At 35.8% G+C, this 72,089-nt stretch overlaps 5 protein-coding genes across 5 annotated transcripts; all 5 read right to left on the minus strand.

The window, feature by feature from the left end:
* Positions 1–3,147: 3,147 nt before the first annotated feature.
* Positions 3,148–4,000, minus strand: LOC133795859 (L10-interacting MYB domain-containing protein-like). The gene is made up of 2 exons (XM_062233312.1): positions 3,824–4,000; positions 3,148–3,711 (listed from the first exon to the last, which is right to left on the minus strand). The coding sequence occupies exons 1-2, from the start codon at positions 3,998–4,000 to the stop codon at positions 3,148–3,150; spliced, it is 741 nt and encodes a 246-aa protein (XP_062089296.1).
* A 7,875-nt stretch (positions 4,001–11,875) lies between these two features.
* LOC133798201 (wound-induced protein 1) lies at positions 11,876–12,909 on the minus strand. Its single transcript, XM_062236416.1, has one exon. It carries the CDS (start codon positions 12,633–12,635, stop codon positions 12,264–12,266), a length of 372 nt encoding a protein of 123 aa, XP_062092400.1. The 5' UTR covers positions 12,636–12,909; the 3' UTR covers positions 11,876–12,263.
* Positions 12,910–34,583: 21,674 nt separating this feature from the next.
* LOC133798202 (uncharacterized) lies at positions 34,584–37,476 on the minus strand. Its single transcript, XM_062236418.1, has 2 exons — positions 37,026–37,476; positions 34,584–36,561 (listed from the first exon to the last, which is right to left on the minus strand). Exon 2 carries the CDS (start codon positions 36,429–36,431, stop codon positions 34,749–34,751), a length of 1,683 nt encoding a protein of 560 aa, XP_062092402.1. The 5' UTR covers positions 36,432–36,561; positions 37,026–37,476; the 3' UTR covers positions 34,584–34,748.
* Positions 37,477–38,025: 549 nt separating this feature from the next.
* LOC133798203 (alpha-soluble NSF attachment protein 2) lies at positions 38,026–41,693 on the minus strand. The gene is made up of 9 exons (XM_062236419.1): positions 41,362–41,693; positions 40,645–40,694; positions 40,469–40,541; positions 40,177–40,256; positions 39,727–39,878; positions 39,206–39,365; positions 39,061–39,108; positions 38,775–38,855; positions 38,026–38,341 (listed from the first exon to the last, which is right to left on the minus strand). The coding sequence occupies exons 1-9, from the start codon at positions 41,504–41,506 to the stop codon at positions 38,261–38,263; spliced, it is 870 nt and encodes a 289-aa protein (XP_062092403.1). The 5' UTR covers positions 41,507–41,693; the 3' UTR covers positions 38,026–38,260.
* A 3,259-nt stretch (positions 41,694–44,952) lies between these two features.
* LOC133795860 (protein ALP1-like) lies at positions 44,953–46,156 on the minus strand. Its single transcript, XM_062233313.1, has 3 exons — positions 45,878–46,156; positions 45,527–45,758; positions 44,953–45,431 (listed from the first exon to the last, which is right to left on the minus strand). The coding sequence occupies exons 1-3, from the start codon at positions 46,154–46,156 to the stop codon at positions 44,953–44,955; spliced, it is 990 nt and encodes a 329-aa protein (XP_062089297.1).
* Positions 46,157–72,089: the final 25,933 nt, after the last annotated feature.

The raw sequence follows: 72,089 nt of genomic DNA on the forward strand, positions 1-72,089 counted from the left end.
AGGAATTAATGAGGTAGTATAATTATTCGTATATAAATTCACGGTAACTTATTGGAGCTTGATTTCATGGATCCATGGTCCCAGCATAACTTTTGAGTAAATCATCTAGAATGTCTCAATTAATTAATTTAGTTATCAATTAGGATTTTTAAAGTTGACTAGGTCAATTTTGGAAATTTACAGAGATATGAGATTTAGATAATAAAAAAGAATCTTTTGGTAAATTTATTAATATTGAAAAATTGGTGTCAATATAAATAAATAAAATTAAATCAAGTTTCAAATTATAATTAGTTAATTTGAATAAAGATTTAATTAATTAATTAAAAAAAATAAAAGGTTTTGAATTTAGGCCCAATTGGGATTTAAATTCAAAACAAAGAGATTGGGCCCAAGTCTATTTTTGGGAGCCCAAGTCTTTTATATTTTTGTTTATTATTTTAATTAATTCAAATTTAAATAAAGCCCATTAAGTTGTCTATATAAGGAATATGATATCTAGGGTTTTCATAAACCAGTCTTAGTTGATTCATTAGGTAAGTGAAAACCTAGACACTCTAATCATTTCTTAGCCACTATCTCTTCTTCTCTTCTTGATCTCTATCTCATGTGTTGAGAACTAGCCCACACTAGTTCTAGGTTGATCAAAGGCTTGGTGAGGAAGACTGTGTTGCTGATCTAGTTCAATCTCTTGATAATACTCTGCTACAGAAAGGAATCAAGGGTTAGACAGATTGAAGGAATGAGTTATTCCAGTTCCGCTGTGTATTCGTAAGTTTCTACTTCTTTGTGTTTATGTTAATTTACGAATCTGATGTTCATATGTATGTCATGTTATTCTATGTTACTATTATGTGTTTCGCAAAATAATAGGAAGCATGCATCTAGATTTAAATTCCAAGATCCTACAAAACCTCCACCAAATCTCTAACTTAACACATTGAACCACAAGCTCAAGAACACTATAAAAACATAAAGAATTATAGGGGAACACAAAGAAATCTTACCTTTAATCTATCAAGTTTCCAACCCTAAGATGCCTATGCCCAAGTTCTAGCTTTAGGGCCAGTTTGGTACAGCTGTGCTGTGGGAAAAAACAGCTGTAGCTGTGCTGTGAGAAAAAGCAGCTGTAGCTGTGCTGTGAGAAAAAGCTGCTGAGTGTTTGGTAAATTATAACTTTAGAAATATTGTGAGTTGGAAAAGTTGTATATAAGTGTTTGGTAAACTAGATTATTAGATAGCTGTTAGATACAGAATGACCAAAATAGGTATCATATGTATTTAACTAATTTTGTTTGAATAAATTTATACATATTAACATATTTATAATTATTTTTTATTTTATTAAAAATAATAATGATTTTTTATAATATTTAATTCTTTTAATATATACGTATAATAAAATGATTAATTAAATTTTAAAAAATAAAAATCAACATAAATATTGTCTATTTTTAAATTATTATAAATTTTTATCATAACAAATAATTTAAATTTAGTCAATTTGATACGACAAAATACAAAACTTAAATAAAATAAAATAGATAAGAATATAGTTTAATTATATCCCATTAAACTTGCAGCAATCAGATCTCTAGTATTGTCCATTTCATTTAAATTTGAAGCTCTAGCTGTCTCATCTTCATCTTCAATATTAGTTTGATCTTCTACACAATAATATGGATTATCTCTAATTTTCTCAAAATGTCGATCACATTTTGCATGCCTTCGAATGTAATTATGCAAGGTCATTGATGCAATCACTATTTTCACTTGCTTCTGATATGGATAACTAGGCATATCTCTTAATATTTTCCATCTTTTCTTCCATACTCCAAAAGTTCTTTCAATAACACTTCGAAGAGAAGAATGTGCCTGGTTGAATACCTCTTTATAACTAGTAGGTTTGCTACCTCATTGAAATTGTGGTAGGTGGTATCTTTGGCCTTTATATGGTCCTAAAAAACCTGTAATTTGTGGGTATCCCGCATCCACTTAATAATATTTTCCTGTCAAATAAAATATAAAAATATAATTACAAAATTATAAAGACTTTAATATTTTATAAATGTGTTTAGATGACAACCTTGGGGAGGTTTTGGAAAATTTGAAGTTGAATCACGTAAAGCTGTATAGAAAATTCTTGTATCATGAGCAGAACCTTCCCACCCAGCATATGCATATATAAATTGCATATCAAAATTACATATTGCCATGACATTCTGAGTTGGTATCCCTTTTCTACCAACAAATGGTACTTGATCTTCAGGTGGAATTACAGCATTCACATGTACACCGTCTATTGCGCCAATGCAGTTCTAGAAAAAAAAATACAAGATTATAAAAATATACTCTAGTTAGAAAAAAAATTATTAAAAAATTGTATAATTTTAAAGTATGACTTACCTTAAAATGAGGCATATATCTAGAATCTTTCAATATCTCTTCAGGAACATCTTTAAATTCTGGGTCTGGTGGTTTTAATACATCTACACTCATATTACATAAAACATCTAAAACCTTGTTGAAATATCGACTAACTGTCTCGCCTGAGTGTTGGAATCGCTCTTGTGTTAATCGGTTTCCAGCACCGTGACCTAATGTAAATAAAAACATGCCTAATATCTCAAGAGCACACATTCTCTTTGAACCCTTAAATCCATAATTAGCTTCCAATTCATAGCATAATTTAATGAAAACATCTTTCTCCATCCTAAACATGTTATAACATCTACTTTCATTTCCTTTTAATATTTCCATCAACCACATATGACCAGTTTGAGAAGAATTCATACAAGGTGTCTTTTCAATATATGTTGTATAATAATGTTGAACAAAGTATGTAGCTATAGACGCCGATTGTAACTCAATCTCCTCATCCGTGTCTGCCATTATTTCTAATTTAAAATAAACCTGTGTATATTAAAGAGTATATAAAATACATGCCAAATAGCCATAAAGTCTTCATAACAAATGCAAGTGAAAAACATAATAAAGCATATTTATATTAAATAGTGACAACACCAAGTCTTGAGAGCAATTTAAAAAAAAAGTCTGTAAAGAAATAACATAATAAACATATACTAACGTCATAACACAAAGTTTAGAAAATAAATACTACTACTACTATAAGTCATAGTATTATAATTATCCCAGAGTATGCTCATTCTTGAGCCAAGTAAGCATCAACTCAGGTTCTTCCAATGAAGCAAACATCTCTCTCTTCTCTTTCATGATAAACAAGCGAGTTGCAAATAAATACAAGCTGCTCCCTTTCTCAATTCCAGGCAAAGAATTTAAAATTTTCATAACTTCGGTAATACTATTCTCCTTTCTAGCTGTTTCAATATTTCTACTCCTTGTCTCCACAGCATCAGCAAGGCGACCAATTTGTTCAAATATCATTAAAGGCCCTGTCTTCTTCATTTTTCCTTTTCCATGTTTCATTGCTTTATTTTGTTTCTCAAGTGGCTCGGCTAATCTCTTGTTATTTTTCTCTCTAAGAAATCTATCAGTATTAGGCATCTCTAGATCATCGTCACTACTCTCAAGTTGTTCATGTAAGGTTTCAATATTGTTAAAAGGTTTTTCAGACTCAGATGGAATTATTCCAGATGAAGGTGTCCAAGCATACTCTCCTGTAGCAACAGTGTTCATGAAAATCCTATCTAATTTTTCCTCTACCTCTGGTTCAATTCCCCGAATGCGAAACTTTGTAGCATCGGGATGACTCCACAAAAAAATTTTGTTAATTAAATGTAACATTTATGAAAAAAAAATGTCTTTTAGTTTCATATAAATATTTAACAAGATTATAATGTACCTGTAATTTACTATTCCACCAATCTTCAGTTGCATCAATTGTATTCTTTTTTATATTCCATCCTAAGCCAGTTTCTTTTCCCTTGAGTTGCTTCCAAAGCTTCCATTCATTTTTTAATCCATCCCACTTATTTTTCAACTGTGGTCTAGTGTAATCTCTTCCAGTTGCTTTCTTCATATTTGTAATCAAGTTTACATATCCAACTTTATCTAAATAAGTAGTAGGACGATGTCCATCATCAACCTCTTTGATACAGAAGTCTAAGAAAAAATTCAAACTCTCTGAATTCCATATTGCTTTACTTCTTGATACGTCACTCTTGGTGCAAATATTATTTCATTTTCCATCTAATAAAAGTGAAATGATAAGTATAAAAAAAATACAAAAGTAAAATGATGTATCCATATACGCAACAACTCTTATCAATCACTACCATCTATGTAAAACTAAATAATTCAACTAAAGTTCAACATATCCAACTTCAAGACTATTCTTAAAGAATCCCTTGGGAGAGGATAAAACACACACATATGTACATTCATATACATGTAAAAAGGTTACTATAAATCAACTTTTGAAGTGAGAAAATTAAGTAAAAATAAAAGAACTAAAAAGATATTTTTGTTATGTATATGGCAACCATAAATGATTCATCTTTGAATGTAAAAATTGTATTTTTAATGTCCACTTCTCGGCTGAGAGAGCAGACAACCATAAATGAAATTATTTTAATTATAGATATTGTTAGACAAAATATATCTCATTTATATTGTTTATTTCACTCAAAACAAAAAGATAGAAATCTAATCTAGTTTTTGTATTAAAAAAACATATCTATTCTTTCATGGTAATTCTTATTCTTTATTATTAAAGTTTATTTAGAAAAAAGATTAAAAAAAAAAAAAGGTTGTGTACTCTCTCTCTGTGTCGTACTCTATTGGCACCCATCACTCTGTATTTTTCTTGGTCAATCACAAAAGCTCATTTTTCAGTCAGTGTTGAATATTCAACTCTACATATGACTTTAATTCTCTCAGTGTTGAATATAACTCTATATACGACTTTAATTCTCTCTCTCTCTCTCTCTCCTCTGCGTCCTACTCTATATATCCATTACAATACACCCTAAATGGACATGTACGGGTTTTTTTACCACAATTTTTTATGAATGTGTTAATTATAATTATAACGAACTTTCTACAAGTTTTCAAGAAAATCTGAATAATTTACAGTGCCAAAAGTAAAGCTAAAACAGTTGTTTTTACACGCATATAAAAAAAACAAGTACGAGTGCAACAAACTATTTGAACTCTATTTTCGGCACTATAAATTATTTGAAATTTCTTAAAAATTTACAGAAGGTTTGTTATAAGTACAATGAACACAATCATACAAAAAAAAACTAGGATAAAAACACCACTATATGCCCATTTAAAGGATGTGCTATACCCATAAAGTAAAAATGACTATCCTACTGCAGTCATTTTCTAAATTTTATCGTATTAGAAAATTTTATCATATTGGTGCATATTTTGTGTACAAATCAATTCTATCTATTATGGATAAAGATAAAAGAAAAATATAGTTCATGAAAGCATCTAAAGTTAGGCTTTATACTTGAATCAATCAAATCAAGTTCGAAATTTTCACATTTTATTTTAGCTAGCAAATATGATATGACCTACTATAGATACATGAATCAAGTTCAATTTTCCATGATTATCAACAAAGGTGGCACAGAAGGGTGTTCAGTTTTCACTTTTAAATTCTTTTCTTGTGGGACTAGAATAGAACCCAAAGACTCATTCCAAAACAAGTACACATCGTCGATCAAGATGGGTGAGTACGTGTACGAATCAAGGACGGAACTTTTGAATGGAGGAGCTATTAATAATTTTTAACTTAGAAAGAATTGAATTATTAATTTATTATTAGAAAAAATATTTTAATAAAGAAAAAAACCAGAGGCTTGAATTACTTCTATATATCCATTAGAAACAAAAAAAATCTCTCTCCTCTGCATCGTACTCTATATAACCATTAGAAACAAAAAAAAAAACCAAATGCACTCTATATATCCATTAGAAACAACAAAGGAAATGCATCAAAATAAACCATTAAACAAGGCCAACCCATATATATATACACACACAAATATACTGGTATGAAGAAGATCGAATAACCCAGTATCACAGAAACAATAATCAAACCACTGTACAAATATATATATATATATATATAAAATGCCCTTTAATAAATCTGTGTTTAATATAGCATTCAAAAAAAAGGTTAGAGAAATACCTTGACTTGATTGTTCTGGAGTTTTTGACAGAGAAGTGTAGTCCGTGAGGAAGAAGGAAGAAGAAATGGTGAGGCAAGGTGAAGAAGATTTAACGATTGAAAAAGAAGACCTAATAATTCTAATTTAAATGAGGGTATTTTGGTCCAAAAAAAATATCATTAAACCACAATTTCAGCTTCCCGTATAAGCTAAAATCTCAAAGTTGGTGTGGGCCAACTTTGATAAAAAGCTATAATTTTAACCTAAATTCCTAAAAAAGCTATTTTTTTTATTTTACCAAACACTTTTTAGTCAATAGCTTTTTTAAAAAGTGCTTTGGGCTTTTCAAAAAGCCATTCCAAACGGGGCCTTAGTCCTCCAACTTTTGAGCATTTCCTCCTCAAAATTCCAAAAAAAAACACCTCACCACAAAGAGAGAGAGAGAGAGAGAGAGTTTGTTCTGTTTTGGGTTTCCTACAGCTAAAGGAAAGAGTGACTAAGTCACTATTTTGGCACAAAATGACCCAAATGCCCCTTGCCCTTTAGCTTTGCCTTCTTATGCCCCAAGGGCAAATTTGTCATTTTCCATAAATCCCGTTAATTATAATTAATGACTTATAATTCTCATTACTTCCAATATTCTCAAATAATTACCAAATAAATTTCCATCACCTGATTAATCCCGGTAATGTACTAAGTTACCAAATAACTCCTAAGCTCACCCCGAACCCGATATTTGACCTCGTTATGGCTAAACTGTTAACTTGCTCCATAGGATCGTCTCATGCCGAGTAACCCAAATAAATCCACATAATAATGTGGTCTCACACATATATCACATATATGCACATATATACAATTATGCCATCAATGGGCCAAAATTACTAAAATGTCATTCTAATAAGAAACGAGCCCACCTGCATGCCAATTCAGTCATATGATAATATAACTCACATAATTCATATAATCATACGTATCATCACATAATAACACAATAAACCAGTTATTGCCCTCCTGGTCCCCTAATCAAGGCACTGAGCCATATTAGGGAATTTGAGACGTTACAGAAAGAATGATGAGTCGCTTCTAGTGGCAAACAGATAGTGCAAGTGGCAAAGGGGTCCATTGGATGTGTTGGAATAAAATGGCAAGGCACAAGCTGAATGGGGGTTTAGGGTTTCGACATTTAAGGGAGTTCAATCTTGCTATTTTTGGTAAGCAAGGTTGGCGTTTGTTATTGCATGAGGAGTCGCTAGTGAGAAGAATTTTTAAAGCTCGTTACTACCCCATAGGCAATTTTCTTAATGCAAATTTCGGTAGCAATCTGAGTTTTGAATGGAGAAGCTCATGGGAGTCAAAAAATCTGGTATGTAAGGGAGTGGCGAGAAGTGTAGGGTTGTGTTCCACAATTCATGTTTTAAGTGATCCTTGGCTCCCTGGTACCACAAACCCGTTTGTGGTCTCTTAGCACCCTGCTTTGCATAATCTAAAGCTGAGCAATTTAATGGTGGTGGGAAGAAAAGAATGGGGTGTAGACTTGATCGATGACTTATTTGATGACAGAGATAAGCATCTAATTTTGAGTATCCCTTTGAGTGAGTCAATAGAGTATGACCTGTGGCATTGGGGTAAGGAGGTTTATGGGTGCTACTCTGTGAAAAGCGCATATAGACTGCTACAGGAGTTTAGTAGAGAAGGTAATTTGGATAATTCGGGCTTTTGGAGGAATTTTTGGAATTTGAAGATCCCACCAAAAGTCAAGAATATGGCTTGGAGAACTGTAATAGGTTGTCTCCCAACCTATACTCAGCTTCGAAAACAACATGTGGATGTCCATGCTCAATGTTTGATTTGTGGGAGAATGGAAGAAACGATAGACCATGTACTTTTGTATTATGAGTTTGCTTATAGATGTTGGATGTGCATGGGTATATCTGTAGGCTGTTTGAGTGGGGTGTGGTTTGGAGATTGGTTCAAGGATTTTTTAGAGAGTCACTCCAAAGACAAAGGTTATGAGGGAGCCATGTTATGCTGAGTGTTGTGGCGTGCGGGGAATGAATTAGTTTGGAAGCATAATGTAACACCCTAAACTCCAGGGACCGCTACGGTGTGCATTTTAAACACTGTTAAACTCGCTAATCGAGTCATTTGGGCATAATCGTGTGACTACGTATGATTAGCAGTTTAGGATTAAAATTTTTGGTTAAGATATAACGTTTCACTAAAATGTTTACTGTATACATTGGGATCCCAAAAATATAATTTAAAGGTTAATTACAACAAAATATTTACAACCAGCCGACCTAAGTGGCAAAATAGGGTTTAACCTTAGTTCCTCTTTAAACCCTCGGCCGTGGTGGTCGAGCAGCTGCATATGTACACATCGTCACCTAAGCTCTCCAACTCAAGGATGGTCCAACTTTCTTTTGCCTTTACCTGCCCCACATAGCACCCGTGAGCCGAAGCCCAGCAAGAAAACTCAATATGCTCATGAACAAGTAATAACATGTTACTAAGTCATAACAGGCATGCCTAGCAGTAATAACCCTACTCATGCATGCAAGCAGGTACAAATAAATATTTGTGGAGTCCTGCGCTCTGACTAATAAGTCTCTCGCTCTGAGGTAGATGACTAATAAATCATTCTTTAAATAGATGACTGATAAGTCTATCTCGATTAGTTGACTGATAAGTCTATCTCGGTCAGATGAATGATAAGTCCATCTCGGTCAAATGACTGATAAGTCTATCTCGATCAGATGACTGATAAGTCTATCTCGGTCAGATGACTGATAAGTCCTTCTCGATCAGATGACTAATAAGTCTATCTCTGAGGTCCCATACCCTCCTAACTATGTGACGTGTAGGTCAACTTAGCCTTTCTGGCTCTGGCTCTAAATAACTAGTCTTTAGACTAGACAAGCGCTTTTAGTTTTGATCGAACTTAAAGTCGGTCAAGCATTTCATGCTTAGGACCATAATGCTTATGTCGATTAGATTTAATGTTTTCATCTTGAGTCAAACACACTAAAATGTTCTTGACTCATAAGCCAATACCATACGACCAGTGCTCAGTACTACTGCCGAACTTGACTATTAAGTCACAGCTTCACAGTTAATACCGACACCATTGTCGATTCTGACTAATAAGTTAGTACCATTCACAAGTAAGCAAGATTTGCTAAGCATTTGATATGCAATCAATGTCCACATTTAAACACTCAACATGCCTCAATAATAACCATGCATGTCACATATGGGGTGTAGTTTTCTTACATTTGGTCCAAGCACAGGTTACCAATAAACGAGCCACAAGCACGATCCTGATTCCAAGCCCCTAGTGATAACCTAGTCACAACCATAATATAAAATCTTATCAAAATGAGTAAATAAATACTTCTAGACTCAAACCTAGCCTCCGGGACGTCGAATCCTACTCAACTAGGTAGTAGAATCGATTTGAGGCCCTTAAAGTTAAGTTCCCATGACTAAAAACCAAATCTAGGCAAAACTGCCTTCTAGCGTTGCGATCCCACATCAGACCTGTGGTGCGGCCCGCCTCCAAACAGAGGTCGAACCCATCTCTGCCTGTGCCTAGCGCTGCAGCGCGCCACCTTGCTCTGCGGCCCTAACTGCCCATCAGCAACCTTCACCTTCTTCGTCAAGCCTGGGTCGTGGCGCCCAAGAATAGGGCCACGTCCCAACCATGAACCCAGCAAAAAGCCTCGTTTTCTCCATTTAAAAACCTTCCAAAAACCTATCAAAACATCTCCAAATCCCAAAATCAAAAGTTCCCAAACATCCCCATGATCCAAAAGCAACAAAACCCAAGCCTCAATCAAATCACAAAATCTAATCCAAGCTTAAAAACTTTAAAAACTTATAACTTAAAACTTGAATTACCTCCGATTATGTCGTTTTCCAACTAAATCATCCGACTAATAAGCTTCTAATCTTCCCTAGAATCGCTATGCCTCGATCCTCGCTTGAATCCGAGTCCTAGAACTCAAGTTTCCTTTGAAAATGTGATCGAGAGACGAAAATGGAACTTTGAGGGAGAGAGAACGTTCTTTTTATTTCTTAACAGGTTATTTCAAGCTTAAGTAGCCTCAAGCAAATCCTAATGCTCGGGGTCCCAAAAATGACCCTGGGGGTAAAATAGTCAAAACTCCCAGAATTTCCCCCTGGTCTTACTAACTCCCAATTTATCATCAAATATTTATTCCCATTACCCAATAACTCGTTAATGTGCTAAATACCCCCTGACTCACTCCGAGTCAAGTATAAATCCCGTTGTGACTTTCCCACTAGCTTACCTCCTAGGATCGTCTCGTGCTGAGTAACCCTAGTATAACTAAATAATAATGAAGCACCACACACATGCCATATATATGTCAAATATGCCCAAAATGACCAAAATATGAAAATCACCAAATTAATCAGAAATGGGTTCACATGCATATTTAATACACCTAACACATGCATATAATCATTTAATTGCATAATAAATCAATTATGGTCCTCCCAACCTCTTAATCAATGTCTTAAACCTTATTAGGAAATTTGGGTCATTATACATAAACAGAGCACGGTTGAGGAGGTGGTGGCATTGGCTAAGGCTACTTATGACCAATGGTCTTTTGCTCAGAAGAGGAATACTGGAACATCTTTGGCGGCATTGCTTCCAAGTGATGGAGCTGAGCAATGAAGGACACCTACTACAAATCAGATCAAAGTTAATGTTGATGCTGCTCTATTCCCTAAACAAGGGGGTTATGATTTTGGGTGTATGGTTAGAGATGACAAATGTGAGTTTCTTGTAGGTCGAACTGGTTATAGATATGACAATGTTACTCCTGAGATGGCCGAGATTGTAAGGATTAAGGAAGCTATTAGCTGGATCAAATCGTCACAGTTTGGCTTTTTGGTCCATGACAATAGGATGTTGTTGTCTCAACTTCAGAATTTTTGTTTTGTTTTTGTAAAACGATCAGCAAATAGGGTCGCTTATTATTTGGTTGGAGAGTCATATGTTTACTCTTATTGTGTTATTGGGTGTCCCTCCTTTGAACTTGATTTGGGTTCAAGATTTGAATTAATGAAGTATAAATTTTATTCAAAAAAAAAAACTTAGTGGTATTATAGTTAATAAAATGATTTAAGTTCATTTGGAGATCCTGTCGTTTCCAAATGTTTTAATCACGGCAATCCCTCGGAACAATTGTTTTTGTTTTAAAAAAAAAATTGCAAAACAGGAAAGAGCATAAATAGATGGGGTCACCTCCTAAAAGCCTAAAATACCCCTGTTTTGAGACTTACTTGCCCCCTTGCCCAAGCAGCAACGTCACGACTCATGACCGTGGTTTCTCACCTTTGTTATTTGAGCTTATATTTCTACTTATAGACTGGCAACATTTTCACGAGTGATGACGACCGTTTCCCCCTTTCCTTGGACAATTTAACTTTAAGGACCATATTGATACAAAAAAAAGTTTTTCTCTTTTTCTTTTTAAGTTGGTAAGCAGTTTACTTCATCTATTCCCTATTGGCTGATCCATATCCATATCCAAATCATCATTGATTAAGAGGAAGCGTAATAGAACGGCATATCTTAGGTATCATCTTTAGCTAAAATTCTCGGATCAAATAAATGTAGAGAGATTCATGAAAGTCACGAGTTAAGAGAAATCAATTTCATGATTTCATGTCCATTTTAGCTGCTTTCACACAGCTTAGGAAAGGAAAAATCTGTAGTGTTAGAAAAATCAACATTAACATTATCAAAACGCATCTTTATTAGAAAAGCAGAGCAACACATTACAGACGCTTCGGGAAAAGAACAATAGAATCTCATCATCCCCATGGTTTGAACCCGACACCAGCACACACTATATAAAAACACGACAATAAGAAAGTTGATACTCCAAGACAAAACGAAACGGTCCAACTAAAAGTAAAACTACCAAGTCACCAGAAAAGCAAGACAGACGCTACTGGGACCTACATCTCCCTGACTCCGACTCACTCCACAATTCAAATCTCAGACCATAAGCTCACGCCCAACCAGGGCCAGCCACGTAAGCACCCTATTTTATTTACTGTAGTATATTACAATAGGCACGGGTGCACTAGATCAGAGAGATTTTGATTTTCGGGCTCTCAAATCGCCAGGACAAGACCCGGCACCGACTTCCCGACCCGGTTGGAGAGGCTACTCTCCCAGACGGAGGGGCAGTGGTAAGACGCAATCTCGGCCGTGGATGAGGAAGACGACGAAGCGAATCCCAACGGTGAGTATTGGCCGTAAGAGGAGGAAGAATCGCCGAGGCGGGTGACGGTGAGGGAAGTGTTGAAGTACTCCCTAACCTGGGTAATTATCCCATCCGTCACGGTCCAGGCGTGAACCCAAGCTATGGACAGATCGGAATCGCAGCCTTCGACAAGGACGGTGGGTCCGAATGAGGCGAAGGATTGGGGCTGAAATTGGAAATCGACGTCGTCTGGTGATGAAACACCGGTGAGCAATCGCATCAAGAACTGGTGTGACGGCGGACCATGGAACCACCAATCTAGATCCGGCGAGAGCAGGCGGTGAACCTTGTCCACGTCTCGGGAGCTCAAGGCTTCATACAGGGCGCGAACCACCCTTTGATTACTAGAACCACTCTCCTCCAGAATTTCCTGAGAGTTAGCCAGTTCTTGCTAAACGAAAGCTTCGAAAAGAAAAAATGAGAGAAAATGTGTTGGTTAAGAGGGAGAGAGAGAGAATATGAGGGAATAAGCCAGGAGGAACTGGTAAGATTTTGAGGAAGAGACGGGTCGTCTTTTATAGAAGCGGATGAGGTGGGGAGCATTGTTATTCCACATATCTGCTCACTTTTATCACATCTTCTTTTAATGCCACGTGGCATTTTGAGGCCTTTATTGTCAATTAGGAAATACTCAGGGTAGAAAGGTGACGTGGTGAAATTTTATTGGTGGGGCAAATGGTATGGAATAGAATCGAAATAGTGATTAGTTTGTTTACGCGCGTATCGCTAGGAGTGAGGACGGCACGCGGGTGAATTCGCGGGAGGAATGGTCAAAGCGGGCCACATGAATTGAGTTGACCCCAACTTTCGAGGCCAACAAGTTTTGCTTCTTCTTATTACGCTATCTGCTTTTACTTTTGGGATTAGTAGCGGCACAGCCCTATATGAAAAATAAAATAAAATAATTCAAACTAATTGAGTTTGATGTCATAACATAAATTATTATGTGACTTTTCATTTTTTATATCTTATGAATTGTCCAATTACAAATATATCCTTTTATTTTTTTGTTCTATTATTATTATTATATTTTTATAGTGGATCTCAGTAATTTTGATTCATCACTAGGAATTTAGCATCAATTTATATGTTTATACATGTAATATATAATTTTGAAAGAGAAAAAATTGATGAAATTTAGTGTCTTCTCACCGTAATGATACGAATTTATAAAGTTTTTAATATAGTTGAAACAAACTAACGTATAAACTATTAAGAAGTAGCCTAATGATGACTTCTTTTTATCAGGATCTTCACTCCCTTTCGTAATCAGAATTTTTAGCTACATCATTAATTATGTTTTTTTGCATAACTATTTATTAGTGCATCCCTAATGCTAAGTCCACATCCCTAATGTACACTTACATTCCATTTGTAATTTTATTAAAATAAACAAAAGGAAAAGGCAAACTTGGGAAGAAAAAACAAATGGTAGCTTTCGGCGATAAAAGAAGATCAACTATATAAATATATATTATATCTCCATAATTAAACTAACTACCACATTCATTATGGTTAGTAAAATATGAATTTTAGAGTGGAGATCGACTGATTTAGCGGTGTTGGGAAGTTAAATGGACTTGTTTATTAGATGTATACGTTAATAGTTTAAAAACAAATTATTCACAGTAAAGTATGAATTGCTTATAAGTAAAACCGAATACTAAATCTCAGCATAAACAATGCTATGCAGTAGTAGCAGAACTACATGCAGCTTGGGGCTCCCCTTACCTTTGAAAAAAAATTGAATAAATTATATTTTTTGCTGCAATATATACATTTTTTATAGGACAAATATTATTGTTTTTTTCCCCAAAAATATGACCCCAAACTTTTTTGCCTGGCAAAATTCCCTAAACATATAAAAACTATTAAAAACGTGCTACTTTTGTTTTATTTTGTTAATTTTTTGAATGGTTTATTGATTAGATCGCATACCACATACATAATTGTAGTACGAATATCGATTTAACTGACTAAAGCTAGCCAAAATTAAGTTTATTGGTGCTAAACATACAAATATCAGCTCCAATAATGTAGATACACATTCTCATAATTTATCATTAGATCACTACTTATGTATGTATTTTTTTTGCCTAAACTCTTGAATCACACCACATTAGCACCACATCAGTGATACATCAACAAAAAAATAAAAAAAAATGATCGAAATACAAAGAAAGAGTACATTTTTAATGGTTTCTATAATTCAGGAGAGAGTTTTGCCACGCAAAACATTTCGAGGGACAAAACCTTGCAAGAACCATAGTTCAGTAGGAAAAAAATGATATTTGTCCTTTTTTTTTATATTTGCCCCATCAAATATATGGCTCGTTTGTACACTATTGTTATGTGACATAATTGTTAACATGATATGTAGAAGTAAGCAGCATACACTAACTAATTGATGGTGTTATATAATTAATATGTATGCATACTTGTATTGTCTTAAATATGTTTATCTGTCTCTGTATCTGAATACCTGGCCCAGGCCTTGACTTATTAGTCAAGGGCGGCAATAGTGCGCTGCACACTAGTTGAAAGGCTTAAGCCCAATCAGGAACGTACTATTACGTTGGGTGACCCTATGGTCGTTGGAAAACAAAGCACTTGGCTAGCTCTATAGCTAGTTACTCAAAGTTAAGGGCAAGGGCCCCAGGTGACTCTATGGTCACATAGCTTAGGTATAGGGCCCGGATTGACTCTATGGTCAACTATTCAGGGCAGTGGGCCCCAGAATGATCCAATGATCATTTATTTGTAATTGTATGCATGTATGAGTAGGTTATTATTGATGGGCACGCTAGATAAGTATTTGGAATCAATATTTACTATTCATGCACATGTGTTAAGTTTTCTTGTTGAGCTTTGGCTCACAGGTGCTATGTGGTGCAGATAAGGGAAAATGAAAGTTTGACCAGCCATGAGTTGGAGAGCTTTGATGGCGACGTGTACATATGCAGCTGCTCGTCCACCACGGCCGATGATATCTCAAAGGAACTAGGGTCGTATCCCTTATTTTGCCGCTTAGGCCGGCTAATTGTACTTTTGACTTGTATATACCCTTTTAAACATTTGTTTGTAATATTTTGGGATCCCATGTATGTATTAAACTTTTAAATGAAAAGTCAAGAGTTCATTTGACCAAAAATTTTAACCCTAACCCTTGATATTAACATTAGTTACACGTTTATGACAAAATGACTTGATTAGCAAGTTTGACATTATTTAACGTACACAGTGTAACGATCTTGGATTAGGAGGACGATAGAGTCATACTCGACTACCACTACCTTTTACAATCATAGCCAACCAGGGGTGAAGCCACTGTGTATTGTTTTGTCTTATTAGTTTTGGGGTTAGTTATCTGCTTCTAAGAGCACTCACACCAAGTAAGCTACTCTATATCTATTTTACATCACCAAAATTCTACTTTTAATTTTATTTAGTTCAAACTACCATACATCAGCTTCTCTATTTTATATCACCAAAACTCCACTTTAATATTTTTTTATTCATTTTTATTTTTTTCATTTTCAATAATATATCTATATTTTAATACTTGTAATATTTATCCATATATGATAGCAAATATAATTATACTTTATTTTAAATTAATCCAAATTTATAAAACAAACTAAAGTATAAATTGATTAAAAAATATACAAATAATAAAGTTATTATAAGAATATTCATTATAAATATAGTAATAACAAAATAAAATAAAATATATTGTAAAATTTAACAAATACATACCTAAATAACAAAACAACTCATTAATGAATCATAATGAATAACATTAAAATACTTAAAATAATATAATATTAATATATGTACAATTATATTATTATAATATTTATGTATATATATCACAAACACATAGAATGTATAAAACAAACACATTTACATATACTAGATACAAGTAACATGCAATGCACATTTGTTTAGTTTTATTTATAAAATTTATTAAATTTGTATTATTGTCATATAATTTTTAAATAAATAAACAATATTATATATAAAAGAATGACATAAACATATTAAAAGAAAAATTAAACAAAAATATTGTTTATGGTATTTTAAAATATATATATATAATATGATAACTTTTTTTAAACACACAAATGATAATTTTTTAATAAAAATTAAGATTATGTATTATATATGTACGCCCTGGTTTTCCCACGGGCTGTTTAGCAGGACGAGCCTCGGACTAAACATGATTTAGTCCGAGGCTCCCACAGGCCGGAGGCTCTATTTCCAGGACGGGCCCTTTCTAGCTCGAGGGGGTCCTGTTTCCAGCTCGCACTTGTTGCCTCAGGAGCTGGGAACAACATCCGACGGCCACGGACGGATAAGCTCGGGTTATGAACTGCTCCGGTAGCGAGCTTCTCAGGAAGCTCTGACCCTATGGGAAGTCAACACGCAAGATAAACGTGCATATTCCTGCCATCACGTGTCCGATATCCCCCTGACTTCTCGGACACGCAGCAGGAACGTGCGTATTCTGACACCCACGGACGAGTTGGGCCGTGCGGCCCATTATCTCCTTCCATACTGATTAGACCACACTTGTGTGTCAGGTTTAGGAATTAATCATGAATATCACAGACTTGATATGACAAATGGTAAGGTCACGGGATGACCTCCCTACCAACTTCCAGGTGCCTTCTCCTATAAATATGGAGACCCTGGGAGTTGATAGGGGTTGGAAAAAATAGTCTTTGAAGAACTATATACTTTGTAAACCAATTACCCAGAGAATATCAATAATATTGACTAGTGGAGTAGAAGGATTTTAACCTTCGAACCACTTAAAAACGTGTCTCGAGTCACCTAGTTCTTTCCCCAAAGATTTCCTATCTGTGACAGTTCTACTTTTAGTACTAATCTCTTTCTCTTATTCTCTTAATTATCTGTTGCCGAAGAACCGCGTCAACAGTTTGGTGCTTTCATTGAGAGCAAGTCCGATTAGTACTACCACAAACATACAACTATGGTGACCACTCGATCCAAACATGGCAACGAGACAGAACAGCATGATGGGCAGGAGGCCCGCCATGTTTCCCTCCATGATGAGCAAGTTCCTGAAGTCCAGCAGAGGCCAGGAAAGCAGCCGGCGGGCCAAGACGACACTGGTAGTTCAGGGCCCCGACCGCCTAATCCGAATCCATGTTATTACACTGCGGTGGAGATGGAGAATGCTCAGCTGAGGAGCCAGTTAGCAGCAGCTGGTCAGCAAATCCAGGATATTCTGAGTCGACTACCCCCTCTCACAACCAACAGTAACGTTGGAGAGAGGCAAGGCGAGGCTCCTAAGTCTCGCCGGAGTAATCGATCCAGGCATAGCCGTTCGGGTAGACTCCCTGCAGCCAACTCCACCCCTTCACCACACCATCAAGAGACGAACTTCAAGGAAATGCCTCGGACCGAACAGCAGCAGTACAGCCGTTCGGTTAGGACGTCAACCCCTAGCTCTCAGCCTTCCTCGAGGATGCCCAGAAGAGATCGAGGAAATTCCCAAAGAAGGACCGAGGAGATCCGGAGACGTCAGCCCGTCCCCGAAGAACGTCCAGTTCCTCGTCCAGCTCGCCCAGCGCGAAACCAGCAAGCTGGCAGGGCCGAGAGGCCCCCACCTAATTTAGTCCGTCCTGACGGCACTAGGATCGCCTCTCCGGTCAGGCATCCTCCTTCTCCCATCAGATATCCGTCTCCTCAGCCCATCCGAGACATCCCGACCTACGGGAATAGCAGGAGGGGCCCGCCGTCAGCTGGACCCTCCTGGCGCGGCAGGGTGCCGGGGGAAGGATCAGGTCATGGCCGCCAAAGACGCACTCCGAGTCTGTCCAGCAGGAGTCACTGGACCGGCAGTGCACGGAGTGATCTTTCGGGAGGAGACCTGCGCCAGCGGCTAAGTTCAGCACAAAGTCACCATACTACCCAGGGAGGCGACCTTCGAGATCGCCTCAACTCTCACAGAGAGGATCGAGTTAGGGATGGTAGCCAGGCCCGCTCAGTTGGGGTCCGATCCGAAGTACGTAACGGCGGGAATGCCCCAAATGACCTATCTCAAGATAGGAGGGGCAACAACCCGCCTAATATGTACAACGGGTCCGGAGCTGTTGAACAGCCCCGAAATAACCCAGGATCTCAGGACAAAACCCTAGAGCGCTTAACTCAGATGGAGGAGCTGATGAAGAAGCTCCTGTCGGAGAAAGAAAAAGACGAATATGATTCAGGGGATGAGATGGAACTCTTCGCCCCCAATATAGCAGCAACGGCATACCCTTCTGGCTTTCGTATGCCGCACTTGTCAAAGTTCAACGGGGATGGAGACCCATCTGACCACTTAGGGATGTTCAACACCCTAATGATGGCTCATAACATCGGACCAGAGCTTCGTTGCTTGATCTTTCCTTCCACCCTAACTGGACCTGCCAGGCAGTGGTTCAAGCAAAGTAAAAGGCAGTCAATCAGCTCCTGGAAGACCTTTTCGGTTGACTTCAAGAGGGCATTCCGCGCCTCTCAGGCCGCCAGGGTCCAGGCCGACTCCCTAGCTAACGTGAGACAGCAACCTGGAGAGACGCTAAAAGCCTAATTGAGCAGATTTGCAAATGTCGCTGCTCGAGCCAGAGACGCCGACGACAGCTCCAAACTCATGGCTATGAGGACCGGGATCCTAGTTGGCGGAGATCTGTGGAAGGATATTCAAAGGAGGGGGGTCAGCTCGGTTAGTGAATTCCTTAACAGAGCCCAAGAGTGGATAAACTTGGAAGAAGCTGAAGCTTCAGCCGCAGGGACCAGCCAGGTCCTCGAGAAGCCCGCTGGGACAGGAACAGAGATCGTAGTGGCGACTCCCGACGTCACGCAGAGTAACCAGCTCGGTGGCGGCAAAAGAAAAGGAAATGGTGAAAACAACCAGCACGGTCAAAAGAAGAATAAGTCCGTGGATAAATTCAAGCCCGTGTTCACAACGTATAACGAGCTCACCCAGACCAGAGAGAATATTTTCCTGGCCAACGCTACGCGAGTCCCCTGGAAAAGGCCGGAGCCATTAAAACACCCTAAGGGAAAGAGAGACGCTTCCAAATTCTGCCGTTTTCATAACGACGTCGGGCACAATACCGACGACTGCAGGCACCTCAAAGATGAAATCGAGACTCTAATCCGAGCAGGTCCATTGGCGCAATACTCGCGGAATAGGGTCCCGGCAAGTCGACCCGCTCCGGATGCCCCAGTCAATCGACCCGGACCTCGGGTAGATCAGGACGTCCTTCCCCCCGCGGTCGAGGGGGAGATTTCCACCATCTCTGGAGGACCACACATGGCTGGCACGAGTAGAGGCGCCCAGAAGAGGTATGTGAATGAGTTGAAGGCCCACAATGGAGCGGAGTTCGTCCCGGAACAGCGTCAATCAAAACAACAAAGATTAGAGAAACAACCGATTATCTTCGCGGAGGAAGACGCAAGCCATGTCCAATTCCCTCATAACGATCCCTTGGTCGTAGCAGTCCAGCTCGCCAACCGGAGAGTAAGGAGAGTGTTAGTGGACAATGGGAGCTCGGTGAACCTCCTATTCCGGTCCACCTTAGAAAAAATGGGTCTGACCGTCTCCGAGCTCAAGGCAACCTCGATGATGCTGTATGGTTTTTCAGGAGAAGGATCAGCAGCGATAGGGACGATTGAGCTAGTGATCACCCTTGGAGACGAGTCCCGAACAGTGTCCAAACTACTCGAATTCGTAGTCATTAACTGCTCCGCTGCTTACAACGCCATTTTGGGCCGACCTACGCTCATTGCTTTCGAGGCTATCACTTCCGTCCGGCACCTCGCCATGAAATTTCTTGCTCCGACAGGGATCTGCACTATCAAGGGCGATCAGCTCACTGCCAGGGAATGCTACAGCATTTCCATGAAGGGAAAATCTAAACCCGGGTAGGTGACGATGGCCGTTCAGGATGAAGAGGAATCTCGGGGACCCAAGGCGGCTCCCGAGATTGAAAAACCTCAGATTTCTGAAGGCGAAGAGCTCGCCCTAAGCGAGGACATTGACCCCCGAGTAGGCGAGGACAGGTCCAAGCTCCAAGCTATTGAAGAACTCGAGGAGGTAAGCATCGATGAACAAAACCCGTCACGGACGATTAAGCTTGGAAAGAGCCTCTGCGATGGAAGAAAGGCGGAGCAATGATAGGGATCAGTCCGAGCGTAATCATGCACACGCTCCACCTAGACAAAAGCGTCCCTGCCAAGTCTCAAAAGCTGAGGCGTTTAGGGACAACCCGAGCCGAAGCCCTTGAAGAAGAAGTGGCCCGGCTCAAAAAATGTGGCTTTATCCGCGAAGCCAAATTTCCTGTTTGGGTTGCCAATCCCGTGTTAGTTCCAAAGCCCAACGGAAAGTGGCGGACCTGTATCGACTTTTCCGACCTGAATAAAGCCTGCCCCAAGGATTGCTTTCCATTACCAAGGATCGATCAACTTGTGGATGCCACGGCGGAGCACGAGCTCATGTCCTTCATGGACGCGTACTCGGGCTACAATCAGATCGCGATGAATCCAGCAGACTAGGATCATACTAGCTTCATGACCCCAACTAATGTCTATTGCTATAAGGTCATGCCGTTCGGTCTGAAGAACGCCGGAGCTACCTACCAAAGGCTAGTAAACAGAATGTTCGCGAACCAGATCGGGAAAAACATGGAAGTGTACGTTGATGATATGCTTGTCAAGTCTAAGATTGCCAGCAACCATGTCACCGATCTGGAAGAATGCTTTAACATACTGCGAGAATATGGCATGAGGCTCAATCCTCAGAAGTGCACTTTCGGTGTCGCATCGAGGAAATTCTTGGGTTTCATAGTCAATACCCGAGGAATCGAGGCAAACCCCGACAAGATCAGGTCACTGCTCGAGCTTCCTTCCCCCAGGTCGCGGAAAGATGTCCAAGGCCTCACAGGAAGAGTGGCAGCACTGAACCGGTTCATTTCCAAATCGACCGATAAGTGCTTACCCTTCTACAACCTGCTCCGGGGAAACAAGAAGTTCGAATGGACAGTAGAATGCGAAGGCGCATTCCTCGACCTAAAAGCGCACCTGGCTGAACCACCTGTGCTATCAAAGCCCAAGGTAGGAGAACCTCTTTTCCTCTACATGGCCGTAACTGAGGACGCATCTAGTGCCGTTCTGGTGCGAGAAGAGGACCAGACTCAGAAACCGGTTTATTACATCAGCAAGAGACTCCTCGGAGCTGAGTCAAGGTACCCATTGATGGAAAAATTGGCGTTCTGCCTAATCACGGCCTCGCGAAAACTCAGGCCATACTTCCATTCCCACTCTGTACACGTCATGACCGATCAGCCTCTAAGGCAGGTTTTGCAAAAGCCTGAAGCCTCAGGACGCTTGCTAAAGTGGGCGGTCGAACTCAGTCAGTTCGAGATTTTCTATACTCCCCGAACTACCATAAAAAGTCAAGCCTTGGTCGACTTCGTGGCAGAATGCGCGGGATTCCATGAGATCCCATCAGAAGACTCACATCAGCTCGCCTCCTCAGGTTCATCGTGGAAGATCTTCGTTGATGGCTCATCTAACGAGAACGGCTCTGGGGCCGAAATCATTCTGATATCCCCAGAGGGACATAGATTCCACTCGGCGCTAAGGTTCGGGTTCAAGGCATCTAACAACGAGGCAGAGTACGAGGCTTTGTTGGCTGGACTTAGGATAGCTAGCGAGCTAAAGGCGAGCTCTGTCCAATGCTTCAGCGATTCCCAGCTCGTGGTTAATCAGGTTCTAGGCGAGTACCAGGCGCGGGGTCCCAAGATGGCCGCCTATTTGGCAAAGGTAAAGTCCGAAATGTCTGCGTTTGGGCGGGGGTCGATCGAACAGATACCTCGGGAGCAGAACGCCAACGCAGATGCTCTCGCCAAGCTCGCCACCTCGGGAGAGACAGAAACCCTGGGGTTGGTGCCAGTTGAGTTCTTGGAGAAACCTAGCATAGATGGAGATCGAGCAGATATTGAAATGATTGACATCAGGCCGACCTGGATGACTCCCCTTATTGAGTATCTTGTCGAGGGTAAGTTACCCGAAGGGCGCAACGACGCACGACGAGTCCTTTATCAAGCTCCGAGGTATACGCTAGTCGAGGGGGTGTTGTACCGACGTGGGCATTCCTTACCTCTCCTCCGGTGCGTTCTTCCAAGTGAAGCGAAGGCCATCCTACAAGAAGTTCATGACGGATTCTGCGGAGATCACACTGGGGGGCAAAGCCTGGCCTTGAAGATCCTCCGGCAGGGTTATTACTGGCCGACTCTGTCCAAAGACTCGATCTCATATGTAAAAAAGTGCGACAAGTGTCAGCGGTTCGCTGCGGTTGCACGAGCTCCTCCGACCGAGCTAAAAATGATTTCGTCTCCCTGACCCTTCGCCGTTTGGGGGATAGATCTAATAGGCGCCCTGCCCACCGGAAGGGGCGGGGTCCGTTACGCCGTGGTAGCCATTGACTACTTCACCAAGTGGGCCGAAGCAGAACCGTTGGCGACAATAACATCGAAAAAGGTGCTAGACTTTGTGGTTAAAAGCATCGTATGTCGATTTGGCCTACCTAAAATAATCGTCTCCGACAATGGTACTCAATTTGACAGCGATCTGTTCACCGAATTTTGCGAGAGGCACGGAATTGTGAAAAGCTTCTCGTCCGTGGCCTATCCCCAGGCGAACGGCCAGGTCGAGGCTGTCAATAAAACTCTGAAGACAAGCCTCAAGAAGAGGCTAGATGAGGCAAAGGGGATCTGGCCAGAACAGCTCCCCCAAGTTCTGTGGGCCTATAGGACCTCACATCGGACTCCCACGGGTCACACTCCTTTCTCCCTAACCTTTGGAAGTGAAGCAGTCCTCCCCGTGGAGGTGAAGGTCCTATCACACAGGGTCCGGTCCTACGACCAAGACGGGAACCACGAGCTCCTATGCCACTCCTTAGACTTAGTGGATGAAAGGCGAGAGGATTCACAACTCCAGCTCGCCCATTATCAACAGAAAATCACTCGCTACTTCAACACTAAGGTCAAAAGACGTGCCTTTAGCGTCGGTGATTTGGTCTTGAGGAGAGTTTTCCTGGCCGGGAAAGATCCCAAAGATGGGGTTTTGGGACCAAGCTGGGAAGGACCATACCAGGTCATCGAAGTCATCAAAGAGGGAACTTATAAGTTAGCTCGACTTGGTGGAGGGGCGGTCCCGCGGACTTGGAATGCTATCCACCTAAAGAAATACTATCAATGAGCCATTTGTAAGGCCTAGAAGGTCACCTTCCATGTATAAATAAAAATCAAATGTTTCTCGTTATTTGCAAGTGTAATTTTAAAGTAACCACGAAAGACCCTTTCCCAGTTACTTGGGGGGCATATGGTACCTGGATATAACCAGGTCTCTTTAACGACTTAGGTGTTAATTTTTATCTACGGATAAGAGTTATCACAAACTAAGTCCTATCCTGGTCTTAACCAGGTCACAAAACTTAGAAGTTAACTAAAATTTGTTGACCGTGGTTCTTCTTTAAAGAGCCCGGGATACGGATAAAAGTTGACGCGAACTAAGTTTTTCAAAATAAGTTCCTGGTCTTAACCAGGTCACAAAACTTAGAAGTTAACTAAAATTTGTTGACCGTGGTTCTTCTTTAAAGAGCCCGGGATACGGATAAAAGTTGACGCGAGCTAAGTTTTTCAAAATAACTTCCTGGTCTTAACCAGGTCGCAAAACTTAGAAGTTAACTAAAATGTGTTGACCGTGGTTCTTCTTTAAAGAGCCCGGGATACGGATAAAGTTGACACGAACTAAGTTTTTTAAAAATAAGTTCCTGATCTTAACCAGGTCAAAAAACTTAGAAGTTAACTGAAATTTGTTGACCGTGGTTCTTCTTTAAAGAGCCCGGGATACGGGTAAAAGTTGACGCGAACTAAGTTTTTAAAAAAATAAGTTCCTGGTCTTAACCAGGTCAGAAAACTTAGAAGTGAACTAAAATTTGTTGAACGCGGTTCTTCTTTAAAGAGCCCGGGATACGGATAAAGTTAACTCGAACTAAGTTCATAAAAATAAAGAGATGAATTGTAACCAAATGCATAAAAATATATATATGTCAAACTGGCTGAGCAAATTGTCTCGAGGTGGAAACGCCTCACATAAAAAAGAGAATTACAATAGAAAGAGAGTTCAAAATACTTAAAAGAGAAGTATCCTAAGCCCCATCAGTTGGCCCTTTGGAGGTCGCGGTCTCATCCTGCTCCGCCGCGACGGAGGCCTCTCCAGTCTCCGATGGAGGAACCTCCTTATTTAGGCGGGCTTGGAGCTGCGGCAACAAGAACGCCCAGAGGTCCGGCGGCATGAAAGAAAAGTCCGCGTCCGGATTGTGGGACCAGCAGTGATAGAACAGGTCTTGTAAGGACTGCTCCGAGACGACCCGCTCGGCTTTCAGGGCGGCCTGGGAGGCCTGGGCCTCGGTCTTCGCCGCCTCAAGATCTGTCCGCGATGCGGCCAGGGAGTTTTTAAGCTCTTGGTTCTCGGAGCGGATCTTCTCTAGCTCGGCTTTAGAGGCCACCAGCGTGGCTCTCGCCTCCTGAGACTCCTGGAGGGCGGTCTGGCGCTCAGCTTCCAAACCCTCGAGCTGGGCCTTGGTCCTGGCAATGCCTCTGTATGCGGCAGCAATGCCCTACAAGAAAGGAATGTTAAATTAACAAACTGGAAGGAAAAAGGCGGCGTGTGAGTGTTAAAGCCTTAAAAGAAGGGGGCACTTTACCGTTAAGGTCATGTCCACCGCAGACTCTATAACTCGGACCGGGCTCGTTGTTTCGATGGCCCGGAGCTCCTTCTCCCTGATATTGTAGAAATGGTTGACGGCGTAGCTAGCCGACTCATACACCGTACCCCGGAATGCTTCGGGCATCTTCTCCAGAGCCCGGGGGTCGACCGGGATACGCACATCCGGGGCTGCCGCGGCCAGATTCCCGACCTCTATTACCCCGTCCTGGGCAGCTAATGGAGATCGTTGGGGTGGCGGGTGCATGAGCCCTGTCCTGGCAACAGGGAGGATCGCCCCCGCGACCTGGGATGGCGGGGCTTTCTCCTTCTCCTTAGCCGGGGATTTGGTGGAGGCCCCAGCCGAGCTCTTGGACTCGCAGAGCCTCTTTAACCTCGGCCCTGCTGGGGGGTTCCCGCCGAACACAACGCCCCGCAGACTATTTCTGGGCTGAGACATCTCTTCTGCTAAGAACAAAAAACATGGTTATTACAAGGTAGCAATCATGCAGAAATAGAGACAAAAGGTTCAAAGGCAGTAAGTAAGCAAATACTAAGGGAGCCCTACCCCCCGAGCTGGAAGAGCCTAGGACGATTATCTCGCGAACTGGCGCAGGTTCTAGGTCCGGTTCTGACTCGGGGCTGGGCTCTTCTACGTACTGCCTAATCCCCGGAGCATAGATGCCCCTCTGGAGCGCAGGCCACGTGCGTAAGTTGGTCCCGTACTCCTCAAAAAGGACCGACCTAAAGGCTAGGGTATTATCTACTACTACGGTACCCTTAGGCCGACTCTCTTGGTTGTCCAGCACGAGCTGGTCAACGCAGTGAAGCAAGAGCGTGTCCAGGTCCGGATTCCTTGGGTGACGATGGACGAGTTGCCTAGGGTTGAACCTAACCAGCCGAGGGTCTGCAGTGGCCCTATCTATGTTCTTAAATAAGTAAGAGTTACCTTGACCGGAAGGACCCGCGGCTGCTCCGGATTGGGCCCTCTCCTCGCTCATCCCCTGGGCGACCTCCAAGGTCCTCTTCCTGTTCATCACCAGAGGAACTTCCTCACCTTCCTCCTCGCCTTCTTCGTCTGCGACCTCCTCCGCGACGATCGGTCTGTTGTCGCGAGCTGGGGGAGGCCCCCGGGGCCTTTTCAAATTCAAAGTCTGATTTGGGAAAATCAGCTTGCAGAATACCATCGTCTCGTCCGTCACGAGCACGCGGTAGTCTTTCTCACTGGGGGGCAAGTTCGCCAGTGTATCGTATTGACCCCCGAGGGTCACAGACTTTCCGGTCCTCGCGTAAATGGCTGCAAGGTTCGTTGAAATCAGAAGTGGAATAAGGGAGGAGCTAAAACAAGATAACCTTTAAAAGGCGAACTAAATCAAGGATCACTTACGAGGACGGTTGAAGTAGTGATGGTCGCAATTGCGAAACCCAGTTGACATGAAAAAATGGTCTTTGAAGTCGTTTGGATGGCTCGGCAGCTCGATGACTGCTGCTGTGTTAGGGAAGCAGGTTAAATAATAGAACCCGTCGCCTCACCCCCGCTGGTCCGGGCTGGCTTTGAGGCAAAAGAAATATAGAATATCAGCCGGAGTGGGGACCTCCCACTCATGCTTTTGGAACAAATACCTCAATCCCGCCAGCAGACGGTATGAGTTGGGGGGGAGCTGAAATGGGGCCAACCCCACATAGTTCAAAAAATCAGCAAAATACTGATCCAGGGGGAGGAAGGCCCCTGCCTTGAAGTGTTCACCGCTCCAGGCCGCGAACGACTCGTCGAGCGGCGTGCAGCTCCGCTCCCCATCCGCAGCAGGTCGGGCGATCACGGAGGCCATCCCCAGGGGAATGTTGTGGTTGAGGAAGATTTTGGTGATCTTTGCCTGGTCGGTTATCTTCGAGACAATTCTCTCCGCCTCGAAAAACGCGTCAGGGGCCACCTCGGCTTGCTTCTCCACCGCCGGCCCAAAGTGAGGAATTGGCGAGCTGGGCACCACCGCCTTTCCTTTATCCTGTTGGGAAGACGAACTTCCCACGTTCTTCTGTGGCAGATTTCTCTTTGGAGCCATCTGGTCGCCTATCGAACAAAAGAAAACACTTTAGAAAAGGCGACCCAAGCAGGAGAGTGAAGCAAATATTAAGTACACGAGCTGGGGTAAGCCCAGCCCGCGGAGAGTGGTGCCACGCGTCCCAAGGAACACGCGCCTGTGCCCTCAACAGATCCCAGATTACTCGGAATTCGTGTGTCAGAGGACTCAGAGTAAAAAAAAATTTTTTTGCCTTGGGGGGAAAGTTTCAACAGACAAGGCATGGCAAAACCGCTTTTGAGGCGTATTCCCTAAGCTACCCGGTTTTTGCACCCAAAATTCCTAAGGGTCCTACCCAGAAATTGTTCCTAAGAGAGAACCATGGAACCCATATTCTAAGACGATGTCCCATGGCAAGTGTGCCCTAATCTAAGAAGGGCTGTCACCCTCCATATCCGCGCGACCCAGAAAACCTCTGCATGTGGCTACAGTAAACATTTTTACCTAAGCTACAGTGGCATGCTTTCAAAAATAAACAGGGACCGAAGACTTACAGTATATGGTTAGATGGTGAGCAAGGTTGCTGCGCTGGTAGGAGCTTCGTTGGTACAGTGGCCTCCAAGGCTTTGAAGGAACTCGTACGCTTAAGCTTCGTGAACGGAGAAGATGAGAGCAATGGAAATGAGGGTTTCGTTCTTCGGAAGGTCAAAGAGAAAAGAAGGAAATTTGAGAGGTTTTGAATGGTAAGGTGGCCCGTGCGTGGGATGACCACCCCCTTTTTATACAAGGGAAGGATCACGTGTAAAAGGCTCTTGGGAGACCCTCCACTCGAAATGTGAAACGACGGCTGGACAGTAGGCTAGGCCATTTAATGCGGTTCTCGTAGAGTGTACCGTCGCCACCCACGGCGTTCCACATATCAGACGCCTGCGAAAAGCATGGAATACGAAGGGTTGTGGGGGAAGTCTAAAAGCCCCTACTATGGTCTCCCATATCTGACGTCATAGACCACGAGCAGGAGCTTGGGGGGAAGATGTACGCCCTGGTTTTCCCACGGGCTGTTTAGCAGGACGAGCCTCGGACTAAACATGATTTAGTCCGAGGCTCCCACAGGCCGGAGGCTCTATTTCCAGGACGGGCCCTTTCTAGCTCGAGGGGGTCCTGTTTCCAGCTCGCACTTGTTGCCCCAGGAGCTGGGAACAACATCCGACGGCCACGGACGGATAAGCTCGGGTTATGAACTGCTCCGGTAGCGAGCTTCTCAGGAAGCTCTGACCCTATGGGAAGTCAACACGCAAGATAAACGTGCATATTCCTGCCATCACGTGTCCGATATCCCCCTGACTTCTCGGACACGCAGCAGGAACGTGCGTATTCAGACACCCACAGACGAGTTGGGCCGTGCGGCCCATTATCTCCTTCCATACTGATTAGACCACACTTGTGTGTCAGGTTTAGGAATTAATCATGAATATCACAGACTTGATATGACAAATGGTAAGGTCACGGGATGACCTCCCTACCAACTTCCAGGTGCCTTCTCCTATAAATATGGAGACCCTGGGAGTTGATAGGGGTTGGAAAAAATAGTCTTTGAAGAACTATATACTTTGTAAACCAATTACCCAGAGAATATCAATAATATTGACTAGTGGAGTAGAAGGATTTTAACCTTCGAACCACTTAAAAACGTGTCTTGAGTCACCTAGTTCTTTCCCCAAAGATTTCCTATCTGTGACGGTTCTACTTTTAGTACTAATCTCTTTCTCTTCTTCTCTTAATTATCTGTTGCCGAAGAACCGCGTCAACAATATATTATTGTTATAATGATATTTTATAATATTTAAATTTATATTAATATAAGTATTAAATATATAGTTTTTTATTAAATATTATTATGATAACATTTAAATTATATTAATATAATTATTAAATATCTAGTTTTGTATTATGTATTATTATAATAATGATATTTTATAACATTTGAATTTAAATTTATATTATAATATTTAAACTTATATTAATATAATTAATAAATATATTTTTTTAATTAGTTTTAAAAGTATATTCCATTAAATATTTAGAATATTCCGTTAAAATTAACAAAACAAATTGTTAAAACCAAGAATTATCGTTATTTATATACTCTTTATATATAAGAGATATATACATATTCACATATATATATATAGATTAGAAAATGTAAATAAAAAAAATAGAATGAGAATGAATAAGTGGGAGTAAAAATTATAAAAAATTTGTAAAATACCTAAGATATACCTTTAGAAGCATTTTACTATATTTTAGCTAAATATTTACAAATTAATTATAATGTGAGTGCTCTAAGAAAGATAAATAAAAGAGAAAATAATTAATAATAGAGACTCAATGGATCATTTGATCGAGTACAGCACCCTACCACTATAAATCTTGTCTTCTTTTTATATCATTTGATCTCTTGTAATTAGTCACAAATCTTAGTTGACAAAAAATTTGTGTCAACACAAACAATGATGGATATTTTATATTCCATTCTCTACATGTATAAATTGAAATAAAATATTTTATATTGAATGGTATTATAAATTATTATTGAATTTTATATTATAATTACTAAAACATATGAAGAAAATGTTGCAACCTCTCTTACTTTTAAAAAAAAATTATTCCACCAACAAACATCTCATAAAAGAGGTTTATTGAAGAAAATTGCAAGCGGAAAGCAAAAATCTACTCCTCCAAAGAAAAGACATTAATGTGTATTTCTATTTTATTATATTTTGTAAAGGTGATTTTCTCAGATAATATTTGTATTAAAAAAATCTCAGTGGATTAACCCATCAGTAATTGAAAATGACATTTATACATAATGTCATATCATTACATTTAAATTTATGAACCTTTCACTTTTAATCAAAAAATGACAAAAAATTGCTTGTCAATTAAAATTTAAATCATAAATATTTTTTTTTTAAAAAAAGATATCTTTATAAAATGAAAATATGCTAATTAATAAACTCAGTTTTTTAAAAAAAAAAAAAAAAATTGATATCAATTTTATGTAAGGATATAGTTGGCATTTTAGTTTCAACTACATTTTGACAGTATTCATTTATAAATTAAAATATGGTAAGAGAAGCTTTTTTTTAAAGACGATAAAAGAAGTTTTGAATGTTTATATCTTTATATAAGATAGTCGTAATATAATTAAAACGAAAAGGAGATTATTGCTATTATTCAAAAAAAATAAAAATTCAATATTAAGCTATTCCTCTCTATAGGCGACGAGATAGACTGGATACAGACTATTTTGATCTGTCAATGAGTCAAATGTTGTGCGAAAAGGGCCCCTTAATAATGACCGTTTGATTGTGATCGAACAGTCCCAGTTGGCTAATAGCCCAAGAATAGTGTGACCCCACATCCGATCAAATTAGACCGAACAGGGCTGAGAGAGAAGAATGAGGCTAAAACTACAAGTCATGCTCATAAACAAGATGCCAAAACCTGCCATGAAACATAGGTGTTTTACAATAATGTTTTTAATATTGTAAGACCGATTAAGACATCCACTAATAATATTGTTATTATTCTTGTCACTAACCCACTTTACCTTGGAATAAGCATAAATTTAGAGATTCTTAATACACTAGTGGAATAAGTGGCTTCTATTTTCATATGGGGTTGAGTTGAGTGAGTTGAAAAAAATATATTAGTATTGGATTTTCAATTCTAAACCAAGTGGATTTTGAGTCTTAAAACACTAAAGCCACTCTATTTACCATTAGGAAAATTCACCATCACTTTTAAGCATTCTTGGGCTACTTTGCATTACTTGATTTAGGTCAACTTTATGTGATGATATTAACTTATTGCCTAATCCCCTAGACTAGATATCTAAGCTAGTCTACCCCATCAAAATCTTTAACTGAATGCACTTCATCAACGATAAACTTTTTAAGTAGGAGGCTGTTTTAATTTAATGAATATGTAGATATTCAATAGAACGACCTAATAAAGTAGACACTTTTTCAAGAGAGTAACTTTATAACACACTTTAATTGTATTATTAGTTGAATTGTGATAAAACACACTATTACTAGCTATTTAGCTCCAATTATTCATAATCACGTATGATTCAACTTTATTTGTTTTGTCTGTATCGTTTAAATCCCAACCCTTATCAACTAGGAAGTAAAAAGAAATAGACGTTGATGACTTGGTCATGATGAATGGGCACACTTCATCCAAGTGGACTGGTACTATACAAAGCTATTGTTTTCAAGCCTTGGGATGGGAGCATAATCCAATATAGTAGAACTAGCAGTCACGAAAAGTAAATGTTCTAGGACCAAAAAAATTATTAAAAAGAAAAAGAAGGTCTGACGTGTCTTTTTTCTAGCTTGAACAGACAAGTCACAATTGGAGCTTTGAACCCATGCTATGGTTTTATTGTTGGAGAGGATGAACCTTACCACTAAGTACCAATCTACATTGCTTTAGTAGTGAAAATAGTGTTGTTAACCACCGCTTTTGTACTTAAAATTTTAATTTTAGAAATTTGGTCTAATTTCCCTGTTCTTTTCATGTGTATCTGAATGAGTTTAAGGAAATTTTTTTAGTGTAATTTTAACAAAAATAATTTAATTATATACCAAGTGGTATAGTCGAGGACAAATAGTATCGATATACCCTTATTAGGCCATCTTCAACCGCACTACAAATTAATATTTTGGTGCACAAATCAATCACAACCAAACTATATATTCTTCAGCATGCATTTTAGTGATGAGCTAGTGTAGTAATGGTAAAAATGCTTTATAGTTTTTTTTTAAGACTTTATATATTAATATCTTTATAAATATATATAATAATTGTTATGATTTAATAATATAATAATATTATTTTTTGCAACTCTTAGTGTTATAATTGGAATGAAAAAAATAGGGCTACCAACACTACAATAACTTTTGTGATTAGGGTCTAGTTGACTGTACTCTATAAATTATTTTTTTGGCTTTTGAAATTATAAATAAAATTGGTTAGATTTTTTATGTACTTTGGGCCAGTTTGATATAATGTGCTATGGCGAAAAACATCTCTAACTGTGCTGTAGAGAAAATAGTTGTAACTGTGTTGTAAGGGAAAAAGTTGTCGAGTATTTGATAAATTACAAATTTTAAAATGTTGTAAGTTAAAAAAGTCGTATTAGTATATCATATTTATTTTATTTTATTAAAACAAATTCACATGTTTAAATTAAATATGATTTTGATAAGAGACTAATAAAGTGATCATAAATAAAAATATTATACTGTACAATAATAATATATATATTATAATTAGTGATGTAGCTAACTAAAACTCGAATTATAATAATAATTGTATTATATTCTTGTTCACGATATAATTATATATATATGTAAAACTAAAGTTATCTCAAAATTCTCACTTTTTATATCTTTAATTATTATTTTTTCCTAAAACATGAAATTGATACATTTTTGATAAATTATAATTTAAAAATACTATGAGGCATAAAAATAATGTTACAATATATAATAAATTCTATATTAAAGTTGTTTGTTAATTTAAACCCACTAAAATAAAATAATATCTAATAAACATAAATAAAAATATTTAAGAATTAAATATTATTTATTTTATTATAATATTAATTTATTTTAAATATTTTTATTTAGATTAATATATAATAAATAAGTTTATTGTAAAAAATAATTTAAAAAAAATTAGAAATTGAGTTTTGTCATTTAGCTTCTGTAAAAGTTATTCAATTAGTTGATTTTCCAAACATTATTATTGCACAACTTTTTCATAATGAGCTTTTAATTTTTTTAAAAATTGCCCCACGGGCCATTAAAGAAGCTAAAACAAAAATAAAAACTGATCCAAACAAGCCCTTAAAATGGGGTACTACTTGGAGCAATGAGTGAGCTTAATGCAAGGTCCAGATGTCATCTTAATAATAGAGTCTACAGCTTTTATGGGGCAGGTGTGGAACATTCAAAATGTACCACTTGTCTATGCACTACCAGCCAGCCATCATGGCCGCCTGGGCTTCTTCTAACATCACGGCATCAACTTGCAAGGCTTCCTGATATAATCTATAACGGTCCATATTGGCAACTTTTGCAACCAATCCAAACCTCACTTCATTACACTTCTCACACTCTGCTGTGGGACACGTGTGTGGTACACGTGCTAAACAAACACGCAAGAAAGAAAGAATCGAGGCATCTGAGTTGGTAATGTGTTCATGTACACTCTCTTGTGACTTGGACCAAAGAGATGAAAGAGTAAATTACTGTAAGTGTGTCACTAGACTTTTTTTTTTTTTTTTTTGATATGGCCTAATTCCATAAACTCATTTGTTTTACCGGTACCTAATTTGGCCATGATAATGACCTTCACATTAAAATATTCAGTAAACTTCATATAAAACACAGGTATTAGTGAGAGAAAATATACCATTGCTGTTTAGCAAAAAGCTCAGACGCAGAGGCACTCGTCTGTGTGCACACGTACGTGCATTTTAGGCGCATGTCTATAAAATCTAGGAAATGTGTTCTGTCATGTTCAATACATAATTAAACTATTCAACAACGATGACATCCACCCAAATAGGGGAAAAAAATCATAGTCATGATTGTATTTTTTTTCTGGTTGCCCGGTCAGAAATCCACTACTTTCAATAATTGCTTTTGATGATTAAATTTTTTAGTCAAAATCTAATAAATCACATTAGAAAAATAGATGTCTCATGATGAATGGAGTTGGCCCACTAAAGCAAGAGGGAGCCAATGATTCCAAATCAGAAGATGTCATCCATTTCCACAGCAAGAGGCCATACATGTAAAGCTCTATCGAGTAAAACCAGTTAATGTAAAAGAAAGCCATAGTAATTAGTGAAGAGCACTTGTCCAATCAAGAAATAAGAACCCAGATACTTTCCTTTCACTACCAAAGATACTTTCCTTTCACATGAAGAATACCATCTTAAAAAAATGTTTTAGCGAAAAATTCCTTTCTTAATTCAGGAACTTCCTAAAGTTATAGTCATATATATGATAGAAAAACTCAAAAGCAAATCTAGAATTATTTATAATATGAATTGGGACTTGCATGTAAGACCACGTTCTACTTCCTAGATTTATTCAATTACGATTCCTTGATTCAAATGGGGGAGACAGCTGTCTCTAAAAGATACCTTACTCTTGATGTTATAAAAGAGAGAGAGAGAGAAGACCTTGTTCCTGCATTCTATACTGATGGATTGCAGCAAACAAAATTTAGATAAAAACATGAACTGCACAATTTTCTAATGAAATTTAAATCATTCGAATGAAATATGTTGCCTTAAAGTGGGAGTAAAATTTTCACAAAGAAACAAAATGGAAGTATCCAATTACACTCAAAACACACAGATTTCACATACATGATACAACAATTTCTAGAAAAAAAGAACATACATGATATTAAAATAATGCTACACAGATTTTTTTTTATCCCTTAGACTATGTGGCTTCTCGTTGTATTAATAGTGGATCAGGTGGTATCATAGTTTCGTCATTACCTTTTTCATAGAATTCTTCTCTCACTATAGAAATTGGCCTCTCTGGACTGTAATAGGCCTTTGAAACTATGCTGGAACTTGAAGAAACAGCTAAATTAGTCTTAGTTGGACTAGAATTGTTTCCTAGTGGAGAATTGTTGCCAGATCTGAACTGAGTCACTCCATCTTCGCGGGGCAAAGGTGAAATTGGTGGCTGGTTGTCATTATCCGTGTGTTTTGTGCGTAACTTGTCTTCCACAATGTCGTAAGAATTCCCCGTCCGCACTTCCTGAGCAAGAGTACACCAACAACAGCAAAGCCACAATGTACAGTCGCCTAATGCGGAATGACCAAAACAGAAGTCATAAGAAGGTAAATTGAATCTCTTCCTCATTTGGATCCTCCAAAAGCCACCATAGAGCAAACCAAATACACACAGAATTAACCCGGTAACCCCAAGGGCCTCCCTAACAGCCTCATTGTCAATATTAACAGCAGCCAAGTTAAAAATAAAGAATGGAGCCGTGCAAAACAGAATGAATGTTGCAATATGAACATACATGTTTCCAAATCCAAGTCTCTCCATATTCCATCCAAAAACACAGCAAGTACAGAAGAGGGAGAGATAAGCTATGGTGATATCATTCCAAAAATCAAGTATTCCCCCACTCCATTTCAGTTTGTTCTCAACATTCTGTTCATCTTCAACTAGTGCGAATGAATATCTCCTCTCAAATGATTTTAACCTTAACTTTTCCGGTCTTTCAGCAGCACTAATCTGTACCTGTGCTTCCTCATCGATTCCAGAATCATAATCCTTACCAAGTGGGCTAACAATTAAGTATAAACCAGCAATAGCAGGAGCAGCAATTGCAACAGAAATACATACGCCAACTCCTAAGGGTGGTCGTTCAGATCTTTTGTAACCCCAGTTCAGACCACAAAGAGCATATTGAGCAAAACAATTCAAATGGAGTAACAGGACAACAATCATCATGTGAGCCCATTCATGAGGCTTATAAGTCCCATTCTTACAGTAAATTTTTCTAAGCTTAGCAATGTCCTTTGGTTTCCATCTACATAGAAGAACAAGATGGTAAATTCTTATCGGATGTTGGTACAAACACATAAGTGTAAACAGTGCATTTAGAATTTGGTTATTGACTTCAAACCATGCATTTCTCTGAGACTTACTAGGTATTGCCTTGTTTAACATTCCAGTCATCACAAGGAACAAGATTGCACCCGAAACAGCAACACAGAAGATCCATAAAAACAAAGCCATGTTCATTGGATCTTTAAACCATTCTTTGCACATTTTCTTAATCGAAACCCAATCAATCTTCCGAGAAAATACATCAGCTATGCGTTCTTTAATACCATGACTACTTGAAGAATTTACTGACCTGGACATCTCATCTTTTTCGTCTGCCATCCTCCTGAATTTAGCGGCTGAACCAAATTTAAGGAATCTTATCTTTTCAGGAATAGCAGTGAAGGTATTCTGGAATTTTTTTTGAGGTTTATTATCACTTAGCAGTGTCCTTCGAGACGCTGAAATGTCAAGAGGAGCTTGACCCTTCTCTTTATTATCTACACTTAGCTCAATTTCCTCTTTGCGAGTTCCATTATCAGCCAACGACATCTTCTCACCTAGCTACAGTACTCTCAATCAAGATAAAAAATGTTACCTGTACGACTCAATGCGTAACTTTTCTTCCATGGTTCCACTAAGGTTCAAAGCCAAGTAATGCATTGCTGTTTTGCGAATCTTTCTGTAATAAAGAAACGGTAAGTGTTCTGACAAAGGAAAAAAAAAACCACACCTAAGCAAAATTAAACGAAGCTATTCAAAGAACAGAATCACAGAACCAAGACTGGAAGTTGCAACATATAGAAACTAAACTAGTTGATAATCTTCAATCAAAAAAAGGAAAACTAGTTGATAATCTAAACAACAATCCAAGTCTTCAGTGGAGATAAATGTTCATGATGAAAACCCTCATCGAGTTTTTTCTAAAAAAATCATCAACCAAAAATAGAAAACATACCATAAGCTCAAAAAAAGGAAAAAAAAACACTCCAAAACCACATAAAATAAATAATCGTAAATCAATACATAAATACAGAAAAAAAACCATTAGCAATAAAAGAAAAGACATGATTTTTAAAGTTGGGGCCGAAACAAAAGCAAATAAGAAGAGATTTGAAGGAATTGTGAAAGGTTACGAAAACATACCTAAAGAATAACAAAGAAACACAGGAAGTTGAAGAAACCTTTGATTTGAATTCAATGGAGTATTGAAGTCTCTCACTCAAAACTAAAGTAACTCTTTTTTTGAGGGGGTTGGGGTATACTGGTAAGCTAAAAACGATAAACGAGAATCCAGAAAAGAGAAAAAGGGGTGGCCACCATATGACTCAATCGACTCGGTATTGGTTGGTGTGAATGTTGTCTTGTGGAAGGTCGGTGACGCGCTGCTTCTTTTGCCAAAGTTTTTTTTTAACTTTTGTCAAAGTGAGTGGAGGAAGAATAGAACCATTTGGTCTGCAGTCATTAGTCCTGTCCGGAAACGTCGTCGCTTTGGATGTCTCGGTCACGTGTCTGAAAAGGCTGTCGTTAACTCTTTCCTATTCCCATTTGTAGGCTCACGCGGGTAATATTAGGGCTGACAAAATGTTTGTTTTTTTTTTCCTCTAGTTGACAATAACAAGGGTGACAAAATAATGTTTAATGACACTGCTTTGATCATTTCTTTTTCCTTACTTAATCCTCCTGCCAGCGGATACGATAATAGTATGATGACTTTTTGTAAGTAGTTGTGTTTAAAATTAAGTTAAGTACCTACCGCTACCAGTCAATGGGACAAAAGTAAAAGAATAACAAATATAACACGATTTAATATAAATATAGTAAATGTTGTTGTTCAACTAATTAATCTAAAATTCATGGCAGTTGAAGAGTGTGAGGGAAGATCAACAATGAATGCAAGGTTTTATAAAATAATCTGTATTTTTACCTTCGAATGCTTGGTCATTGCATGCTGTACCATTTTTTCTTCTTTTTTTATGGAAAGCATATGGTGATTGTGAAATCTTGAAATGATTATTTTTAATTAAAATATAAGAAACCAATATTAAATTTTACCAATCACAAAATATCACATCAGCTAGTATTAATGTGCCACTTAGCAATAATCATATTTTTCCGATCCAACGGTTTTTCCATTGGATTTGGGTAATTAAATATTTTAACCATGTTATTTGCAGGTCAAGCCAAATATAAACAGAAAACTAGTACAAAAAAAGAAGTTAAAACGGAGTTACAAGTCTTGCAATACCACTCTGACTAAATCCCAAATCAAGTAGAATTCAGAATCAGCATATTTTGTAAATGTAAATAGGAACAAACCAATAATACAATGCAATCATCAAGAACAGGACCCAAAAACACACAATAATTTCAAATCAAATTTAGGTAAGATCGTCCTCCTCAAGTTCCTTGGCTTTCAGCTTTTCCTTCACCCTCAACAGTAGGGTAGTTTTCCAAGAATCCTATACACAGCAGCAATTCAGTGAGAACATCAGTCCAATGCAAATTTTCCAAGAATAACAACCAGGAAACATCAATTCAATCAGAACCTTAGTTTTTTTTTAAGGAAAAAAGTTTAGCTTAAATTGAAAAGAAAATAGATTGAACTAGTGAAAAGGATTTATCTATTCATTTCAATTCTAGTAACTGAATTCAACAATTGAGAGGCAAATGGCAAATTAAGGTCATTGTCTATTTGGAGGCAAGAATATTGCTGAATTAGTTAGTTTCATTGTAAACACATCAGACAAAAGTGCCCAATGCAAATTTTCCAAGAATTCAACTATATATTTTATTTAGAAAAACTACAAAAAAGAACTATTATAACATGCTTAAAAAGTAATTGCAACCAAGAAACTCAACAATTACGGTGTCAAATTTGAAAAGATGTATTACCAGTGGAGTCATGCTGTCAAATTCCTTGACCACATCAGTAAACTTTGCAACATCTTCCTCATCAATTGAAGCAGCAATATCCTGCCAGAAATAATATAGAAAGAAATTGTGTGAACAACCAAAGAAAATATTCTTATTGACATTTTCTTAAATCTGCCATCATCCATTTAATTTGATCAGATAACCTAACTGGTAAACTGGACACAGATACTACAATATACCATCTTTGAAAGAGAGAAAAAAGAAAGTACAAAATCAAATAGAATTTTAAATCAACTGAACTGACCGCTAGGAATTTGTACTCCCGTGTTCCTGAAAAAGTTGGATCAAGATCCTACAAAAGGAAAAACAATATTTGCAATTCAGACAACAGACAAAAGACAACAATCAGACACTGTGATCTCAAATAAGGAACACTCAAGACGTTAGACCTGATAACGTTCTAATGCATTGGAAATTGCGACAACATCTCCCCTACAAAGTTGGCAAAGTCCAGCATTTAGAAGATGTCCTTTAACTCCATACTTAAGCAAGTTATTGTTGAGTGACTGTCGTGCTATCTCTTCATAAATCTCAATTGATTTTGGATAACTGCAAGAATATGTAAGAGCAAAATACATCATAACAAAGTCATATTTAGATTTGCATTAGAACTACTTATGCCCCTGCATAAATATATAAAGATAATATAAATGCTCTTTCAGTTCTGAGATATAGCCATCAAGCATTCAAGCTTGTATCAAATTTGCAATTCTGAAGATGTAGTTGCAGTCATTAATATTACTTTGCTATGATATTGTCGCCATTAAGTGGTTTCCTAAGAATGTCTATAATGAAGAAAAACTAAATGTGTATATGCAATAAAAGAAAAACATAAGCAACATCTTCCGTAGAAATTTAAATACAGGCCGGACTCATATACTGATGAAGCGTTTACAAAACTTTAACTTACTGTTCCAGTTGAGCAGCAAATTGAGCAACCTTTTGCTTGCACTGATTTGCAGAAGTAGTTACTTCCTCATTTTGGAAGAAGTCAGCAGCTTTTTCGAAGAACTCAATAGCCTTCTCAATATTCTGTTCAGACTCGTACAATTCAGCAATTTCCTGCACAAAGAAAAATGCAAATCTGTGTTATGAAGGGTCTTTGAAGCGGTTTCATACTACTTATGCTTTTGCCCGGTCAATCACTTAGAAATCTAATCCATGAAAACAAGAACATCAACAGTCACCTACAGTATGCAAAGTTCAACAATAACACAAACAATAACTGCATTTCATTGTGAGACACACAATGAGAAGTGAAGCATGAAAACCGTGAGGTAACACACTAATTTCATCTAAGAAAAATTTATAACATTCATAATCTGATACTGAAATGTACTGATATAGATAAGCAAAATACCTTAAAATATCTTGCTGCCATATTGAGCCTTCCAATATCACAAAACATATGTACTGCTTGCTCTAAGCAGGTTATGGACTCTGCATAAGAAACAGTATTAGAACTATAATGGTATTCTATCCTAATATCAAATTAAAACAAAATTAAGGGACAACTAAGTATCTGATTTCTTCAAATACAATTCATGATAGACACTTCAACACCAAAAAGAAAAACTTTGAGAAGCCAAATGAAAGCTGGAGGATTTCTAAGCAACTTTCTAACATAACTTAGCTAGGAGATATACACATACCATTCACAGATGTTTTCTTGTAGCAATGGGCAGCATCAACATAAGCTTGGGCTGCTTCATGTTTGCTTTCCAACTAAAAAATGAAAAAATGAATACTAGTCATCTATTTGAAAAGAACAAATGGTTAAATTACAACAAAAGAAGCACTAAATCTATCAAACACCAAACGCACTAACCTTCAAATGACAGTTTGCCAACTTGATGTATGTTGATCCAGCTCTATCCCCTAATACACAATATATATAGAAATTAGAAAGCAATAATTCTATGATATCATGGGAGGCAAAAATAAATATAAATATAAGCACTGATTCAGCAAGACTTTTTGGGATTACTTTCGTATTGTGAATGAGCTTTGGCTAAACTAATAATAAAGTTTACAGTGATGGTCGATCACCTTAAAACTATTCCTCATTCATCAACAATAAAAAAAAACACCCTGATACAGAGTCAGGTTTTATCAGTAGCTGAACAGAGAAAATCAGTTAATGATTCTTTATTCTACATCATAAAATTATGTAATACTTAGAAACTTCTTGCAAGATCAAATTCCACAGCTGCAAGGCCGATTACGCACAGAAGAGAAGCCAATATACAATCCGATTCTAAGATCGACCAAATACACTGTGACACACTAAATCTATCATTCAAAAAGTTGCAAATTTGACCTATCTGCACTTAACTGTACAAATTCGTCTATATATATATAAATATATGCACATACGCGTCGAAATTGAGTAAGTGCAATGTCAAATAGATCATATCCAAGAAACTCTTTTCGATCATCAGAAGAAAACTCATATTTCATTTTCCATGCAAATTAATTCACTTTCATAACCATATTCAATCGGAATAAGAATTTACGATTAAAACAGATATATAAATGTAATTACATGATTTGGCGAGTTTGAATGAGTTGGCGGCTTTATCAAAGAGATCGGCAGCGTCTTCATATTTGGAGCCGAAAATTCCCCAGCTGTTGAGCTTTTTCTCAGCTTTCTTCTCGAATTCTTCAGCCTTCCCTAACTGATCCCCCATTTCTTCAATTCCTTCTCTTTAATTTTTCGGTTTTTGGTGTTTGTCGATTCAGCTTCTCTCTGTAAATCGGAGCCGCAAAAATGGAGGCTATTAAGAAGAAAAAAAATCAAAGAGGAAGGGGGACGCGGTGGAAAACTGAAATTTCGACCAAAAAGGAATTGATAATGTCAAGGTCGGTATCGACGAAGGCAAGGATTTTCAAGTTTGATTTTTCTCTCCAAAATGTTTTGGGCTTTTATCTTGGTCTGGGTCTGGAGTAATTTACTACTGGGCTGCAATAGATCTATTTTGTCAGCCCAAATTACTCCTACAGAAGGGCACGTGAAATTAGATCATATACCTTTTTTTTTTTTTTTTTTTTTTTGGGTAAATTACATTTTATATGGGTTTTTTAATAAAGTTTTAAAAAATATAACATTTTTTTTACAAGTATTTTTATGGCTTTTTAAAACTTATATTTTCTTTTATGGGATTTTTTTCCTATATTTTTGTAAAAAAATCATTATTATGTCATATTTTTGTAAAAAATTATTATTATGCCATATTTTTTTTCCCATTATCTGATTTTTTTTAATTAAATTTGTCCATACAAACTAAGAAAAGTTTAATTACCATATTTTTGCATATTAATAGCTAAAAAGTCATATTTATGAAAAAATCTCTTATATTTAAGAATACTTCCTCTCCAAATAAATATAATTATCCGTAAAAATACACAATATTTTTGTAGTGTTCTATTTTTATTCTTTTTTTTTTACAGTTTATATGCCCAAAACCACTAAAACGTTCTCTTTGTTACTATCTACTTGTTAACACTATTAATAATACTTACGTGGTATTGACATGGTTTGATAGAACTAAGACGTATTGTTATGTGTATAATTTAAAATTTAGTAATAACTAAAACTATAAATTATGTTTTTATAATTAAAATTAGATAAAAAATATTTAATTATAAAACAAAAAACTAAAATAGTTTTGCTTTTATTAAATCAAAATAAAATAAAAAACTAAAAAAAGAAAGAAAGAAAGATTGAGATTTGAGATTTGAGATAAGAGTGAAAGAGAGTTTGAGATAGTTTGAGATAAGAATGAAAGAAAGAGAGATAAGAGTAAGAGAGTGATGGAAAAAAAGATTGAGAGTTTGAGATGAAGAGGGAGAGGGAGAGGGAGAGGGAGAGGGAGCGACGCAAAGTGATAGAGAGTTTGAGATGAAAAGAAAGATTGAGATGGAGAGGAGTTGAATGTTGCTAAAAATCTTGCCTGAGCCCAACCCGTCAACAACCTCTGTGCATCAGAGCTCACCGGCCTCCCACCTTCATCATCGAACGTGTGCTTGGATGCTGAGAAAGTGCAGATCTGAGTTTGGATGATGAGAAATTACAGGTTTTGAGTTTGGATGATGACAATGTGCATATCTCAATTGATTTTTTTAAATTGTTATGAGTGTTTGGATGATGAGAAAGTTTAAAAAAAGAAAATCTGAGTTTTTTTTTGTTGGTGTTAGATTTAAAATGTGTATGATTGATTTTAGATATTAGTTGTATTTTTCTAATGCTTATTTATGATTTGATTTATATGAATCTTGGTATTTGTTTATTAATAAATTGTATGAATATGTGTATATGCTATTTATTTGTACAAGTATTTTTTTTTTTTTAAATTATGTTTTATAAGCTAGAAAATGATAAAAAAAATGTGGGAGAATTTTTTTTTTCTTTTAGTGTTTGATAGGTTAGAAAATGAGAAAGAAAGTGTAAGAAAATAACAAGAAAGTGAAGGAATTTATTTTATTATAAAAAAAAATATTTTTTTAATTATTTAAAACTGATTTAAGTTTTTTTATAATAATTATAATTTATAATTATTTATAATTTAAAATTATTTTGTTTTTAAATTATACACATGTTATTTATGTAATAATGACACATCTTCTTTGTCAATATTATGTAACTCCCAAAAATATTACAAACGATCCATTTTTTAATTTAACATTCCTATTATATCCTCACTTTAATTTATAGTTTTATTTTTTTTTCTATACAATTTATTTATTCATTTTATTCATTTTAAAATTTATTATATTCCCATATTTTATTAAAAAAATGGTGAATTATAAAGAATATAAAAATAGGAATTTGGTGACTCTATATTAAAGAGTAGGTGAAAACTTAATTAAACTAGTTAAATAAGTAAATATGATCAATTTAATTTTAAATTGGATATTTATTATGTTTTCCAAAATCTTTATGTTAGATATATATATTTAATTCTACAAAACAAGCACATCACCTCAATTTAAGAAAGTAAGCTCATTATAACATTGTACATTAATACATTAATTAAGAAATAAGAATTTTTACGGCACAAATAGTCAGTGCTTGTTAAATGTAGCACTTATATTACCCAAATTTTTTTAATAAGAAAATACTTATAAGTTCAAAAACAATGTCGTTGTTACTATATTTGTTTGGTTTGTTATTTTATAATTGGTCACAAATGTTCATATCAAATTACAAACAACATCCAAACTCCAAATAAAGAAAAAAAGAATTATTCAAATCATACAAACAAAATCAAAATACCCAATACACTAACCCAACCCAACTCAGCTCCTCCGCCCATCTCATGCCTGATCTACCAAGCTCATCCAACTATGCAATGGAGCTCCTCTATTCATCCCAGCAAAGATCAAGTAACTTTGTCCTACCCAGTTTCGTTGTTTGACCCAATTTTCAAAACCTGAACCCACCAAGCTCCTCCACCCATCCCATGTGAGATTCGGAGACTTTCGTCCTTGCCCAACTACTTCATTTGTCCCAAGTTTCAAAGCCTCAATCAGATGAGCTCCTTCGCACGACTGTCCTAGCTGAAGAAATGAAGAAGGAGGAAGAAGAAATATCAGAGCGTGTTTGGTATTGTTTTATGTTTTCTGTTTTTAAAATTGTGTTTTAAAAAATGAGAATGGTATACAGTTTTTATAGTTTTCAAAATATAACGGTGTTTAGCTATTGTTTTCTAAAAACAGTTTGCAAAAACCAAAAAACAAAAACATGTTTGAATGATAAAAAAAACAAGCAGTATTTAGAAAACATATTTTTCTTACAATAATTGTTTTAATACTTATTATTATGATTTTTTTTAATAAAAATACAATAAGTCACATACATATTTAATCTAACTTAGTTATAATATTGCTAATTTTCATATAAATTAACAATATATCATATTGTTTGAAAAAGTATTTAATCTAAAAAAATATCTAAATAATTTTTACAAGTAAAATATCAATAAAATATTATAATGCTTAAAAAATATGAGAAATTTTAAATTTTAAATAAAATATTTAATCTAAAGTATATAGAAAATCACCATTAATCTACAATATGTCCCCATAAACACAATTTGAATACTAAAATTATTTTATAGTAATAAAATATAGTTGACTAATTTATATTATTATAAGCTGTCCACATAGCTTGAGCAATACGATCTCGACATCTTGCCATTGCTGCAGCAGATTCATCAGATAAATTGACTTCACATCTTGACACACTAGTGTTAGCTTCCTCTATGTTGTCTTTACCCTCAAGTTCTTTCTCTTCCCATTCTCTAAACATATGATCATACTGTGTGCGTTGACGAATAAAATTATGAAGAGTGCAGCAAGCAAGAACTATCAAAGGTTGTCTACTCAATTTGTAAGGTGGCATCATCTTCAATATAGGAAAACGTGCTTTTAGGACACCAAAGCACCGTTCAATGTCATTCCTAAGAGAAGAATGCCTATAATTGAATAGTTCTTTTATACCACGTGGTCGATTACGTCCACTATTGTATTCTTGCAAATGATATCTTTCACCACGATATGGTGGGAGAAAACCTTTTGTGCATGGAAACCCGGAATCCAAAACATAATATTCACCTACATAATAAAACATGTCAAAAAGAAAAATTAGTTTTCTATATGCACCATCACATAAATTATAAAATAACAATTCAATCCTAAGCTTTCAATACCTTCTTTAGGCAATGGAAACTTATATATAGGTTTTGTAATTGCATCTATAAACACCCTGGAATCATTTGCAGTGCCCTCCCAACCAGCAGATACAAAAGTAAAGAACATTTCAAAGTTACAAGCACACAAGACATTTTGTGTTACCACGTTTTCTCGGCCTCTGTAACTGACTTGCTTATCTGTAGGGACACATGCACTCACATGTGTTCCATCAATGGCACCAATGCAATTCTGATAGTACAAAAATCCAAAACTATTATAAACATTTATCGAAGAAAAATGCAAACTAAAAATATGTGAAAATATAATTTATATATAAAGCTATAATACATTGGATGTATATTAAGTACCTGAAACCATGGGTAGTATTTTGAGGAGTTGACAATATGAGAAGGTAACGGAGATTGAGTTGGTCGAATGATATCCTGTCCTAATTTACATATTGCCTTTAATGTTAAATGGAAGTGCCTATCAATAGTTTCAAGCCAATGTTGAAATCGGTCAACTATAAGTCTCATTCGCACATTTTGACCAACAATTATAAGGAAAATGGCAACTGCTTCTTCAACTTTAATCTCTCGTGTGTCCTTAATGTATTCCTTTTGTTTTAAACAAGTACAAAGCTCCATGAATACATTTTTATCCATTCACAATAATTCATAGCATGTTCTCTCATTACCACCTAATAACTCTCTCTCAAAATCTTCTCCACATAAAGAAGATGTTCTTTGAGGGATTTTCTCGATAAACTTTTCATTGTAATCACTTAAAAAGTTTAGCATAAAAAAATCTGAAAAATCATCAAAATCACTATCTGCAGAAGATGAACTAGAATCATCCATTTGATTACTCTGAAACCTGCAAATTATTTGACATGCATAATAAACTTAGAAAAAAACAATACGTATTTGAAACTAATAACAAAGTCTCCACTAGATTATTTTAACATAACATACTATAATAATGTCAAGCACACATAAAGTAAAACTCAAAGCCTACACAGTCAAACATATCACAGTATAGTCAAAGCCTATCTAACCAAGCTCTCTTTCTAATAGTAGACATATTAATAAAAATCTCTCTCCAATTTGGATCCTTAAATTTCTCAACAGCTTTCATGTAGGCATCATCATTGACTTCTTCCATTCCTTCGAGGATTTGCATACAATTTGTGAGAGAAAACTCATGATTTTGGCTTCCTCCTCCTTCAGTTGTACTCTTGTATTTTTCAGCTTTAGCTAAAGTGGCCTCTGCTCTTACTTTAGCTACCTCAGTCCATGCAACAATTGCATCACTCATTTGTTGTGATCTTTGTCTCTTAGCTCTTCGCTCTGTACTTGTAGTTGTTGAATTTTTTGTTGAACGTTTAAAAACATCATCAACAAGCCGAGAGCAACTAGTAGAATCATTCTCATCAATATCATGGGCGTCTATGCGATCAAATTCATTCTCCATTTCCCTTTCATCATCAGTGTTGGGCAAACCTGAAGCAGCAGAACGATGGAACTGACCAGTGGCAGTTGACTTACTAAAAATTAGTTCCAACAATACAAAATGATCACATCGTTTCTTGCGATATTGTGTTGCCTTTGAGTGTGCCTAAAATAAAAAAGAAAACTAGTTTCATCACTTAATTTGATTCAAGACTAATGTTTTATATAAATAATAGACTTAGTTTGTTCTTACCCTTAGATAATTCTGTCATATTTCCTCTGAAGCAACCACAGTATTGGTTTCACGATCCCATCCAAATCCAGTTTGTTTCAACAACTCAGCAAACTCGCGATACTTAGTACGCAACCTATTGAACTTTTGCTTAATTTGTTTAATTAAGTATTTTCGCTTACTTTTAATTTGCAACTCCTCAAGAATTTTCGCCCATGTTTTTGAGCCAAATTGACCACTTGCCATGTTTCCTTTATTCACTTCATCAACCATGATATCGATGAAAATCTTCTCTACAGTTGGTCCCCATAAACATGCATCACCAACATCTGTGATCTCAATGGCCATATTTCAAATCTAGCAATATTCCATACCATAAATTATCTTAGAGCATAGCCAATATAAGACACTAAACACAAATATTATAATAAATAAATCCTATTTATTTCCTATTAGCTTATAACCCCACTCCTTGAGATCAGCCCCTGTCATTGCCTACACAATCCTATGATAAGGGAAAGGTCTCTAATGAGGCAATAGTATAAAAATCTTATTAATAGCATAAAAATGAGAAACAAAACACTTCAACTTTGGCCATTGCATATTGCCCAATGCCTAATGCCATATAGAAGAGCAATCTAGCATGTCAACCTAGAAAATCAACATTGTTATGTCTTCTCTTTCCAAAATCTATTCTAAGAAAATCCATTGCACTGGACAACTCCCTACTCTCAACAGAAGCATCTTTATGTAATGAAAAAAATACAAATCCTTACAAATTTATACACATAGAAATTTTTTACAGTAAAATATGATTACTCTAGAATGCAATCTTGACTATTCATTTATGCTAATAGGCAATGTTGATAAATAAGTAGAAATGTTGCATATATACCCTAATATATATCACAATAAAATTTTATGTAACATAGGATTAATAAATGTGATCAAAGTAGTTTATATTTTAGTGTAACGGTGAACTTATGAACTTCCAGTTGAGACAAACACATAGCAATACCAATTATACACTGATAAACCTTTCATGACCAAAAGAATAACATAAGTTAAAATAAGATTGTCAAGCAATACATTGATACAATAATCAATTCAATTGAAAAATTAGAGAAAAATAATGCAATAATTACAAATTTTACCTGCAATAAGAACACCCACTTTACTCAATGTTCCACATTTTCCAGACAGGTACTTTCGGGGGTTGCATCCTGAACCTAGAACTGGAAGTGAATCTGAAACACGACAACGAAACAATGATTAGTAACATAAGGAACTTGAAGTTGCAGAGGTTTAATTTAGATTGAAATAAAAATGTATCTGCATTTTTTTAATGAGTTGCATAGTGGAAGGTGATTTTCTTTTCTAAAAAATCCTCAATAAGCTTGATAAACACACACAACATATTTTTATGACTGGAAAAGCCACCACCCCCCACACCTTCAAGCTGACATTGTATTTAAAAGCACAAGTTCTCTTTCCATTGACTTCGTTAAAATGAAGTTCAAACTTAGCTACCTCAGGCATGTGCAAAGCCTAATTACTCTATAAACAAATGGGAGATTCCCCAAATGTTCTAACATTTGACTTTTGCAGATATCTGCTTGGAAGTTACATTACATTATAGACCAAAATAAAATACATTTTCCAACTCCTAAAGGAGTTGATTTATTTTAAGTCCAAAGCTCCAGAGGGTCTATAAAGAAAGACTATAATATAGTAACTGCAGGCATAGTTGTTCTTTAATCATAACTAAAATAGTAAATCATACTACTACCCTCTAAACATCATTATTACTGAATTATAGATAAAGTCTCACATAAGAAATATACTATAATATAGTAGCTACAGGCATAGTTGTTTTAGATATTGTAGTGGTAGTAGTAATTAAACTTAACAAAAATTCTCATCATTATTACTGAATTGTAGATAAAGTCTCACATAAGAAATCTACCTATCATGTGTGCATATTTTTCTTTGATACCAAACTTGAGAAATATCTATAAGAGATGTCAAGTAATGACCACTACTTTTCCAAGAATAAACTGAGGAGTCCAGCCCACCTCATGAGTAGTTTCAATGAATAAGTTTCACACATTCATTCTTTTTTGGTTAATTAGTTAGTTAAGATTAGTAATAAGAGTAGTATTATTATGAGGATTAGTAAGAGTCTTATGTGTGAGTGAGTTAGGATTAAAAACACTATATAAACATATTCACATTATGCACTCCAATCAAAATGACTGCATAGATAAGGTGTCATGTTTAATATCTGCTACTCACAGGGATTTGGTGTATGAATAGTCATTTCCAGCCTAAATTTACATAGGACTAGTCCATCGGGGCAGTGATGGACCCAAAACAGGTATGTTTTAAATATTTATACTCGCAAGCGCACGAATCGTATTTATAGAATAATGTTCGTGTAAGCACGAGGTCGAACCCAAAGGAGTTGTCTAAAATTGAAAATGAAACTATTTTAAACCAAAATTAATAAATTTTAACCTAGTTCCAAAGATTGATGCAAATTTGTAACAATAAAAATAAAATAAAAGACAATAATAAAGATATTAAAGACAATATATATAACATAAATTAATAATAGAAATGAAGATGGTAAAAGAAAGATTATTAAGATAATAGAATCCACAAAATGTAAGTTTAATAATATTTATTAGTATATTGATTCCCAAGTTTTAGTGATAGTTAAAATAATTTAAACTATCATTTTCTAAATAGATTTATAAATTTAAGCACAAATTATTTCTAAAAAGATATGATTTTTCTTCACTTTTCAAAATTATAATTTCAAAGCATTTCGTGTAAATCAATCTAATGAAATAACAAATAAATCAATGAACATTATTTATAAGACAAAACATAATATTTTTGTTCTAAGCATGGATGTGTACAATTTAATGACACATCTTACACAAAGAATATTATGTATTTGCACTAATGAAGAACAAAGTTTAAATATGTGCTAACAATCCAAAATACATGATATTTAAGATGAAAGAAAATATTTGAAGAAGAAAATTCCATAAACTTTGTTGCACAAAATGGGAAATCAACATACAAAATAAACACTATCTAGTAACAAATTGTTTCATCATCACCTTAATAATCTTAAAAAGATTAGAAACACATAACTAAAATAGAAATTACAAACAAAAAAATTACAAACATAAATAGGAAAATTTGGAGGAGAAACCCCCAAATTTTTCCTCTAAAAATACATAGAAAAAAATAAAAAGAAGAAGAAGATGAAGAGAATTGAGAGGTTTTGAATGTGTAGAAATTATGGTATAGTAACCTCCCTCTAAAAATGGACACCCTTAATGGTCTTCAAAACTCCCTATTTATAGCCACAAATGAGGTATTAAAATAATCAATTCAAATTAATTAAATTGATTAAATTAATTTAATTAATTATAATATGGTAAATATGGGTAAATTATAGGGTATAATAATTATGTTTTGGGGTAAAATGTGTAGAAAGTGGAGTAAAAAGTGGTATTTTTGTCATAGGGAACAAATGTCCTTTTGGACAATTTATGGGCTCAAGATAAATGAAGGGCTGGTTTGGGGTTTGTGTTCAGGCGGCTGGAATGCTTTGGGCCAGGCGGCAGGCGTGAGGTTGGTGAATGAAGCTGCGGGAGCTAGCTGAATGTGGTGGATTGGTGATAGCTGAAGGAAAACGGGTGGTCACGTTGGGGTGATTCGCTGAAGAGAAGTGCTGGCGCTGAATGAATTGATTGAAGAGGAAGGATTGAAGCTTGGGCCATAAGCTTGGGCCTCATGTGATGGGCCTGGAGACTTGGGGAAGTGAGATGGCAAAAGTGCCAAATTTTGCTATTTCCTCTTCATAAATGCCACAATTTTACTTTCTTTTCCATGAAATGCCACTTTTTTTCATCAATTTCATTGCTTTTCAAGAGCATAAATTCCCTACAAAATAAATATAAAATAAATCATAATACAATATTTTCAATTATAAAATAAATCAATTTAATTCTTTGAAAATATTAATTATAACTTAATTATATTTTACATTTAAGTTCAATAATACAACATTTTTTTACCACTAACTTAACAATAACAATTCAAATAATTGACTACAATATTTTACAACAAAATATTATAAAAACACACAAAAGTATATAAAATCATGATAAGACTAATAAATTCAAAATTACTTAAAAAATTAATAAATTACTTAAAAACTCAAGAATTAAGCAACAATTAGCACATAAAAAGTGGTAAAATAACTCTATTTTGTAGAGTTATCAGGCAGCAAATACTACTACTTAATTTATGGGATCGTTCCCCTCATTGAACACGTTAATGATGATGTAATTCTATTTTTTTTAAGGGAGTACCTTTAAAAATTGCATATCAGGTGGAGCAAATTCTAGCAGAGACAGCCTTCACAATATTTACAACAGAGGTCAACATTTTTTTAGCAAATGATCACCACTACTACATACTAACCTAATACTTGTTACATATGATCTCTATTCATGTTTTTATCTATTTTTGCAGTTATTTATACAAAGTTCAACATTATTTCACAGGTGATTTTTTCATGTCAGTGGTCTTTCTGTAGGGTGTCAAGTTAACTTAAGGTAAATGATTTGATTAGGGTCTATTTAAATTTTCTTGGTATTCACAATTGCCTTTCTCTTCCACCTATTAAATGGCATATTCTTTAATATTTAACTATTCCTTATTTCAATTGTATGCCTTCCTAAACATGAGGCCAGTTGGTTCATTATTACTGAATTGTAGATAAAGTCTCACATAAGAAATCTACCTATCATGTGTGCATATTTTTCTTTGATACCAAACTTGAGAAATATCTATAAGAGATGTCAAGTAATGACCACTACTTTTCCAAGAATAAACTGAGGAGTCCAGCTCACCTAAAGAACAGAGTATATATATACCCAACACCCATAAAAGGAATTATACAACTATACTAACTGAATTTCCTCAGTAAACCAAACAGATTTCCCACTCCTTCAACTAATATATGTGCTGGTGATTCAAGTGGAAAGAAAATCAGATAGAAATAGTTGAAAGAAACATAACCCAGTAATATATACAATAAATAAGACATACATAAAGTGAAATCATCTAGACATCTGATGAGGAATTTCTTCGAACACTTGGCGTGCAAATTGAACCATGAACATAACAATAAATACAAGAACAAAACGAAAAAGAAATAGATATATATATATATATGCAAGAGTTGCAGTACCAAAACAATCTATACACGTTCTATATAGAAAACTTCTACAAGTAATCATCCAAATACAACAATACCCATAAATACACTCAAAGGGTCTTTCATCAATCAACACTGTTAAAAAAAAGAACTTAGACTTGAGGTTTACCAAAACAAGAGCAACAAAAAATATATAGAACCAGGCGAATATATATAAATATATAGATGATACGTGTGCATGTGTGTATATGTATATTTAAATATATAGAAGGAGATACCTTAAAGAACCAGGCGAATGGCAGAGTGAAGGTCTAGCAAGCGTGCAACATCAAGATATGATCTGCAAGAGAGGATTAGAGACATTTTCTATGTGAGGAGATATTAAATCATAAGAGAAAAAAAATTAGGGCACAAAAGTGTGTAAGATAAGAAGAACACACAATTAAAATGTTGAGAGAATTCGTTTCAGTCAGCAGTACAGAAGAGAACAATTGATTTGTGCGTGGAGAATGTACGCAGAGACGGAGAGATGGAGGAGAAGGAGCTCAGAGCTCCATTAAAGTTCATTGACTGCTTCTTCTATTTTCATCGAGAGAGAAAAATGAGAGAACTGAGAACAACTTTTGAAAACATAAATAAGGTGTTTTCTAAATTCTTGTATTTTTTAACTCAGTTTTTTAAAATCTGTTCTAAAAAAACAAAGCCAAACACATCATTTGTTTTCCAAAAACAATTTTCTATTTTTTAGAACAGAAAACTATTTCTGAGTTAAGGAGACAAACATGCCCTTAGTCTTTAAAATGTTTATAGTTTAGGGAATTTTAATTTTAATTGAAAAAAAAAATAATCACAATTGCATTTTTTTTTGTTTTGTATTTTTTAAGTTTATTTGGAATTTATTCATAAAATTTTGAATAAACTAAATAAGTTTAAATGTAGATTTTGTTTAAATTTTAATTAAATTTAAAAATTATTTATTTGCTTTATTTTTTTTTATTAATTAAAAATTTTAATTAATCAAAATAATTTAATATTATAATGTATTCAAAATTATTTTTCCTATATTTAAATCATTTTAATTAACTTTTAAAAAAAATTATGAGTTGGAACAGTTATAAGAGATGATATGTATCAATCTAGTCAACATTTATAGAGAAAACATATTTAATAGTGACAAACACATTATTTTAGCACTCATCAATATTTCCTTTTAAAATAAAAAGGGTATATAAGTATGATGTACATGTTTTCAGCATGTCCTGGCGTAAATATATAATTAAAAAGAATGTTGTAAACCAACTCGTACAGAAAGGCTTATTCTTCTTAGGAAGGATATTCCTAGCAGGTTTTTTCCTTGCAAGTTTTTCCTAGCAAGTTTTAAAAACACATTACACACAGTGATGTAGTAGTTTAACCTTGTCAATCATTTTATCGAAATTGGGGTTCACTATTTTAAAAAGTAGTGTTACATCACTGTGTGTAATGTTTGGGTGCACATATCATTACTCGTATCTTAAATGAAAAGTGCAATGACCAGGTCTCAACGAGTAGAGTCACAAAGTTGTTAAATAGGACTTGATTCATAGAAATTTATTTTTTAGTCAATCAATCGTTTAATGTTGATTGGGTCAACTCCTACATAAGAGGAAGAAAATTATTAGAAAACTAATTATTTAATAATTATTTCAATTTCCCTTTTCCAATTTTGAATTAATTATTAAATTGGAAATATCCCTTGATTGTAGCATTTCAAATTCGACTCCAAGCTCTGTATAAATGAAGATAATTAGACTGTAAAAAGAGAGAATTGTTGGTACGCCAAAACGCTACATAAATATTTTCTCACAAATACAAAGCAATAAAAAAGAAACTAGTGAACATATGTTAGTTTTTTTGTGAACGAACCGCTGTTATACCCAAATCTTAAACACAACAATTGTTTTATAAGACCAGACTAGGCAGAACTTATCCGTTGGAGGATAACATGCAATAGAGAACCGAGAATAGCTAGGGCGAAAATCAAGTCGAGTTTAAAGAGTGAGAGAGGAATCCGCAAATGACGCTCAAAGCCACATCGACTTCTAGTCACAAGAAGAACTCGACTTGAGGGAAGTCTAAGACTGAGCAAATTTAAGAAGATTAAAGCAAGAGATTGTTGGGTTTTATGCCCTTATAAAACAAGGTCGAACATTTTACGTGATTTTATATTGTCATTAAAAGAAGTAGAAATCATCTAGTTTGACAACCGTGTTGCTTGCTTGTTTTATTACATGATTATTAGAATAATACAAATATTTATAAAATCTCGAGCATATAAATAGTTACAATTATAGTAACTAGAACACAGTTGATTATAATTGTAATTATATGTTCAAAAGAAAGAGTCCTAAGATTAAGTTAGTGCATTGGATTTTCACTGATCTGGTAATGTACGATATGATCTACTTACACATTCGGGGTGTGATGTCTTATCTAAGGCATTGACCAAGTAGATAAGATCAGATCTATATGTGTACGTTGGACTAGGACTGATATTGATTATTAATAGATAAATAAGTATCGTTGTTATTGAATCTAATCAATTTTACAACGTTGACCGTATGTCAAGTTGATCTTAATTCTGAGTGATAATATTCTACTAATTATATTATTTAAACCTTTTAACTTGTTCATTACCAGCTTATCCTATGGTCTAGCCCATACTTACATCTTGAAGTTTTAGTAGTGTAATTGAGTGGGAGTATTAATCATAGATATGAAATCTATAGCTTCTGTATGAGAGGTGAAAAAATAAACTTCCTTAATAACTCAATATAAAAGGGTAAATGATTGAGCGCTCGTATCTGTGATTAAGTTCACGGATTTATCATTTATAAGGGACTTAGTAGGAGTTAAGGATAAAATACAAATGATGGGTAAAATGGTAATTTACTCCCGACTCATTAGTAAGTCATCGATAGAGGATTGACTGACCGTAATGGTTATAACAGTGGATAATGCATCACCTTGAAGTAAATCATCTAGAATATCTCAATTAATTGATTTAATTATCAATTAAGATTTTTAAAGTTGACTAGGCAATTTTGGTAAATTTTACAAATACATGAGATTTCGAAAATAAAAGAGAATCTTTGGGCAAATTTATTAATATTGATAAATTGGTGTCAATATAAATAAATAATATTAAATCAAGTTTCAAATTATAATTAGTTAATTTGAATGAGGATTTAATTATTTAATTAAAAGATAAATAAATAAAAAGTGTTGATTTTAGGTCCAATTGTGATTTAAATTCAAAACAAAGAGATTGGGCCCAAGTCCATTTGTGGAAGCCCAAGGCTTTGATTTTTTATTTATTATTTTAATTAATTTAAATTTAAATTTAAATAAAGCTCATCAAGTTGTCTATATAAGGAATATGATATTTAGGGTTTTCAGAAGTCAGTCTCAGTTGATTCATTGGGTAAGTGAAAATCTAGACAGTCTAATCCTTTCTTGGCCACTCACTCTCTTCTTCTTTTCTAGATTTCTATCTCATGTGTTGAGAACTAGCCCACACTAGTTCTAGGTTGATCAAAGACTTAGTGAGGAAGACTGTGTTGCTAATCTAGTTTAATCTCTTGATAATACTCTACTACATAAATGAATCAAGAGTTAGAGAGATTGAAAGAATGAGTTGTTCCAGTTCCGCTGCGTATTTGTAAGTTTCTACATGTTTGTGTTTATGTTAATTTACGAATCTGATGTTCATATGTATGTCATGTTATTCTATGTTTCTAATATGTTTTTGGAAAAATAATAGGAAGCATGCATCTAGATTTAAATTCCAAGATCCTACAAAAATAAGGATCACCACACTAATAGTAAACAATATAAGTGATGTAAAATTCACGAAATGACAACTCACTGGCTCAAGTCAAAGCTCAGAAGAATCTCACATGAGATTGTGATTTTGAATTTTTTTTGTAAATCTAGGATGAAAATATTTATCGTGAAGAAAAAAGGGATGAACAAATATACATGTGAGTTTTTTTTTTGTTTGAATTTTTGTTTTGGTTTAGGCTTTGAAAATTTTAATAAATTTATTGTATTTAGTTTTGAATGCTTAAAATTCTAAAGTTAGTTAACTTATTGTAGGCATTTTTTATGTTACTCAATCAATATTATTTAGGTCTCACAAAGTCAATAGTGAATTAATTAAATATTTTTATGATATTAAAATACCTTTGATTATTTCCTTATTTGTGTGATTTCAAATATGTCTCTTTACACAACCTCATGAAGAAACAATCTTTGATATAATTATTCATTATTTTGTTTGTTTTCTACTTAATTCTGTTAAAATCCTTTAAGATTTTCGAAACAAAGGTCACGCGCGCGCATGCGTGGTGCTAAAAAAAATTAATTTTTTTTAAATCATAAATTTCAAAAATTGTTATTTTTTTAATAAATTTAAAATTTTCAAATTATTTATGGTTAATAAATTAATTTTTTTTAGTTTCCTTATTTTGTGGGATATTTTCTAAACTTAACAATCAAGTTTAAATTTAATTAATTAATTGAATTTTTTCTAATAAATTATTGTATTTAATTAATTATTTTTAAATAGATAAATACCTAATTATTGTTGGTTAGTTATGATTTATTTATTTTTTTTGGCAAAATTGTTTATTTTGGAAATAAATGTTATAAATAAGTAACATGCCATATAGATTGATATGTTAGGCCCATCCAATTGTTAACATGTCATGCATCATTATTCAGATATCTTTGCATTTGGGTTTAAATATAAGTATAATAATGACCAAATTTAAAAAAAAAAAAAAAAGAGAAAACTCAAATAAAACTTTCATAAAATGTTAGGTTTTAAATTCCTCTCTAGTGGGTGGTTCTACTTGTGAAAGCTCATTTGTTTTGCATTACTAAACTGGATCTAATCAATTGAATAACAATTAACAAAATGAAGGTTAAAATTCTTGTCTTTTTGGGCTTTGTATGGAAGTTAGGGAGCCTTAGTAGTGTGTCTGACATATTGAGCTTAGCTCTCCATGGAAGCTTGAATTGTTAGTACCCATTTACCTAAGTTGGACTTAATTGTATTAGGTTAGTCTTTTTAGTTGGACCTAATATGTAATGCCCTAATTTCTCGTAATATTATCGAGAACACAACGTTGTATCATAAACATAAATAATGCTCATTTATTTAAGAAAATCATAATAAGCAAAGGGATCTAGTGTCTTTACAAACATAAAAGAAGGTTTGTAACAAAAATAAAATGAGCAACATTAAGATATAAAAATAAAACTTAAAATAAAATGCTTTAATAAAATAAGTCCACTAGATCATTCCTCGGCTATATGGTCCCCATGATTACATCACTAAGCTCTTAGGTCCCCATCCCTACTGGCCTTTCTATCCACAATTGTCTGCACAACAACATAATAAGGAGTGAGCTTCTAAGCCCAATAATGGAAATACAAAAAAAAAAAAAATCATATAACAAGTAATCATAGCAAACATATCATAAATCATACAAAAGTTCATAATACTCTAAAACATAAACATAATCTAGATCTTAACCATATGTCATAATCATAGGTCATAGTCATAGGTTATAATAGATCATAATCATAGGTCATAATAACAAGATAGGTATAAGAAAAATATAAGTTATTATACATGGGTGGAAAATAAGCCTTGGATACAAGTCTATCATACAATTTTGGCAACCGAGCCTACTGTACATCAACTTAGTCTGTCATACATTTCCGAACACCTTAGGTCCAGCCACATTTTTCTTCTTTTTGTACCTGAAATTTTAGGGTCATACATATCACAAACTAGGCATAAACTAAACTACCTAATTTTCCTTACCTTGAGTGTGGAAAAAAAGAAGAAAAGAGATTGCTTTTGCTATAGAGAATCGCCCAAAACCTTTATATATGACATAATTTTTTTTTAAGATTAGAGACTTATAATAAACTAAACTTCCAATAACTTTAAACCTTATAAAGTCGTACCTTCACCCTAGAACCAAAAGATCGAAATCTCGAGCCTTCACAATATTGCCTATCTCCAACAATGATATTAAGTGCTTTAATACTTGGGATATTTTCGATTATAGTATGGTTTAGAATGGTTTGATATTTCGGCCATGTAAGGTTAAATATGGCTTAAGTGTTTAGGGTTTAATAAGAAAATAGAAGAAAAGATTTTTCGAGCACTTATAAACACTACAAGATTTCAGCTATATGGGAAAAATGAGAGAGATTTTTGGGACTATGGATTTCAAAATTTAGAGAGGCTTTGATTGTGTGTGAAAAAGAGATGACAATGGCTCTATTTATAGTCTCCAAACCCCAACTCTCTTCCTTGATTTTCTCAACACTTTTCAATTTAAATTCTAAAAATAGAACTTATTCTTCCCTTAGGTAGTTTCGGCCAGCCCTATATTGCTCATTCATTGTCGCTACATCATCTTCCATCATGCGACATAGTCTTCAATTGATTCAAAGTCCATTCTTGTCCTCTACATAGCCTACATGCCCATGAAGCACATTTTAAATTCAAATCCTTAGTTCAAATGGTTTCAACCATCTTCAACATACTCACTTGATTCAAGCCTAGTGTGACACCTCATTATGTAAATTAAAAAATGAGTCAATACCCATCTTACTACTATACGACACACCCAAGACTAAGCTATTTAAAATTCAAATACTTCAACAAGCTTTAATCTATCTCCAACTTATCAAGCTTATTATGACATCTAGCCTTAATTTAAAAAAAAAAAAATACAAACCTTTCCTAATTATGTGTTACACTCCTATGACTAAGCAAGGCTCTAATACTTAATAAATAAATTCACAAAAATTCCACCTAATAACACTATAGGGAATTTAAGCTATATACTTTAAAATTAAAATTTTGTGAGTTATTTTAATGCCACATGCACACAACTTAATTGTCCAAGTAATATGTGTACATGTTTTTAATAAAGACTTAAAACTATTCTCTAACTTAATCATATGCTAATTTTATTTTATTCTAATTTTCAGTGGAAATTTTAATTTCAGTTTTCCTTATTACATCAACAACAATTTGTAGTAACTTTCACAAGTAATAAAATCCTATTTCTTTAAATGGATGTGAATTGTGGAGTGGATGTATGGAAAACAGACTACCTATTGCAACCAAAAGAACCCTATGTACTAAATAATGAGTTGTTTAAGATAGCTAAACCTAGGACTGTTAAACGAAAAAATGTCAATAACGTTAAAAATGATGTACTTTTGGCATCTTTTGCTTAGGCCATATTTGCTATGATAGGATTCAAAGAATAACAAAGGCTGGGCCTTTGAGGGAACTCACCTAGGGTGACCTACATGTTTGTGAATATAGTCTCCAGGGAAAAATGACAAAGTGTCCATTCTCTGTTATAGGAGAAATGCCAAAGAACCACTTGGGCTAGTATATTCAGATGTCTGGGGACAAATGAATGTTCAAGCGAGGGGTGGTTATGAGTATTTCATCACCTTCACTGACGATTGCTCTATAGACTCATGTAAGTACCTAAAAGCATAGGAATTCTGAGAATTTATTAAGAAGTTCAAAGAATTCATTGTTATGGCTTTAAAAGCAAATTAAGAAAAACGTTAAAGATCTTGTGATCTGATTGGGTTGGAGGATATTTGGAAAATCAAACCAAGATCATTTGATGAACTTGGAAATATGTCTAAAGCAACTTCCCTAATGACTCCGCAACAAAACGGTGCTGTTGAGCGGGGTGAATCGCGCGTTTGTGAAAATATGCTTTCTATGATAAGCTATTCAACTCTACTGACTTATTACCCAGATCTATTTTGGAGACATACTTCCCAGACTACATGTGACATACTCCCTTATACTGGGCACCCCTGCACTATGCAAGGGAGTTCTTAGGGGCTCTTTGTTTTGTTTGTACGCCCCTATCCTATGCCAATTAAAGCAAGACTCACTTTTAGAGCTTGGGAAGAACTTGGGGCTCGAGGGACGATTCCACCTCCCCGTTGGGTGGAATTGGAGGTCCCGAGAGGACATGATTGGTCTAGGAGTTTGTTTTTGGGATCGAATCATAATGGGAATATTATTTATGGTTGTGACTAGGTTACCGCTAGGGCTTGGGACAGGATCGTGCTTGAGGGTCATTATTATCTATCCACTGCTTGGACCAGAGGTAAGAAAATTGCACCCAATACATGAAATATGTGATTAGGGCTTGGCCCGGTTGTTGAACATGGTTATGACTTTGCTTGGACTGTTTTATTAGACATGTTAACTGTGTTTTGCATACTTGTGATATTTAATATATGTTTATCTGATTGAAAATGCTTTACTTATAAGTCAAGGACGACAATAGCACGTTGAGCACTGGCCGAAAGGATTGACTTATAAGTCAAGGGCGACAATAGCGTGTTGAGCGCAGGCCGATATGTTTGGGCCTAACCAGGAGTGTGGTATATGATTGACCGACCCTATGGTCTCTTGGAAATTAAAATGCCAGGTACGCTTTGCTAGCCTTAAGGCTGGTTATATAGAGGTTAGGTCAATGAGCCCCAGGGTAACTCTATAATCACTTATCCTAGGGTAATGGGCCCCGGTATGACTCTTGTTGGGGTTTTATGCCCTAATTAAAACTCAATTTCTTTGTAATCTCATTTTATTATCAATAAAAGAACAAAAATCAATTTTTTTTACTTGGTCAATCGCTTTGCTCACATGTTTTATTTTTCATGATTATACATTTAATATAAACTTCTATTAAATCCCGAGCATATAGTTAATTGTATTTATAGTGACGTAATCACAGTGGAATATAAATATGATTATATGTTCAAATATAAGTTAGTCCTAAGATTAGTCAGTGCACAAGATTTACATTGATTTGCCAATCTACGATATGATCCACTTACAAATTTTAGTGTTATGTTCTTTCCAGAACATTAGAAAAGTAGATAAGATCTGATGTATTTGTTACATCGGATTGAACCGATATTGACAGTAGATAGGATAAGTAAACATACCGTTGTTATCTATTCTAGTCATATCATATAGTTGACCATAGGTCAATTCAATCTCATTTCTGAGTGGTTAGTATTCTAACTGATTGTATTATTTGAGTTCTTTGACTTGTTCGTTACCAGCTTACCCTACGGACTAGCCCATACTTACATCTTGGGAACTCGGTAGTATAATTAAGTGGGAGTGTTAATCATAAATACGAACATCTATAGCTTCTGATAAAGAAGTGAAATGATGGTTTGCATTTAGTTTGGTTCAAGGGGCTAAATGATAGAGATCTCATTTCAATAGTTAATATTAGTTTACTAAAATATCATTTACAAGGAACTAAGTGTTTTAAGGATAAAATACAATGAGGGGTAAAATGGTATTTTAGTCCCATCTTATTATAAACCGTCTATAGAGGATTGAGTGACAATTATGGTTGTAACAATGAATAATTAATAACGTATCTATATTGCTTGTAGAGCGTTCTATAACGCCTTAATACCCAGGGACCATTACGTTGTGTATTTCAAACAGTGCTAAACTTGCTAAACGAGTCATTTGGCCATAATCGTGTAACTAAGTGTGATTAATGATTTAGGGTTAAACATTTTGGTCAAAGATACAACGTTTCACTAAAACATTTACTGTATACATTGGGATCCCAAAAAATATTTTAAAGGTTAATTACAATAAAATATTTACAACTAGCCGACCTAAGCGGCAAAATAGGGTTTAACCCTAGTTCCTATTTAAAACCTCGGTCGTGGTGGTCGACCAGCCGCATATGTGCACATTGTCACCTAAGCTCTCCAACTCAAAGATGGTCCAGCTGTAACGACTCAGATTTTCAAGTCTCTATAATGCAGAAATATAAATGTTTTCATTTAACAAAATGTCTCAAAAGGTCGTATAAAAAAAACTTTCTAAAAGTCGTATGGCCATACTTAACATTTCACTACAAACATATTTTATAAAGAGTAGAGTGAGCCTAGTTTAGGAAAATTAGACAACATTTCCAAAAATAAAATGGCTTCCCAAAAGGTCGGTCCACATGTACATTTGCAAGGTAGACTCCAGCGCTCATTGCTTTGCCTTGCCTTTGTTCTTACCTACAACAGGAAACAACTAGGTAAGCGAAAATGCTTAGTAAGTTCAACTTTAAAACAAAAGCATGTAGGGAATTAGGGTTTCGGATCCATCCGGACCCTACACAATCAATTTTAAGAATGCAAAAGCGTCCTGGCAAACTTATGGTCATGCTTGATAACCAATGACAAATTATTTCAAATAAACAGAGAAATTCCTGCACTTAGAAAATCCCAGAACAAGCAAATATATTATATCACAATTATTTCTTATCAACAAATATATTCCTGCACTCAGAAAATTCCAGAGCAAGCAGATATAATATATCATAATATAATTCGAGACCAACGCTTGACAACTTCCAACAATTCGGGCATAACACGCTCCCCAACATAAATTCTAATCTGTAAGAGAGAACCGAGTCTCAACACTAAGATCTATCCAATAAATATCCCCATCAAGGGTAACTATTGTGTTACCTAGGGCATCGCTACTTATCCAAGAGTAAATCGCTCACAAGGGTAACCATCAAGTTACCTAGGGCATCACTAATTATCCAAGAGTGTAATTGAAGTTACACGGGTTTATAGAGACTTCTATGTTAATCAGTGGTGCTGGTGAGCAGTTGCCCCTAGGGTGTTCAGCCTCACTCAAACTTGGCAACCCCTATTATCTCTAGGCACTCTCACTGAATGGCCAATATTCATGGCTGTTATTTGGGAATAACTTATCAGAGCATTTGCTCGGGTTCTAACCGTTCACTGATTAAGTAAGCATGAGGGCCCCTAGGTCCCATTCATTTTGGCGCCCCTAGGTTTAACCAGCAATCCTCACCTCTTGGCCACTCGTCGCGGTAATGAACCAGGCATAATAAAATCAAGCAGTGTGACGGGGATCAGCCATCTAGGATATGACGGATATATACCGTTCATATTTTCTAAATCAGCACTCACTAGACTAACATCTCTAAGCAACTTTCTACGACAGTGTATATATGTGCATGTGTCCTTATACTAACATACAATATAATAGTCGTTTCATGTTGCAGCCACACAATATAAGTTGACTTACTTGGAGTCCTTAGCACTCAGCAGGATTTAACCCTCCAACGTTCAGTCCAGTTATGCTTAGCCAATACTGTAGTTATCCATACAGTATACTCAGATTAATTATGGCACTCATAATTCATTATTATTATTTTGGGCAGTTTAGTCATTTTCAAAAATTATTTGTAAGGATTAAAGATCCTTATTTGGTTTTAAACTCACTAAGGAAATTCATACAAAAATATTTGAGACTAAACCCTAAGTCTTAGGGAGACCTATCCTATGGTCTCAATACCTAGGCTCGGGTATCACAATAGTATTTTCCCACAATCTGCTAAAAATCTTGTTCTTTAAACGCATTGATATTAACCCATACTTTCAACAAGTCGATTAAATATATGGAAGATTTTAGCCGGTATTATATCCAGAAAATACTAATTAATTCCTTAATTATTTTTAAAGAAAATAAACTCTACATTTTCATTTTTATTTTCTTAATGTTTTATTCTCTAAAAACTGTTTTAAGAAAATTGACTAATTTGTCTTAATTAGGAAAAACCGTTAAAAATTTCCCATCTTGACTAGTTAATCTTTCCGAAGTCAATTAATCAAGTTTATTTACTAGAAAAATAATTCACTCAATTATTTTTCAAAAGATAGGGTTTTAAACCCTCTTTTAATTTATTAATAAATAATTTTTTTTAAAGAATAAAAATTCAATAATAAAAATAATTCCCACTAAACTCAAAGTTGTATTTTAGGTCAAAATATGTTTTCAAGACTTGCCAAGATTTTATCTTGCAATGAGCAAAATTTTACTTTTTACCTTAAGTTCCAAAATCTAATTTTTGCACTAAGTGTGAAAACCCTATTTTTCACATTTTTAACTACATAATTTTTTAGTTCATAACTTGAAATTTACTTACTCAATTGTTACCAAAATTTTCCAATTCCATTTTTGGTATGCCTTTTAGGTCTTTGTAAAATCTTAGAGCAAAATGAGCATTTTTTATTGGTGAAATTATTTTCCAACAATGAGGTAAAAATAACCTTATTTTCAAATCCTTATTTTTTTCCAAACTTTGACACTTAATTACTTTCAAACCGTTCAGTATTTTCTTACCAAATTTTACAGTGAAATACTAGGTTATGCCAATAATATTTCCACCAAATTTTAGAAAAAACTGGGTTTATTTGCCCTATACAGTAGCTGTCCAAACTTGGTCCCGAAATTAAAAATACGAAAAAACAGTTTTTTACCTAAACTTTGAAATAGCATAACTCACTTATTTTTAAATATTTTTGAGTGTTTCAAAAGCTCAATTTCATGTACTCAATCTCAAAAAAATTACAGTATAATTAAATTTTAAAAATCAATATACAGTGGATGCTTGACCCCTTGGAAGTCACATCTCAAAACATGTATTTTGTTTTAAGGTTTCTAACAAAACCCTTGGGGGTAGTTTTGGTCCCTATTTTCAAAAATCAGCACACAAGCATCATAAAAATTATAAAACAACTACCATAACCTTATTACATCATCAACAAGAAACTTTAAGCATTAAATATACAAAATAATGCTTAAAAATAAAAACCATAAAAAGTAAACTTTTTACCTCTTTATTGTTCTTGCTTAAGGTTTGGATCTTCCTATTAGCTTTGGCTCTTTCAAAATCTTTTCAAAACCTTAACCAACTCCCTCCAACGACATATATAATTAGCTATTTGAAAATCTATGGTTAAAACTTTACAAAAGTCTAGTGTATTGAAACTTTACCTTAGGGAAAACCCTTCCTAGACCAAAGCTTAAATGCTTCCAAGCCTCCTTAGTATTCTTGAGGTTGAAGATGGAGAGAAAACTTGAGAGAGTTTTCAAAAAGATGATAGTGAAAGTGAGAGAGAGTGGAGTCGATTGGGAAGGTTATAAGAGCATATCAACTTAAGAAAATATCTAAAGTGTTTTTTTTTACCATCCACTTGATGCCTTAACCCTTATTTTTAAATTGGGATTAAACTAAAAAAAACATTTAGTCAACCCCATTAAATCCTTCACTTGGCCAGCCACCACATATATTATATATGTGATCTTATGTGCACTCTTAATGGTTACTACCCATGGATAGTTACTTCAATATTAACCAATTGATTAAGATCGATAATCCATATTTATAATTGTTAATTAATATTTCTAAAAATAAATTTTGATTTTTCAAATTTTTGGAAGGTTTACCTGATGAAAAAAACATATTTATTATGAAAATATAATATTGTAAACTTTTCATTTTTCAAATACATGTCAATTTTTAAATATAGATAGGGTCTCTCATTTGTTGAACACAACATTTATTATGACAAAAGAAAAATAATTAAATTCGAAATTAATGCAGAAAAAAAATAATTATCTGTTAGTGACTTGCTATATCAAGTCACTATGTTATCAAATCATCATAATTGTTAGTACCCATCTATGGGTAGTAACCATTGAGAAGTCTTCCAGATATTTTTATATAAATGTTAATAAATATTTCCCAAGAAGAAAAATCAAATTTGATTTCCTATAACCTTTTTCACTCTTATTAAGTTTTAAACACAAAACTTAATACTAAATAATTAAATTAAATGTCTCGCACATTTAATTTAATTAATCACACAATAAAATTTAACCTAAGGTCCATTCATGGAATAAAATTCCTCAATTCGGTAAAATTAAGCATTTAACACAAAATGCAATAAAAATTTCCATTTTCTTTTAGGTTTATTATTTTTGACCAAACTTTTATTTTTATGAATGTATTTTATGCCCAAAATATATTTGCCATAGTTTTCATTTTATTTTCTGAGATTTTTACCCGATCAGAGTTTTCGTGTTGGTCCAAGACCGAAAGTCTTATCTTGACTTTTAAATACAAAATTCATAATTTGGCTAGCAATAACTCATGGAAATAAATTCCAAACAAATATAATATTATTTAAAATAAATTCTTAACTCGGGGAAAAATCCCAATCCGAGTCGTTTAAAGGTACCCGAAAACGCAAGATGTTACACCAGCTTTCTTTTGCCTTTACATGAACCACATAACATCTGTGAGCCGAGGCTTAGCAAAAAAACTCAACATGTTCATAACCTGATAATAACATGTCACTAAATCATAATAAGCATGCCTAGCAGTAATAACCATATTCATGCATGCAGGCAAGTCCAAACAAATGATTATGGAGTTCTACGCCTTGCATAGATGACTAATGAGTCTATCTCTAGGGATCTTCTCCCTGAATAGATGACTAATGAGTCTATCTATGGGCATCAGCTCTCTCAATAGATGACTAATGAGTCTATCTTTGGGGATCTGCTCCCTGAATAGATGACTAACGAGTCTATCTCTGGGTAGGTGACTAATGAGTCACTCTCTGGGTAGGTGACTAATGAGTCACTCTCTGGAGCTCTACACCCTAAGCCATGTGACGTTTCAGTCACTTGAGCCTTTTGGCCCTGGCTCTAAGTAACTAGCCTTTAGACTAGACAAGCACTTTAGTTTTCTTCGACCTTAGGGTCGGTCAAGCATTTAATGCTCATGTTGATTAGATATAATAATTTCGGCCTACATTAAACATGATCATGCCTCTCTTGACTCATAGGTCAATTCCATACAACCAGTGCTCAGTACTATTGCTGATCATGACTGATAAGTCAAGACTTCATGACCAATACTAACACCAATGTCGTTTCTGACTAATGAGTCAGTGTCACTCACAAGTAAGCAATGCAACTAGGCATATATCATATGTGAAATATCCAAATATAGGGCATTCAACATGCTTACTCAAAAATCACCAGCATAATTATGATCACACACATTTACAGAGACTCAAGCTCTGATCAATTCCATATTCAATATTCATGTCATGTTCTAATCACATGTATCGCATGCATCACATACTGGGTGCAGTTTTCTTACCTTTGGTCCAAGCACAGGATACCAATAAACGACCCTTAAGCACGATCCTGTTTCCAAGCCCTTAGCGATAACCTAGTCACAGTCATAATATAAAACCCCATCCAAATGAGTAAATAAATACTTCTAGATCTAATCCTAGCCTCCGGGACGTCGAATCCTACTCAACTGGGTAGTAGGATCGATCCCAGGCCCATAGAATTAAATTCCCAAGACTAAAAACCCAAAATGGCAAAAACTGCCCTTAAGCGCCACGACCCCCCCAGCTTTGAGCCGCAGCCCGCCTCCAAACAGAGGTCAAGCTCCTTCTCTGTCTGTGCCTAGCACCGCGACGCGCCTACCTTGCGCTGCGGCCCTAACTGCCCATCAGCCAACTTCACCATCTTCGTCAAGCCTGGGTCGTGCCGCGCCCAAGAATAAGGTCGCGGTTCGACCACGAACCCAACCATAACCTGCGTATTCTCCCACTTAAACCTTCCAAAAACCTATCCAAACATATCCAAATCCCAAAATCAAAGTTCCCAAACATCCCAATTATCCAAAACCATTAGAACCCAAGTCTCAAATCATCCAAAAACTCACCAAAACATAAAATCCAATCAAAGCTTAAAAACTTGATAACTTAAAACTTGGATTACCTCCGATTAAGTCGTTTCCCAACTAAATCCTCCGGCTAATAAGCTTTCAATCTTTCCTAGAATTGCTATGCCTCGATCCTTGCTTGAATTTGAGTCCTAAAACTTGAGTTTCCTTCAAAAATGCGATCGGTGTCAAAAAGGGAACAAGAGAGAGAGAACGTTTTGAACGTTCTTTTTTATTTCTGACATGTTACTGTGAGCTTAAGTAACCTCAAGAAAATCCTAATGCTCGGGGTCCCGAAAATGCCCCCTGGGGGTAAAATAGTAAAAATTCCCAGAATTCCCTCCTGATCTCACTATCTCCCAATTTATCCTTAAATATTTATTCCCATTACCCAATATCTTGGTAATGAGCTAAATACCCAAAATACCCCTTGACTCACTCCGAGTCAAGTATGAATCTCGTTGTGACTTTCCCACTAGCTTGCTCCCTGGGATCGTCTCGTGCCGAGTAACCCAAACATACTCACATAATAATGTGGTCCCACACATATATCACATATATGCCAAATGTACCAAAAACAAACCTAATTATGAAAATTGCCCAATTAAAAAGAAATGGGCCCACATGCATATTTAATACACCTAAACATGCATATCAAGTCATATTATAATATTATTCACATAATCACATGATAATACACATAATATCATATAATCACATAATTCCATAATTTGCCATCCTGACCCCCTAATCAAGGCCCTAAGCCTTATTAGGAAATTTGGGACGTTACAACTATCCCTTCCTTACAGAAATTTCGTCCTCGAAATTTATCTGAATAGCCCTGAATATCAATCCCACACAACTGATTCCAGTTTCTAGGTCGCTCCCTCGACCTTACTGTTTCTATTTCATACCTTAACCAAAGGTATAACCTTGTTTCTTAGAACCTATTTTTTCTGTCTCATATCTGGACTGGCTATTCCTCACAGGATAACTTAGCCTCAAATTCCAGATCCTCATAACTCAACACATGAGTCTCATCTAACACATGTTTCCTCAACATGGAAATATGAAATACACTATATACGGCTGACAATGCTAAAGATAAGGCCAATCCATAGGCAACCTGACTGATCCTATCCAGGATTTCCAATGGTCCTACGAACCTAGGGCTCAACTTGCCTTTATCTCCTCACCACTTTCCATGGTGATAACCTAAGGAAGATACAATCTTCCACTTTGAACTTCACATTATTTTACTTCAAATTAACATAACTTTTCTGTCTATTCTGAGAAGCGAGTATCCAAGCTCTAATCTTTTCAATAGCCTCAATGGTCCCCTGAACTACCTTAGGATCCAAATATAACATCTCATCCCAAGGAATGGGCGATATACATTCTCTACCATACAACATCTCATAAGGTACCCTTCAATTAACTGGATATCTCTCTCTGATTTACCATCAGTTTGAGGATAATAAATTGTACTAAACCCCAACTATATACTCATCACCTTCCGTAACCTTCCCCCAAGACTTGGAAGTAATAACAAGGTCCTTGTTTGATAAGATAGACCTCGAATTCCATGAAGGCGTACTACCTCTCTTAAATAGAGGTCTATATACTGATCAACTGTATTACTCGCCCTTACTGATAAAAGTGAGCTAACTTTGTATACCTGTCCATAATGACTCGAATCAAATCATGGTGACCCACTACCTTGGGCAGCCCCATTGCAAAATCCATCGCGATGTCCTTCCACTATGGAATACACAAAGGCTGTACTGGCCATACTAGTTCCTAATACTCTATCTTGACCTGCTAACATGTGAAGAACTTTGCCACGTATTCAGTTATGTCCCTCTCCATCCCAGGCAACCAATATAAAGCTTTCAAATTCTGGTACATCTTCATGATACATGGATGAAGAGAATAAGAGGGTAATATGAGATTCATCCAAAATCTTCCATTTAATTCCAATGTCCATCGGATCCCAAGTCTGATCCATATACCACAATACACTCATGCCTGACACTGCATAGTCCTTAGCTAATCCAGCTAAGACATTCCCCTCAATTTTCCCATCTATGGGTCACTCAGTTGTTTTTTCTTTGATCCTCTCTGAGATAGTAACTCAAACATAATGTTGACCTCCTGGCCCACCAATAACTTTACTCTAGTTCTGGTCACACCCTTCAACTAACATGTTGCTTGGGCAATCACCTTTTCCTGTCAATGAGATAACAACCCTCGAGAATTCCTTCACTAAATTCATATAATATCCTGCTCATTCAAGGAAACTCTTAACCCCTGAGGGGTTCCTTAGCCTTGGTCAATCTCCAACTGAGAGTATATCATAATACCATCGATCAAGATGATCACAAATCCAATTAAGATAATCTTTGAATACTTTGTCCACCTAATCCATCAAAACAACTCGACATTAATCAAATCCACATAACCCAGCACTCCTAGTGCCCATATCTAATATAAAAAATAGTCTTTTCATATCCTTCTCCCTGATCTTCAGCTGGTAATAACCAAATCAAAGATCCACCTTAAAGAATATTGTCTTACTCAATAACTGAGTCTTTAGTTCTTACAACTCTGTTGAAGTCGTACAATACAATGCCCTAGACCTGGTTCTATCCTCGGCACCAACCTAATCACCATTTTATCTCTTTGTGTAAAGGTAACCCTGGCAAATCCCCTAGAAATACATCCAGAAACTCACAGACTAATCCAGTCTGTCCTGGTCCCACCGGCACAACCTAAGTGGTATCCACCACACTAGCTAAGAGTCATATGCATCCTCCCACAATAGATCTCTAGCTCTAGGTGCAGATGTCATAAACATACAAGGTCCATGCACAGTGCCAACAAATACAAGGGTTTCTCACCCTCAAATCCAAGAGGTACCATCCTTTCCTTGCAATCCATCATTTCCCCATACTTGGCTAACCAATCTATATCCAGGATCATATCGAAGTCAGTCATAACCAACCCTATCAAATCAACTGATGAGTCATTTCAACAATAATCTAACTCATATCTTAAAATTACCACTAGAGTATCAAATTCCCATCACAACATAACCATGTAATTAGCATATCAAGTCTATACTTCTCTAGATGCAACAAGCACAGAACAACATGGCACCAAAACTAGTCAGCACAATACAAAATTCAAAACTAAGAAGCTGACCTGCCACTACTGAGGAACCAGCCCTAGTCTCACTCTCAGTATCTGACTCTAACTGCGTCAGAGCGAACACTCGAGCTGTCCGCCCCCTTTTGCTCATCCTTCCTTCGCCTTGGGAAATTTCCCCTGAGGTGCCCAACTATCCCATATAAGAAACATGCCCTTGCTTGGCGTTCTCCCAAATGACGTCTCTTGCACCGAGTGCATGTCGGGTAGGGTTTCCAATTTTCTTTCTTGCCCCGATGGCATACCATAGCACTTCGGAACCCCTTATCTAAACCAGAGGTACCAGATACACTGATAACTCTTCTTTCTTGATCACTGGGATCTTTTCCCCTTCTCGTTCCCTCAAACGAAGGTATCACTACTTGAGCACTACGCTCTTCAGCACTCTCCTTCATAATCTAATTTCCTGCGCTCTCAATAAGAGCCTTCCCTACCACTTAAGCATAGGTAGAGATTTCACGCACTAGGGCGACCCTAACGCCTTGAGCTATTATGGGATTCAATCCCTGGATAAACCTTTCCTTTTGAGCCACATCCGTGGGTACCATATCAAAAGCAAACTTGCCCAACCCATCGAATCTATTAACATACTTGGTTACCGTTGCATTTCTCTGAACCAGGTTCAGAAACTCATTCATCTTAGCAGTCTTGGCTATATCATAGTAATATCTTTCATTAAACAACTACCTAAATTCTTTCTAGTCCATCACAACTGTATCTCGTGTCTGG

This window comes from Humulus lupulus, chromosome 8 (genome assembly GCF_963169125.1).
Source record: "Humulus lupulus chromosome 8, drHumLupu1.1, whole genome shotgun sequence".
Classification (NCBI taxonomy): Eukaryota; Viridiplantae; Streptophyta; class Magnoliopsida; order Rosales; family Cannabaceae; genus Humulus; species Humulus lupulus.

Coding starts and splice junctions, on each gene's coding strand:
- LOC133798202 (XM_062236418.1), bottom strand. CDS start 36,431: ATGTCGTTGGCTGATAATGGAACTCGCAAAGAGGAAATTGAGCTAAGT.
- LOC133798203 (XM_062236419.1), bottom strand. CDS start 41,506: ATGGGGGATCAGTTAGGGAAGGCTGAAGAATTCGAGAAGAAAGCTGAG. Junction 40,542..40,644: donor TGGCAAACTGTCATTTGAAG/GTTAGTGCGTTT, acceptor TTCATTTTTTAG/TTGGAAAGCAAACATGAAGC. Junction 38,856..39,060: donor GGGAGTACAAATTCCTAGCG/GTCAGTTCAGTT, acceptor TATTTCTGGCAG/GATATTGCTGCTTCAATTGA.
- LOC133795859 (XM_062233312.1), bottom strand. CDS start 4,000: ATGAAGAAAGCAACTGGAAGAGATTACACTAGACCACAGTTGAAAAAT. Junction 3,712..3,823: donor GGTGGAATAGTAAATTACAG/GTACATTATAAT, acceptor GATGCTACAAAG/TTTCGCATTCGGGGAATTGA.
- LOC133798201 (XM_062236416.1), bottom strand. CDS start 12,635: ATGCGATTGCTCACCGGTGTTTCATCACCAGACGACGTCGATTTCCAA.
- LOC133795860 (XM_062233313.1), bottom strand. CDS start 46,156: ATGGAGCTTTGTACTTGTTTAAAACAAAAGGAATACATTAAGGACACA. Junction 45,759..45,877: donor AATACTACCCATGGTTTCAG/GTACTTAATATA, acceptor TTGTACTATCAG/AATTGCATTGGTGCCATTGA. Junction 45,432..45,526: donor GTTTCCATTGCCTAAAGAAG/GTATTGAAAGCT, acceptor TTTATTATGTAG/GTGAATATTATGTTTTGGAT.